At 42.1% G+C, this 72,089-nt stretch overlaps 1 protein-coding gene across 4 annotated transcripts; it reads right to left on the bottom strand.

Annotated features, from left to right (window-relative positions):
• Positions 1-3,556: 3,556 nt before the first annotated feature.
• On the bottom strand, positions 3,557-49,055 carry LOC148036768 (uncharacterized). Of its 4 annotated transcripts, none has more exons than XM_087675646.1 (5): positions 48,910-49,055; positions 48,360-48,814; positions 47,637-48,237; positions 47,081-47,537; positions 3,557-3,686 (listed from the first exon to the last, which is right to left on the bottom strand). In XM_087675646.1, the coding sequence occupies exons 1-5, from the start codon at positions 48,982-48,984 to the stop codon at positions 3,652-3,654; spliced, it is 1,623 nt and encodes a 540-aa protein (XP_087531772.1). In that variant the 5' UTR covers positions 48,985-49,055; the 3' UTR covers positions 3,557-3,651. The 4 variants fall into 4 exon arrangements, with proteins under 4 accessions (XP_087531772.1, XP_087531771.1, XP_087531774.1 ...); XM_087675645.1 differs by lacking the exon at positions 3,557-3,686 and adding an exon at positions 8,021-8,829; XM_087675648.1 differs by lacking the exon at positions 3,557-3,686 and adding an exon at positions 17,989-18,527.
• Between the last annotated feature and the right edge of the window lie 23,034 nt (positions 49,056-72,089).

A 72,089-nucleotide genomic window follows, 5' to 3' on the forward strand; every position in this document is an offset into this window, starting at 1 on the left:
TTTAAAAGCATTTGCAAATATTTTTTGTGAGATGAAGAATGTTGGAGACTCTGAGAAGGTTCCAAAGCTCACACAATCAAGCAAGAGGGTGGTGTATAGGTATTTCTAATATAAAGAAATCATATTTTCTAAATAGCATATGTACAAATGTATTCAAACTTAAGAGTGCTTTTGTTGTTTGTTCTTATGTTTTTTGAAAGGATGGTTATGTAGTCTACAGGAAAGTGGGGTGCTAGAAAGCCTCCCTCCTCTACTGGAGGAGTGGATGGACTTGGGATGTGAAAATTGTATGTTCTCAAAATCACTGGTTGAGAGGGGTCTGTCCGAATGGGAAGTGCATGTTTGTCCATGATGGATAGACTATCCATTGGATGACATTCCATGGCAAGAGATTGAATTAAGAGAGAGTAAGTACTTTGAGAGCCAAACATAGTAAATATGTAGTAACACTTCCTCTTAGCTATTTGTTTTAGTAATATTTGCCTTATATGCAGGGTTCCTTGAATAAAATAGAGTAATTTCTATGCACAAAGAAGAGAATGAATGAAATTGTACTTTCTAAAAATATATTTGTTTAACATGAAAGTTATCATAACTTTTTAGACTTGTGTGTTTTCTTAACTTTGTTGTTTTTGCAAATTAGAAATGTCCAATACAATAGACATGGTCCCTCCTCACATTGTGGGGATAAAGGTGACTTGTGGTGGTAGCATGGCAAAGGGTATATTGGATGGAGTGCAAAGTTTTAGTTTGATCCAAGTAGCCTTGTTTCTAATTTGCATGAATATAATATTGTAATTTGTTGACTTCACACTACTTAGGTACCATTAGTGATGCAATCGTTGATACTATAGTGAAGAAAAAGTCCATAAGAAAACGAAAGGATATCCCCACAATAGATGATACGATGGAGCATGGATAGAAGGTGGGTCAAGCATCATTTTTGGAATTATTAGAGTCATGTTAAAAGAATATTTTTTTATTTTTTATAAAGATAATATAAATTTTAAACATTAAACACTAAATAATTTGCTTTCTTTCCTATTTTTCTTTACAAATTTAGGCAAAAAGATGGTTTTGACATGCATAGCATTTGGAAAGAAATGGCAAAAAGTAAGGGTCACTTTGATCTTTGCGACATACTACACCTTCTCGGGGTATGTCATTCATGACTCAGTCATCAAAGCCTATACAAGAGTCTTGTAGATGTCCTGCTATATGCAAGACAGGTATGTAGGCTTCCAGCTTTACATCCTATGCTTAACATTTAACCAACATCAACATTTGTAAGTAAATTTTATTTTGATGATAGGATTTCAATTCCAAACTATCGTAGATGCTCTGTTGGTAGGCGTGACATTGATCGACGATTTTGCATTGGATGGGTATATTTTTTACCATCCTCTATATACATATCTATTGTAATGGTTGCTTATGCTTTGTTATTATGTTTTCAATTTTAGCATTCAGTGCTTCATGGAGGGAAATATCATCAACTCTTACCAGTGTGATGGTGTCCCATCATATGAGGTTGCTAAGTTGTTGTTTGCGGATTTTTCTACATCTTTGCTTGTTGTTGGCCTTGAGGCAGAAGGCATATGTGCTTGCATTAGTTTAGTTTATAAACTCATGTGATATTGCATAGTCTTATATATCTTTGCATTTGAAAGGGATTCCCGAATGAAATACATTTTCTAGTGCACTTGTCAAAGGTGTCATGGACCTAGCCCATTGATTCTTGGCAGATAAGGGGTTCTTGGTGACTTTGAGACTTGCACAACACTTTGGAAAAGTTCTTAGAGGATCTTGTGCCATTGGATTGAAGCTCCATCGCACATGGACTCTCGTGTGTGACGGTGGATATAGAGACACTGATGCTCGAGAGGAGGTAAGTGTGTTGAAGACAAACCTGTAACTTTTTAAAATAAAAGTTTAAATAGGTAACAAGAAGATTGTGTATTGCTAGGTCATGGACCTTACTATTGGCTTATTTTATCGAGGGATGTGTGTCCCTTCATATGATAGAGAGGCTGGCGAGAGGGTTAGCCCATACAGGTTTCCCGCCTCTCGTAGCTTCCTCTTCGAGACAGACCTCCAAGGCACATTATTTGAGCACACTTATGTGGATGGTGTAGAGCTTCGAGGGGGTACAGAAAGATCACTAGCTTTTTAGGGGTGCATTATACACTCTTAGATTGGTTTATACTTTGCATTGAGATACATCATGCTTTTATTATAGATGTTAAAATGGTTTCTTTTGTAGGTGGCTCCTTGCTACATTCACAAAGGATCTCGACTATGTGCTGGATATTTTTTCAAGTTGTGGCGACCTTGGTAGAGCATGCACAGAGATGCATCGTTTTTACATTTGCCTTGAGGGTGATTTTAGCCTCTACAACGAGTGCTTGGTTGACGTAGCATGTGGACCGCCATCTGTTCACCCTAGTGATGATGATGTGACATGCGTACTGTACCCTAGTGATGATGATGATTTCACATGATTTGTAGTTGCATTATTTTTAATATGATACCTTGTATTGGTAGTGCATGCCACGGGGCTTGATGATGCTTGGGAATGATGTATGACTCTATGGATTTTGGATCTCACTTAAATTGGGATTACTTCATAAACTTATAAAATGATGCTAAAATTTTATGCTTTAGAAGTAGTTGCATACCTATTTTTTATTGGAGATCAAAGCATTCAAGAGTTTACGATTAGTTTGCAATTCCACATCCTAACATATATAATCTAATTAGTTTGCAATTACAAAATAATTAAACTCAAAGCGATAACATAATCAAACAAAAAGCTCCATAAAATAACTTTAAAAATCCAAGTGATGACCCAAAAAGCTTCAAGAAGCACCTAAAAAGCTCCAAATGAAGAGCTTGCTAAATAATAGTACTCGTGCAAGAATAAGATCAAAGGTACAAGCTCAAAACTTCTGCTCAAGGTACCATGGTAAAGGTAGCAAAGTGGTCATCAATTCTTTCTATCTTAAGCTAGATTTCATTGCATGGTTCTCTCAAAGTTTCACCAAGTGAATGCAAGGTTACAATAGATAGCAATGCATGGAAAACTTAAGACTTGAAGATATCAACAATGGAAGCTTTGCTAGTCATCTTAAGTCATAGAAACATCAAGTTGAAAGATCGTCGTGAAATGTGAAAGGGGAGACAAAGAAACCATCAAGAAAGAAGCACTATCTTCTTTAACCAAGTCATACCTTGACTTCAACATCCAATGGCCATCTACATCCTTAAGAGAAGTTACAAATTGTTTCATTAACCACACAAGTTTTCATCAATAATAATATCCTCCCTTCAACAACATCTTTATCACTACAAGGGATTGTGCTTTAAATGTCATTATATGGCATTGTTATCGTTTTAGAGAAAGGGGGGGTGAGAGAGAGATATATATAATAAAGAGATAATTTTTTTAAAAAAGAAATGAATATGTATTCATAGGCATTACACTATACCTAGAGATTCTCAAGTTAGTTATGTGCGGTGACCATGGTTGGCTAGCTTTGTCTCTAGACCTTTTTGTCAACATCCCTTCATATTTAGTCAAGGCACATTAAGGTCACAATATAACTCAAGTGTTTTTACTCACCTTGGTTAGATTGTCTCCTTGAGTTGCTTTCATGCTTTCCCTTTCCACTTTATGCATCCCAATGCTAGCAAATCAATTTCGAAGCAAGATAGAAAATGAACTTTTATAGAAAGATAGAAACTACATCAAATACCACATATGGTTTATCCAACAAAGAACTATGTCTCAAGAGTTACTTATCTTGGACTCCAATTTTTCTTTATCCTCCCTTTTGGGTTTTTTACATTATTTTCAGAAACTCCATTTTCCCTTAGACCCAACAACTCTACCCATCTTCATAACTTTAAGATTTCATGTGTTATTGAGCACTCTCATCAATAGAAATTTCCATGGTGCAATCTTCTAACTAAGCATTATTCTATGTAAGTATGCATACTCACATACTATTTAGGCCATAACCTACACAGAATTTTGGGTCGTTACATGTGAGACAACATTTCAGGCCTGACTAGAGGATCCATCTCCCAAAATGCAAACAATATATGTCTTGTGTGCAAGAGGGAAGACTAGCATATTCCCCTAAAAAGTGAATGTATGTGATGTTTTACTTTGTAGGTACCAAAGTTTGTGGAGAATCCTAAGCCATCACTCCTACTTTGACACCAAAAATCCCATCTTATATAACCTCAAATTCATGTATCCAACAAGAAGGATCATCAATCAAGACAATCGACCTCAATAACACCATCTACAAGCTATGTCATCAACAACATCCCTACTATCTCCTCAAGTACCTATCATTGGCATCCTTGGTAAGAAAATATTCTTCATTAACAACTTCATTAGTAGTACGCATTACTTCTTCACCATCAAGACCACCATTTATTCAAAGATACTCCGTCAGCTATCTCAAAATTCCACGTCAAACTTTGACATGAGTGCCACGACACTGGCACTCATCTCAGAGGGAGGTAATGCTAACAGAAAATGTGAAAGGAAAAGTCAAAGCATTAATGTAGGATCTATTCTTTGGAGGAGGGTTTAGTGTAATATTTATGGGCACTTGTATCACTTCATGGATACATCATTGTTATGGTTATTATTTTGTGAGCTTCAGACTCATCCCCATGCACATTATTTTATTTTATGTTATTGTATTTGGCATACCTGCAATTGTTGTGTGGATTGCATGCAAGTCATGAAACCCTAATACATAGAAGGGTTGCAAACCTTAATTCACAAAAGGATTGGTCCTAGGCCAAAAATTTTGGATATTCTATGGGAGTTTGGAGTGGAATCACCTAGATACATCCTTTGATGAACTACCAAATCACGCTATCAAGGACTCATGAGTTATACACACTCTCTCCAACAGGGCTTACAAGTAAGAGAATATATTGACAATAATGTCTCAAGCAAAGGTGGCCTAGCTATAAATAGTCAAAGATCTAGATTATCTGGACTAGTATCTTAAGAACCAAGAAATGTAGTCAACCAATCAAAATGGCCAATCACCCATGAAACAAGGTAAGGCAACAGACATCCACTAATCCAAACATAAAAGAAATGCACAACCTGGTTAAACACAACCAGACTCATATGTGGACTAACTAATTTGCTAAAATCTCTTTTTGGTCATGGGTAATTTGGTACACTACAATGATACAATGATGATGACTCATCATAGCACATACAACAATGACTAGTAATATGGACCATGGATACTCAAGCAGTGGGTGATCAAGCCACCATCAAGGTGCCTCAAAGAGAACCTTGATATCCATGTTGACCATACCAACTCTTGAAAATGGAGAAGAGCAATAACAACTCTAATGCAATGACCAGTTGCCCATAAGATACGGCAAAATAGATGATGCCTAGAGAAAAAAAGAAATACATAACAGGGGGAGAAGGAAAGAGAGGGGCCATCTTGAATAGTAGGAGATAGGGGGGTCTTGAACTCAATATCCCTCTCTCTCGCATGGTTTAGGATAGCCTCCTCCTCTCCTCCCCCACCCCCCACCCCCTCGTGGCCACCTTTTATTAGCCATTTCTCTCTCATCCAAACTCCTTTTTCAACATTTCGAAAGCTATTCATGAGAATTCTTGCAATAGAAACCTATCTCTGAGGTCAAAACAAGCATATCATGCCACCATGTAAAGGTATCTTAATAGTATTAGACCTCATTTTTCATTTAAGAAGGGATCCCTTCACACTAGTGGGATAGAGTTATTTCTAATGTGTATAAGCCCAAATAATGTAAGGAGAGATTGTTTCTCATGCACAATGGCCTCCTCTTGCACTATTTGGACACACGCTCACACTAGCACACAATTCAGCTTGCAAACTAGCATATCAAATGATTGTTATCCTAGGCATAGCTCACAAGGCATATATAAAATGTTATGTCAATACTTTCTTTACATGCCTACTACTATTGTCAACCATTTAAAAAGTCCTTTGGCCGACCTTTGTAAGTGTGTATGAACTTATTTGTGCTACTCCTTTTTCTCTTTTTGATTTATAACATCTAGATCGTGGTATGGCCATTGATGTAATCAATAGAAGAGTAGACAAAAAATACAATTAGAAGAAGCTTAAACCCTAAATGTATAGAGAAAAGACAAGAGGTTTGAACATGTGGATGTGTACATGGGTGAGTGAGTTCAAACCTTGGGCAAACCCTTGAAGCATCTTTTAAATTGCAAGCCTTTCTCCCAAAAAAAAAGGGTAGTAAAGAGAAACACCTCTTCTTTAGAGAGCAAGTTCTTTCTTCATTAAATGAGAGAGTTGCACTTTAATAGAGCACATCTATTAAATGAGATGACAGTATTGTATTCTAACATCTTTCAAAGGAAATACATCAATATATAATGAATAAAACAAATTTCCTTTAAATTCATACTTGTGAGATATGAATGATAAAGCATTTTCTTTTCAATCTCTTTGTTTTGGAATGCATATTAAAAAAACCAAATAAATTATGTGGTCCAATATGAGAGCTCTCGCCTGATTGGTCCAAACACTTAGAGAAGAGAGGCTCATTTTTTAGTCCAAAGTAAACTGAATTATCATCCCATTCTAAGAATCCTAGGAAAATTTTCTAATGGGGTTCTAAGATTATCGTTTCTTTGTTAATAGAAATCATTTCTTGTACATCAAGAACATAAAACCCAAATAGAGACCATGTAAAAGAGGGCTCGTAGATAACAAGCACAAATTTACAACATAAGCTAGTGGAGGCATTATATGGCTCAACACATGGCTAGATTTGCTCTCTTGCCAACCCAAACCAAAGAGACCATATCAAGACTATCTAGATGGCCAACTATTAATCACTTATTTGCATATGTAACTCATGGATCATTACACTAATCATGGATTGGTTGGTTCACGTGTTGTCACTAGTAGCATCCCTTTTTACTTGTTTAGCCTCTAGCATGCTTGTTGCAAGGGTAAGAAAAAGTTGAGCCTAATAAAGGAAGCAAAGGATGCCAAGAGGACACACTACAAGGGGAAGGACTTTGCATTGGATCACGAAAGAAATGTGAACCACCACACAATTGGGTTTGTAAGCCAATACTTATGCTTAAGAAATGCATGTTATGATTGCATGTAATTTAGATATGGAAGGGTACAAACCCCACCTTTTTACATTTTGAAAAGACTCCTATAATCTCTCGACCATATTGCATGACATTCGTATAGGGGAAGAGGACACAATCTATTATTTTTTCATTTCAAAGAGAATCATGCCAACTCTCCAACATGCATTATATGGGACTTATTTTGGTTTACAAACGCTTATTTTTCCCCATAGATTTTGTTAAGTGACCTAAGTACCTTGTGCTTTTTTGGCTTATTACTAACCCATTTGAAATAAAAACGAGAAAAACTAGTATCACTCTACTCACCAATTTTGAGCAAGATAAGGAGGCAAGTAGGTACAAATGATTGCAAAGTGTCAACCAAAAACCAAGTTCATAAGTACTTACATTGCAAATATCAAAACAATGTGCACATTGGTCAATAGGGAAGAGCTTAGTCCTATCCTTATATAATCTAGAGAGAATTGTGTCAACCCTCCACCATACATATTGTGATGGCATTCATGTTATAAATCCATCAAAAGTTATTCTTTACTCTACATTTTGCTAATGGTGAGTCTATGTTTATTGTATTTCGTGATGACATTTAGACAAGAAACCTTTTTATCTACGAAGCACTCACGTCTAATTTCAAGACCCATATCAAAGGCTAACCATACACTATAGTTTGCACAAACAATGGAATCAACTTTCTTGATATCATGTATCATGACACAACCAAGTTTATGGCCTCTAACCCACTTGAGCAACAAAGCTTCTTGAATATCAAGGGTAAACTCAAAAAATCATTCCATATCGATTTAGAGAAGTGTTACCAATGTCAAGGGGAAATATTATTGAGACACACTAAGCTCTTCTGAAACACTAATTCAAATGATTTGGGCAAACATTACTAGAAATTTATACTTTTTTAGAAATTCAATTTAATCCTTCTAGGCTTGAATTCGATAAGGAACCCTCAAAGTGGAGCCAACCATTGTAGTAGCGCCATTCGACCAGTGGATTTGACAATTAAAATTCATGAAGAAATCCCTATGTCAATTGATCAATGCCAATCAAGATAGTACACTAGAATGTAAAAATATGCGCACTTGCAAAAACACATCTAAGGTGTTCTTGCAGGAATTGGTGTCAGGTAAGGCGATGAGGTTGCAACAAAGAGCAATAAGCATATTCACCAACATCTTATTCGGAAATCTGCAAAGTAAAAGCTTGGGACTTGTGTCCTAACTTCTCCTCAATCGCTCCAAACCAGGTATGAACCAAGAACGCTCGTGTAATGCTCCCTAGGGAAGGTTCTAGAACACGTAGGCCTGCAACAAGACACACGTCATGCAAGGCCATCTTGATGCTCTCATTCGTCGCCAACTCTCTAGCGATAGCAGGAGTGCGATCGTCTTCATTTGATTCTTGATAGGACGAGGCTGAGGCTTTGGATATTGGAGGGCAAGACGGCGATGGTATGTATGTCTATACACAGATGATGATCGGTCCGACCCCCTGCAACTACCTCAACATCAACAAAATACAGGTGATCAAAGTTGAGACGATAGGTACAGTTGAATGGTAGGGCCGCATGTGCCCCAATAGACGTCTCTGATGGTGCGACTGTTGTCCTAGGCCGTAACGATCAGCTGCACTCGACGAGGCCGGCCGCGCTGAAAGTGAACAAACTCATTTCACATACACAGACTATGAAGTCTAGCATTCTGTTAACACAAATCTAAAGCACCCAATAGCACTTGGTAAAACAAGCTTGTTTCTTCAGAAACAAGATTTAGGATAGCTGGTCACGGGCAAAGAAAACACAATGTCACATACAAAACTTAAGAAGTCTAGTTTCGGCTAATGCATTCTGCAGCACTTAATATAGCACTCAGTAAAAGCAACAAGTGTGTCATGCAAACCCTTCGCAAGGTTCGTCTCCTGTGAGAGGTTAGACATTGGTTTTGGTTAGCGTGAGAGATTAGTTTGTGTTACTCAACCAAAATTGTCAGGCAGGTGTTGGGGACTTCTAACCCTGAACACTCAATTACACACCTGAAATGGTGAGGCTTTGCCAAATTTCTATGTGGCCTTTGCCCACCAACCTCGCAGGGATGTGCTGTCACTGAAATCTTGAACATACAAGGGCTTCCTCCAAAAGTGATTTGCTGGATTCCTTCAACAACAGCAGACATCCTAGGTCTAAATCCTAGAAGTCAAAACCAATATGGAAGGTTGGAAAAGTTTCCTCACCTAATCTCAATCCATTTACATATCGGGATACGTTGGAAGATTGAGAGAATATCATGGAGAGTCATATTATGTGGTGTTTATCCCAATTAAATGTTGGATATATCTTTCCAAGAATAGGTTTGTGTACAACCAAAATGATGTGGTTGGATAGGAAAATCTCATCTGCCAAATTTGATAAAGTCTTAGGATCAGGGTGGAAGTCAATGAAGAGAGTAAAAAGTTATTTGTTTCTCTACAAAGCTTGTAGACTTCATCATGTTATCCTATAATATTCCAAGCATAGCAGCAAAGAAATGTGTTTCTTTGGTTTTCGAAGATTCAAAAATGTTTCTAGAAGTAAGAAACGTTTCTAAGAGTAAAAAATGTTGAGTTTTTTCTTTTTAAGTGAAGCCCAACTTTACTAAACATTGCGCTATGTGGAGTGTCACCAAGGAGGATGAGCATGAGCATGGAGCCCACAGTGATAACGCTGGTGATAATGATGATGACAACAATGACAATGACAACACTGAGTCCAAGCAGTGATTCGTGACATCAAAGAAGCTGCATTTTCAGCATATGAGTGCGAGCAGGAGGACTAGGGATCAGGCTACGGCTGGAGCGAGCTGAAGAGCACACCATCAAAGGGAGTGCTACATTTGCTGATCGGGAGGGCTGCCTGGACCTGGGTGGCATTAGGAGGCATGTGGACCTGATTTTGAGAAGGAATCAGCAAGAGCCTGTGTTTTCAGCTTTTGGACTAGATTTTGTGTGTCCATCACCTATGGCAATGAATCTCAGAGACCGAGCTGAGAAAGTCCTAGCTGGCTGCATTTTTTAAGTCAGACGGGGAGGACCCAAAAATTGTGACAAATTCAAGTCAAGACAAGGATGTCTATCAACTTAGACATGGATTTCCATGCTTTGATGGACCACAAGGTCGCCACATAACCTACACTACCCTGATATCAGAAGCCAGATGGGGATAACTTGGAAGGTGGTGATGGAGGCCATTCTAGAGTCATATGATATTGCAGAGCTGTTGACCAAAAAGATCAACCATCCAGCACTGGAGGATCCCAAAACTCTTTCTACTTCCAAGAAAGATAATTTGCAGAGGGCCCAAGCACATCACATCTGCTCTTTCAACTTTTTCTCATGCACACTGGCAGTCATTGCGCCCGTGAAGTGGGTATCTATGGAGGTACATATGCGGACCATGGATCCCAACAAGCCTACATCCATCAAGGATCACATCAACAAGCTGCAACAGCTACTGCGGATCCTCAATGTGGGAAAGGTGATCTCCTCCAAAGATATGACTGTTACCTTATTGGTCCAAGTATCCATCAAATACTGTAAGCTTTGTTCTTCTTTAGTCACTTCCAAATGGGTTGATACCATCACATGGAAAGAGTTGGTGTTCATGGTATTCCATAAGGAGAACTGTTTCAAGCTACACTCTCTACCAAAGGGGTGGTCAAATGCTTTGACATGCCAAAACTCAAACGCAAAGAAAAAGGGCAAGAAGAAGAATACGGATGATAGATCTGGAAAAGAGAAGGATTACACTTGCCACAAGTGTGGCAACCACTTAAGAATGGATCATGGACACTGGCGCTTCCCACCACATGACTCCATCATTGAGCACTTGCATATGATGTAAGACAATGTCTATATTGGAGACACATCTCTGATTCATATTCATGGTATGACATAGAAGCTCTGTCCGTTTCAGCCCATTCTTTTTGTATGCATTTTATTTTTCAAAGAGTTTGGGGTGTGTTTAGACAGCCTCATTTATTTTTCAGTGGCTGGAGGACCTATTCACACTTGGTGGTCGGTGCAATCAGCATTTCTTATTTGTGATCAACATTTTTGTGGCAATCGCATTATTTTATTCATGAAAATGCAATCAAACAGCATACTCCAACTTCCAGCCTCTCCTCTATCTCTAGTGCTGCCATTTGATCCAGTGCCCTTACTGACACCTTGGGCTGCATAGGGACTAATTAGTCCACTCTTTATATCTGGCTTCCATTCAATTCAGTTCAAATTTATCACTTCATTCTCTTCTTTCTTTGCAAACTTTCTCTTCCCTCCTCTCTCCTTTGATGGTCAGACTCGTGACCTTCATAAAACAAACGAGCTATCCTCTGAGACCTTCACAAAACAAATAAGCTATCCTAACCACCACTAGGTGTCAATGAGGAAATGTATGGAGGGTATGCGGGGGAAGCAAAAAAGTATTGGGTGTAAAGGCCTTCTGCTACACTTCCCCTATTACTTGTACATGTGACTACACCCTTGCGGGCGTGAGTGTACCATACCCCAAGTATAAATACATTCTTTTATTCTTTGTGTGTACCACACCGGTACACACCCAACTCAAGTCTTCACTCTGTCTGCACTCTCTACTGCTAAACACACTCCATTCTCGTTGCGCACACCACCTGGGCACTCTCGTTCCCCTTCAAATTGGTATCAGAATTGTGGCTAAGGTGTGTGCACTCCTTGAGAACCATGCAGGTCCATTTTTGTGTGTGAACGCAAAAAAAAACAGGTCATTTTTTAGCAGGCGTTTGCACACGCATCGAAGCGACACATTCCAGTAAGTCATCACCTCTCACAGGTCAAATCGTCAATTATCTGGCATGCGTTCACAGTTTGCAATAGGCAATAGGCAATAGCCAAGCGGCAGCAGGGACAGGTTGTCAACAGGCAAGCGTACATGCTGTCGGCAGCAAGCAAGCGAAGGTCATGGGAGGCTGTCGATAGAACAGGGACAGCATTTTCAACATGTTTCAAGCATTTTTCGTCAGTTTCTGTTTAATTTGATCGTATGCAAGGTATACTTTTTTTGAAGGATTGTGATGATGCTTTGGCAAAACATAAGCATGTTGCTTTGTCAGATGAAAACAGGGATAAAATGAATAAGAAAGCCATTATTTACGTCAAAATGGCAGTCACAGATGATAGCTTGGTTGATATCAAGGGACTCACCATTGCATATGCAGTTTGGAAGAAACTCAAGGCTTTGTATGAGAATATGGCTCCCGTCAATCAAGTTCACCTCATGTGAAAGTTGGTCAACTTAAAGCTTCATGAGTCTAAGCCCGCCTGAAAACACTTAAATGAATTCATTGGTAATTTGGGTCAGTTACAAGATGCAGGCTTGCAGGTTTTTGGTCCTAAGCTGAAGGCTATATTCTTACTCATGACTTTGCGAGATTCATGGGAGCATTGATTGTGTCATTGAGCAATAACCCCAGCTTGACATTTGATGGTATGCATGGTTCTATTCTCAATAAGAAGGTTAGATGCAAGGCAAGTGGAGAAACCAGTGGATCAGCCTACAATGTAAGAGAACGAACTGAAAAGAGGTCAAATGCGAAAAATTGAAAACAGGTCAAACGCAACAAATAAGCATAAAAATCCCAACAAAAGCGAGGAAAAACAGCAAAGGCTATATTCTTACTCACGACTTTGCGAGATTCATGGGAGCATTGATTGTGTCATTGAGCAATAACCCCACCTTGACATTTGATGGTATGCATGGTTCTATTCTCAATAAGAAGGTTAGATGCAAGGCAAGTGGAGAAACCAGCGGATCAACCTACAATGTAAGAGAACGAACTGAAAAGAGGTCAAATGCGAAAAATTGAAAACAGGTCAAATGCAACAAATAAGCATAAAAGTCCCAACAAAAGCGAGGAAAAACAGCAAGATGTCACTTGCTATCAGTGTGGATGCAAAGGGCATAATAAGCCCAATTGCATGTACTATGAAAAGGAGCAAGAACACAAGAAGCAGGCTAATGCAAAAGGCAAAAATAAGGAGAAGGATAACAACTCTACCCCTAAAGAAACAAAGAAGACAAATGTGGTATCTAATGTTGTCATTGAGGAGATAGAAGAAAATAAAGATCTTAATTTGCTGGTTGCATCTTCAAATCCACATGCTATGATAGTGGAAGACATGTATATCACTAAAAGGGATGTGATAGATGCCTTATTGTCTACTCATGATAGTTTGTCACAATTGTGGATTATTGACAGTGGCGCTTCATTTCATATAGCTCCATATTTGGAGTGTTTTTCTTCTTACGCAGTAGGTAACCTTGGAAAAGTTTACCTAGGAAATAACCATGCATGTGATATCAGAGTAGGGACCATACACCTGGCTCTTGAAAATGGCCAAGAATAGATTCTTCATGATGTTAGGTATGTACCTAGCATTAAGAAGAGCTTGCTTTCTGTTAGGCAGTTAGACAGCAAGGGTTACTTCACTACTTTTGGTGGTGGAATGTAAAAGATACAGAAAGGATCCATACTTGTCGCTAGAGGTAGTAAAAAGGGAACTCTATATTATCTTCACTGCAAGGTACTTTTTGAAAAGTTTGTTACAGTTACAAAAGTGTGATCACACATGGAGCTATGGCACAAGCGTCTTAGACACATGAGCCAAAAGGGCTTGCGTGCACATTTCTCACTTGGAAGAGTTGATGTGAAAAATTCAATGCTTGACTTTTGTGATGACTGTGATTTGGGAAAACATGTAAAGAGTTCATACACTCTTGGAGCAATTCTAATGTATGTACCATGCCCATAAAAACTCATAGTGGTTTTTGTTATTTTATGTCTTTTATTGATGACCGCTCTAGAAAGCTATGGGTTTACTTGTTTAAGCAAAAAAGCAAGGCATTAGATGCCTTTAAATGGTTTCATGCATTTGTTAGTACTCAAAAGGATTTAAAACTAAAATGCATAAGAACAAACAATGGTGGAGAGTATGTATCTAAAGAATTCAATAAGTTTTGTGAAGTAAATGGGATTAAATGTGTAATGTCTCCTCCCCCCCTTTAATTTTTTTAAATTTTTCTCTCTCCCTCTCTCTCTTTCCTTGTGTGCATGGTGGAGAGAAAGAGAGAGAGAGAGGGAGTGAAGTGTGGGAGATGGGGGGCATACAGCCCCCCCACGTGGCGGGAGGCGCCGTCCTCCCCACCTTATAAATACCACCCCCCTCCCTCCGTTGGCACAAGCCCCCCTCCCTTACTGGCCATGAGCAATAGCGCCCCTCCCTCCGGTTCTGCAGCACGCTTCCCCCCCTCTCCGTTTGGGATACAGCGCATTCCCCCTGGCGTCCGATCAGCAGCCCTCCCCCCTGTGATCGTTGTGAGGGAGAGAGAGGAGAAAAAGAAGAGAGAGAAGAGGGAGAGAGAAGGAGAGGAGAAGAGGGAAGAGAGAGAAGAGGAGAGAGTGGAAGGAGAAGAAGAAGAAGAAGAGGAGAAGGAGAAGAAGGAAGAGGAAGAGAGAGGAGAACAAGGAGAAGGAAGAGGGAGAGAGAGCAGAGAAAGGAGACGAGGAAGAGAGAGAGAGAGAGAGAGGAAAGGAGAAGAGGAGGAAAAGGAGAGGAAAGGGAGAGAATAAGAGCAGGAGAAAAGAAAGGAGAAGAGGAGGAAAAGAAGGAAAGGAAGAAGAGAGAGAGAGAGAAGAAGAGAAGGAGAGAGAGGAGAGGAAGGGAAGGAGAGAAAGAGGAGAGAGAGAGGAGAAGAAGAAGTGAAGCAGAAGAGGTAGAAGGAGAGAAGAGAAGTAAAAACAGAAGAAGAGGAGGAAGGAGAGAGAGAAAGAAGGAGAAGAGAAAAGGAAGAAGAGAGGGAGAGAGAGAGAGAAGGAGAAAGAGGGGGAAAGAGAGTTGGAGAGTGAAGATGGTTCGAGGACCCACACTCAAGCCATCTCCTCATCGGCAAAGGATCCCCGGCCCGCGACCTTTCCCTCCCGAACCGGTCATCTTGAAGGCCACTAAGGCCCGGACTATCCAAAACTCGAGTAGAAATGGCTCCCAAGAAGAAAATTAAGGGAAGCGTAGGTGCCAAAGCTACCGTTGGTACCGGTAATGCGGGAGAGGCGAACGGAGCGACCAACACAATAAACACCCCTACGAACACGAATCAAACCCAGGTTCTTTAAGCGTTATAGTTAATTTATTTCTCGTGGAAGAGATAAAAGGGTTAGCTACGTGCATGGAACAAGGATGAGTCATAAGATTTTTGTTTACTCTAAGCGCTCGGTTGCATGCGTGAAATGGTAGAGTATGAAATTCACATAAGTTTATATGTGAAATGATAGCTTTTACACACATAAAATGATAAGGTTTTCGCATTATTTTACGTAAAATAATAGCTTTTAAACTAGTTCAGTGCATGAATAGTCATTTAGAATTCATGATTCGCGATCATGACTAAAAGAAACACGTGAAATGATAGTTTCCGATGAATAGAAACCTAGATCTTCATGGGATCCGGTGCATTAGGAATAAGTATAATTACCTGCGAATTGTTTTATCGATCATGCTGTGGACTATCGCAAATGGATACGCTCCTAGCTTAATTGAAACTGGTGACCTAACCCTAAATAAATTGTTGACCCAAGTTAGGCTTGGTTGTTTGAAAAAGTTATAAATCCCTTGAGCAAGTGTTTTGATACATCCAAGTTAAATTCTGATTGTGCATGCAATGGGATTGCGATGCCTTGAAGCAAAAAGTTGTGCATTCAACTATTTGTTAATGTGGTTTTGGATGTTAATCCAAGTGGGGTGTGTTTGATGATTACATGGCGGGGTCTGAGATGACTGATTGCCATGGAAATAAAAGGGATGTTTTCCCTAGTGATTGTTTTTAAGCTAGGTGCTTCAACTGTGGTTGATTTCCTAAAGGGATAATTAAGGAAAGATAGCGCTAGCTACCCCCCGCGAACCACCAAACCCTAACCAAGGGGGTTGTAAATCCGTGTCGGGAATGTGGACGGACCTGCCACAAGAAGTCTCTCCATCGAAATTACTTGGCGTAGAAGGACACTTGGGTGCCAGTAGGGACTCTGGCCGTAAATCCCAATGCCTTCGGGCCCTACACAAGTGTTCTACGTGACTCAAGATGGGATCTCGAGGCCTTGATACTAGTTATAAGGCGGAATCTTGGTAGGATAAACCTTCGGGGTTTGTTGTCAGAAGACGAAAGGATTTTTCTGTCGAGGCAGAAAGGAACACTTAATTCTCTTGTATGAGCGGGAGACAAACATTAATCCGAAGATAAGTTAAGGAAGTGTTTGATCTTGTTTTATCTTGCTTTCGTAACAGTGCCCTAAATTACATAAAGGAACCTGCGATTAACGGGTTAATTAAGGAAGTTGCTTTTATGTGTCAAACATAATAGGTAGGTAATTAGATAACTAAAACAACCCCCGAGGGAAGCGTAGTGGATGTGACCAATGGGTCTATCCTACGGAAGGGTGGTCTTGGTTAGCCAAGAGCTTTCCTCAAAGGAAATATTAACAAAAAATGTTAGGGAAAAGTCGGTCGATGACCTTAGACAATGTTGGTTAGAACCCTGATTCATATCGTTTTAGGGGACCGGAATGGGACTATGCCCTACCGCCAGAGAGGTCAAGCGATGCATCCCTCTCACTTCCCATTCACTTTGAACCAAGTGCGGTATGAGTCTGCTTGAGTCCAGTTGTATCTACGCAAAGAAGAGCGACTGTCGACCAACGCTAGAAGGCTGTTAGGAAGACCTGACTGCTAAAAACCCGGACTTCAGGTCGATCCTAGTGAGAACGGCTGGATAGGTTCCGTTGCTGGGCAAACTCGAGAGACCCTAGTTGGCAAAACCCGTGTCATTCCTTGGGAGTGCCAGGCGGCGTCTTCTAGATTGATCTCTTGATGGGCTACTAAGACGTGTCCCGCGATTTGAGAGGCGGACACGTTACAAAATGGGAGTTTACAGCCCGTTATAATCCGTCATCTAATGTTGTGGCTGAGTGAATGAATTGCACTTTATGTGAGAAGATTCGGTACATGTTGTCCACAGCTAATCTCCCACAACCGTTTTGGAGAGAGGCACTTAAAACCGTGGTGCATATTTGCAACAAATCTCCACATCGTATACTTGAAAGTGGCATCCTAGAAGAGGTTTGATCTGGCAAACCTACTTCATATGACCACTTAAGGGTCTTTGGCTGCGAATATTATGTACATGTACCTATTGATAACCAAACCAAACTTGACATGAAATCTCTCAGAGGCATCTTCATGGGTTATGGAGATGAATGTGAAATGGGTTATAGAGTTTGGATTCCAAGCATGAAAAAGGTACTGCGCAATCGAGATGTGGTATTTAATGAATCAAAGCTAATGAAGAATGCTAAATCTAGTGATTTAGACAAAAAGAAAGTAAATTTTCAGCATGATCAACCACTTGAATAACCATTAGCCACTAAAAATTCAACTCCATTTGATGCTGGATTTGATAATCAGCGCATCATTATTGAGCCAGATGAAAATGGGCAGCAAAGGGATGTTGAAAATCAGCTTGGGTAAGCATACTTGTTAGGTACGAAAAGTATGATATAGTACGGTACCATAAAATACGGTACTAAATGGTACCTTATGATTTTATAAGGTACGGTACAATATTAGTATCCAAAAATATTTAAGATAATTTTTTAGATAACAAAAACCATAAATCATTAAATGATAGATCATAGAATACATGTTTAAAGGGGACATAGCCATTTTATAACAGAATAAGATAAATACATGAGGGTGACCATCATGGTTGCATGGGCTGCGCAAAACATGCGATAAAACTACAGTCTAGTATATCAAATACAAAAAAGAAAGACCTATGAATCTATGATGAGGCATCACTATCATCATCATCAGAACCATCTAAGTACTCATCAAGAGAGTCTGGAGATGACTCCTCAGCATTGGATGATGAGACATACTCATATTCATCCTCACTAATGAGGTCACCATTATCATCAAACGATGGCTCCCTAGGTGAAGTGTTGTGTAGGCAAGGGAGGGATGTCATCATGAGGCACAAGATCTGAGCTACTAGAGCCCCACCTTACATATGTCTGCAAGCCACTCGAACCACTCCTTGATGATGGAGGGCGTCGAATGACCATGCCCGTGCTACCACATACTAAAACTCCTCGCCCACGAGCATGCTGACTACAAGTATCACGAGTATATGTTGCTATAAGAGCTCTACCAAAATCATCTTCTTCTCCTCATCCACCTTCTCATGTATACTCGAAAGAGTGTCGCCCGTCAACTTGAATGTATCAACATTCACCTACACAATGCAATGATGCATGTAAGATTGTAAATGCTAAAGTCTAAATTGTAAAGTATAAACTTCAAAGTTCAAAGTTTAAAACAACAAATTTTAAATTTTATGGTTAAGTGTTTAAACTTTACCTGCTTCGGATTACCCATGCTCGTCCTAGCTGTGATCATGCATAAGTTAGTGCCACAATAGACTAGCTACTCTAACTGTCGTATGCTAAGACGATTGCGAATCTTTGTGTGAATGAGAAAATAGACACTCCAATTTCTCTCACATGCACCTAAATAGCAATCCTAGGCAAGGACCATCATGGCTAAGGACTGAAGGGTCTCTAATGCGTATCCAAAGTTTTACTACTAAAATAAAGGCTTCACAAGTGACTCTCTCCTCCAACGAGTGGGAGAAGCAAAAGCCACATGCCCTCTCTAATCTACATAGTATCCTAGCTCCTCCAGCACTACATTGTGGTCATCCACAGGAACCACACGAGTCAAATAAGCACGCTGGTCTAAATAGAACTCTCTATGCTAGTAACTTGTAGGCCAGATGTACCAAAATGCGATAAAACCATGGATGGGCTTATACATCTATGCCCATCTCTCTGCTATCTTTAAAACATGTGCACATTGTGTCTCTGTGATCGCAATACAAGCACGTACCTCTAGCAATGCCGCTCTAAAGAAGTGAACGAGAAGGCCCATGGTGGACCCCTCGCAATCACTCATATATAACAACCTATAAAAGGAAGTCACGACAATGACAACAGCATGGAGTTTTTGCCAAAACTGCTCATTAAGGCACAAGCAATGCATGGCTTTGGCCTCCTCTCTCTCATGCTCAACCCACTTATTCCATAGAGTGGAAACCACTGTCTAGTGCAAGACAGACCCCACCTCGTAAAGGCGCTCCAACAGTAACTACACGTGAACAAAGCAAGTTGAAGAAGGCTTCTTTAGCTCCAATGTGTTATGCTCACAATACATCGCAAGCGCCTTTACCTTTATCATGAAGAAAGTAACAATTGATATAGCTTTACGGACCACCTTCTTCACCCACTTGAGCTTCCCAATGTCCCCCATAAGCAAGTCTAAACAATGACTTGCACATAGAGTCCACACAATCGTCTGAAACTCGGCCTCAAGCAAACATTGTCGGTAACAACTTGCATCACATTAGAGAGGCCCACCAACCACAATTTACAAATTACAAGTAAGTACTTGGTATACTAACAATACTTAGAGGTTATAGAGAGAAAGAGATAGTTGAGCCTTTCAAGTTTCAAATTTCAAGATTCAAGAATAAAGAGAGATGGAGGTTGGGGGCCTTGGGGCCTGAGGGAAAAGAGAGAATCAAGATAGATATTAGAGAGAAATTAGAATAGGCAGATAGATAGTTATGCATAAATCAATTATCATAATGAAAGAAAGTGAAACAATTTTAAAAGGCAATGTATACCTCAATGATAGCTTGTCGAATGTGGCGGTAGATGAATGCGCCCGTCGTTTTCCTCCCTCTCTTGCCGGTGTCTACAGCTCGCAAAAGTAAGTGCTGAGTGGACATGAGACGAGTATACTGATGATGCCCCATTTCTTACGATCACTCCATTAATCGGTGACAATGAGGCAACCATGTTTTATCCATGCGGCCCAAATAGGATCAAGGGCTCTATCAATCTTCTCTTCATTAATCTTTTTCATCCTCATGTTGCTGTATGTGACACCGGTTCATCCTTCACATGGACCCACATTAGCAATGGCTTTTACCATCTTCCATTGCTCTTGCTTTAGGACATTGAATGCAAGATTACACTCGATCACTAAGCGCAGAATTTCAATGTCCGCAAGTCGTTGTCTTTCTCTAACAAAGGCAACTGATCCACGCACATGACTAGGAGCTTGAGAGAGAGAGAGGATTGTATCTCTGGCACCGCATGTGCCTCCACTCTTTGTCTTCTATTGGAGCCGAATGTGGATGTGGAGTCCCCACCAACAATGATAGAGGCCTCTCCCATATCGGTTGAAGATATGCCTATATTTGATGCTTCCTCATTAGTAGGCATAGGAGTTGGTGCCGATAAGCCACTTCCTCTTCCTCTTCCTCTTGTGGATCCCTCTCTCATTTTGGGAAGAATCTCCTTTGCAATGTTTTGAGGATCTCCTTGCATGGAGAAACTTGCCTTCCCCCCCCCTTTTCCCAGTCTTGGAAAGATGTTGGAGAAGCCGAATTGCACCACTTGTATAGCACTTCTCGAAATACTTGCATGTCCAATGGTGGGAATTGGACTTCTTTGTGTCCCTCTCCACATGGATTGCATGCAAATTGAAGGCCTCGTGCTTCTCATGAGTCATGGTGTCGATGATGGATAGAGAGGCCCGAGAGAGAGAGAGAGAGAGAGAGAGAGAGAGAGAGAGAGAGAGAGATGCTTGAGTCTCGACTCTTGAAACTTGAGCCTTGAAAGTTGAAAGGGAGGGAGACTCGAGAGGCCCGAGAGTTGGGATAAAGTTGAAAGAACAAGAGTGAGAGAGAGGGGATGGGAAATGAGAATGGCAAATGCTTTGATAAGGTATAGGATAGAGGGGATGGAAGATGAGATTTAAGAACGGAAAATGCTTTGATGGGTGCGAGAAAGAAGGGATGGGAGATGAGAAAGACAAATCACAAGTCCATTCAAGATCCAAGAGAGGAAGATGAGAATGGTAAATGCTTGCTAAATTGGTGTGGAAGCATGGAGAAGGAGATTATTAAGGTAAATTGTGCATTTTGATTTATGTTTATTTGTTGATTGCTATAATTAAGTGCTTGATCAAGGAATTACCATCCTCTTCAAGAATGAAGACTGGTTTCATGATTCCATTGCCCATGCAACCAACCTTTGGTAGACGACGAGCACTCATCGTCGCTAAACATTTGGTGGCAACACGGAGCCTATTAATTGATCAACGGGAGGTAGGTAGCACTCAGCAGACAATCGGCTTTGTGGTGGCCCTTAGTGTAATGGTCCGCAAGTATGTAGCCCATGTAGAATTGGTCGGGGGAGCCTAGCCTCTACGTGTGGATTATCGAGGACTCAACAAGATAACAATCAAGAATCGATACCATTTGCCGTTGATACCAAAGCTCTTGGAATCCCTTGGAAAAGCCAAGACCTTCACAAAGATGAATCTACGAGGGGCTTACAATCTTGTACAGATCACAAAAGGGGACGAATGGAAGACAATCTTTTGCACAAGGTATAATCACTTCAAGTATGTTGTTATGCCATTCGGTCTCACCAATGCTCCTGTAGTGCTTTAACATATGATGAATGATATCTTCCGAGAGCATCTAGATGATTTTGTAGTTATATACTTGAATGATATATTGATATTCTCAAAAGATTCAAATAAGCATAAGCACCAAGTAAAATTAGTATTGGAAAAGCTCAAAGAAAAAGGACTATATCCAAAACTTGAGAAGTGTTTTTTCCATCAGACAGAAGTAGAATTCTTGGGGTACAATGTCTCCCAAAGAGGAATATTCATGGACCCCAAGAAGATCGAGACTATTCTTGACTGGCAAATACCCACATGTGTCCGCGATGTCCAATGTTTCCTTAGCTTTGTCAACTTCTACACGATATTTATTAAGGATTACTCAAAGATAGTCACACCACTCACCAGGCTCACAAGAAACTCAAAGTTCTCATGGACACCAGAAGCCAAGAAGGCCTTCCGAACCCTGAAGACCGCTTTCACAATTGCCCTAATCCTAGTCCACCTAGATCCTACCAAGCCATTTTTCTTGGAGATCGATGCATTAGACTATGCCTTAGGAGCCGTATTGTCCCAGCATGGAGATGATGGTCATATGCATCTAGTGGTATTCCACTCAAGGAAGTTCTCCCCTCTAGAGATAAACTATGAGATCCATGACAAATAACTCCTTGCCATTGTAGATGCCTTTGATACTTTGTGTCATTATCTAGAGGGTGAATCCCATAAAGTTATTGCCTATACAGATCACAAAAATCAAGAATACTGTATGACAATCCGCATCCTCAATCGAAAACAATCCCGCTAGAGTAATTTCTTATCTAGGTTTCACTTTGGCATCTGCTATCACCCAAGGTACCAACAATGCCAATCAAATGCTTTATCAAGATCCTACCTGGCACCTTAGAAGGAAGAAGAAGCTTTTGATCAACAATGAGCAACACTACTCAAGCCAAAGAACCTCTAGCTAGCAACCATCTCTAGTTGTCACCAAGACAACCCTACCTTGATCTAGTTAATCCATGAAGCCCTACCACATGATGATTTGGGCCAACAATGTTAAGAGAAAAAATCAAGAGGGAAAAGGAAATGAAGTTTGTGAGTTTCAGGAAACTAATGGATTGTTGTACTATAAGGATCTACTTTATATTCCTCCAAGAAAGCCGAGACTTCAAGTACTCCAACAACGCCATGACACCCCAGCAGCAGGACACTTTGGAGTTAATAAGACCTTAGAGCTTATTTCAAGAGATTTTTGGTGGCCCCAAATATGGAAAGAAGTTAAGAAATATATAAAATCATGTGATACTTGCAACAAGGCCAAGGTATCTAGTTACAAATCACATGGCCTCCTGCAATCCTTGCCCATTCCGGCACGATTCTGGTCTTCTCTGTCCATGGATTTCATAACAGATCTTCCCAAATCAGACAAATATGACTCTATTCTTATTGTGGTAGATAGGTTCACAAAATGGTACATTTCATCCCTACCACCAAGACCATCACAGGTGCACTTACCGCTAGACTCTTCCTCAGATACATTTTCAGATTACATGGACTCCTATACGACATCATCAACAATAGGGCCCCCAATTCATATCTAGTTTTTGGAAGAGCCTTGCCAACCTCCTTGGAGTCCAAGTTAAGTTATCCATAACCAATCATCCACAGACTTATGGTTAAATAGAATAGGTAAACCAAGTCTTGGAACAATATCTCTGTTGCACCATCAACTACCATCAAAATGATTGGTTTGAGCTCTTGTCCTTTGTAGTGTTTGCTTATAATAATAGTATCCATGTATCTACCAAGCAAACTTCTTTCTTTGCAACCTATGGCTATCATCTAAGGATGGATGTATATCTCTCCAATCAAGTAAAGAACCCTGCCCCCTGAGATAAAGCTCAACACCTAGCAAATATACACCAAGAACTCAAGCAACAAATCCAAAAGGCTCAGAATCAATACAAGCACTATGCAGAGCACCATCGTCTCCAACATCCAACATACAAAGTCAATGATAAAGTATGTTTACTCAGGCATAACCTCCACACAACAAGGCCCTCTACCAAGCTAGACCGCCAAAGATTTGAGTTCTTCACTATCATAGCCCAGATCAACCCAGTTGCTTATCGACTCCAACTCCCCAGCACCATGAAGATCCACCCAATCTTCCATGTTTCCTTGCTTGAGCCATACAATAGCTTACCATTGAGGGGGACAGATCTAATCCCCCACCACCTGTCCAAATTAAAGATCATGAAGAAATTGAGGTATCTTAGACTCGAGGATCTTCCGAGGTCGATTGGAATACCTTGTTCACTGGAAAGGATATGACATCAATGATCGCACTTGGGAACCTGCAAAATATCTTCTCCAAAGAGCACTTCTTAAAGTTAAAGAATTTTACAAGAGGAATCCAACGAAACTTGGACCAAACCACCAAGCTGCTGCTCCTTGTGTAACTTGTCACAAAAGAAGGGGGTGATGTCACGGACATGCCATAACCAAGTATACAAATAAATTCTTGCTCATGCCATATGAATCCACACCACATGCGAATGCACCCTTAACAGGACATCCTCGAGCCAACTGTCACAAGGACGTGAAAATTTGATGCTTTGCTTATGTTTAATTGACATTTGATTAAAGGATTAATCAAATGTGCAATTAAAAGATGCACATGTGTTGCACATGTGAGGTACAAGCTACTTTCTCACAGTTGAAGACCAAAGGACCCTGTGAAAAAGATGGGTGTCAAAGGCAAAAGTTGTAACAAGTTACACTTGTTAGATTCTAGGTGAATTTTGGTGTCAGTTTGCCCCCAAGACCATTAATTGGCCATTAAGTGTCAATGGTGACACTAGGGACTAGGCATTAATTAATGGATTAATGCTTGTCCAAGGGTCAATTAATGCATGGGACCACTTTGGGTTGCAAATGGCCTAGCCAATTAATTTTTGGATGGGCATGGATTAAGGGCTGAATTAATTTTTAGAATTAATTAATTCTGAAAATTGCTGAAAATGGATTAAGAAAGCTGCCACTTGGCAAAACTTTCTCATGCAAGTGGGGGAAAGGCTAAATAGGGCTGAAGGGAGAGGAAAATCTCATTTTTTCATTTTGAAGCTGTTGGAAAGAGGTGTTGGACTGTTGCTGCTAGCTTTTGGGGCCAATTCCCAGCCATTGGAGACCATTTTGGTGATGGAGATTGCATATTCTTGACCTTGGGAAGCTGAGAATTGCTGTTGATGCACTTTCTCCTGAAGATCACAGTCTTTGATGCTCCTATTGTTGTTGGTGCATCCGTTTGGGGCTGGTACAGTAGGGCAGCAACTGATTTTGATCAGTTCTTCGTGACAAATCTCAAAATTTTCTCTCTCTACAATATTCTCTCATTTCCTTCAGCCTATGCTCAGCCATTCTCAGCAATTCTCAGCCATTCGGAGGAGATCTCAACCATTTTTGGTGGGCTAATCTGTAATTTCTGCAGTAAATCCTAATTCACAGCAGAAATTAGGGTTTAGCAGCCACCTTGGGATCCGTGCCAGAGATTGAAGGCTCAAGGAATTGAAATCAGCAGCTGATAATTGAAGATTATCAAAGGATTTCAGGAGCCAGCCCATCCCGAATTGATTTGGGGCAGCATTTGGCCAGCCAAGGGTCAAATTGGAGAAGAAGTCCTGGGTGAAACAAGGGGCAAATGACCCAAAAGGCTTGATGGACATTTATGACAGCAAGAGCAATTGGTTAGCAGGAGGAGATTGAAGAATCTCAAGTTGTACTCCTTCCAATTAAATGAAAGCTAAAGAAATACCGTAAGGGGCGCCAATTTTGGGACCAACAGGGTGTCTACTGTCCAAGAATGTTATGGTAAAGTGTGTATTTCATTTTATGTGCATTTATTTATTGCTGTAATCAACTCTTAAATCAGGCTATCACCACCCATTCCAAGAAGGAAGGCTGGTTTCACCAACCATACGAACCCAACCTTGCCATGTCATCATAGAACCTTCTAGAAGATATGCCATGTCATTGTATACATCATTGATGATATTATCATGGAATACTCTAGAAAGATTTTTAGCCACCCTGCAACACCTATAAAAGGAGTGGCTCACCATAGAGCTTCTCCGTCTTGCCAATGCCAGCCTTGGGAGCTTAAGGAGTCGAGACCTCCAAGTAAGTAACTTCGAGTTCCAGTTCCAGTTTTTGTTTAGTCATGGTATCTAATCTTGTCTTGTCTTCCATTAAGGTTATAAACCTTCATTTTTCTTAAAGAAAAAAGAAGAGAGAGAGATAAAGGAGAAAAGTAGAGGCACAGAGAGAGAAAGAGAGAGAGATAGGTATAGAGTAAATCAACTTGAAGTATTCGATCGTATGCTATTCTAAAACATGAACATGAAGACTTCGAAGCCCGATGCTTGTATGAAACACCTTGTAATCAAATCGGATGCTTCGCCTTGAACACTTATCAAACGCCTATGCTTGCTATCGAAGAACTCGCACTTGTATAAAAATGTCTTTTCTCTACAATCGAATGCCTTATGCTTTGGAACGAAAGTGTGGAAGAGCCAAATGCTTGCTTGGGGTGGAACAATTAAGTAAAATCGGATGAGAAACGAGATCGAACGCCATCATGGGTAAGGCAACATCAATCATCATGTGGAAGGTGAGCTCGATCAAGGGAAGAAGATAGGCCAATGTTTTTTTCCTTAAATAAAGTGTCATGAGTACGAAGGAGTGCAGTCAAACACCAGTGTGAATTTGAATACACATCTTGCAAGCTATTGAGCCTAGCACACCAAAGCCGCCTTGCAGCTCATATGATGACACCTGAATGACACGTCCTTGATGTCATAGATAGCAACCCACAAACATGGACAATAGCTAGATAGCTCAGTGACCAAACCATAAAGCCAACAGTGTGCATATCCATAAGATGATGCAGTAATTTGGCTTACAAGGAGCGTATCTAAGCATTGATATAAGGAGCACTAATGAAGGTTGCTCTCAACCGAAAGCAAGGCAAAAACATAGTTGGGCAAAGGTAGGCTTAAGTCTTGATTTGGCAGGCTTCATCAACAAGGATGACACATCGATGGATTCTACTTGATTCGATTCACATTACGTTAAATGATTGTGTAGCTCTTGGACAAGTGCATGTGCCAAGAAACGTGGCTAGAATAATGGCAACACGATGTAACCTCGTTGTTGACTAAGGTTGTGGAGTGGGGTCAATTCAAAACTTTATCAATCTTAGATTTGACGTGGAAAGAAACTCAAGGATAGGGACAAACATGAGTGTGACTTAAGAAGCTTTGTAATCCTCTAGACAAACAAAGCATTGAGACAAATAAGGCCTAGGACATTGGCCAAAGAGTGATCACTCAGAACACACGTTATTTGGGTGCATGACAAGAGGGTTGGTGAGGCCAAGGCATAAAAACGAGTACGGACATACATTAGTCTTAAAGAACCTCTAGCCCTCATAGTTGCTCCATTTTAGACCCTAACTTAGGCTCTCTGGTACACCTCAAGGTCTTTACTACATGGTCGGGGACTGTCATAGGAATCAACGTCTCATGTCTCAAGATTTCCAAAGGTCGCACACCACATGTAACCTTAGCACCCACATGCTTCCCAAGTTCGTGCAACTCTAGACGACCACCTTCAATACAACTGTAAATGCATCAAGTACTCCAAGTAACAACATCCTTGGCATGAACTACGAGCTAGGGACTTTACACAGCTGTAAGGTCATCATATGTTGGGGTACACACTACAACTCTCACCCACACATGATCCTCACCACCACATTCCTATGTCCCTAATTCCTTTTGCCTAGGTGCAATAGGCCTTAAAGAAATTTCATCACACTTAGGACTCACCAACTACGACTAAATGAACAAAAGGGACCATACTAAATTGAGGAACTCCCCAAGGAAGTTAACAAGAAAATATGCAAACCTAGAGTTAGACTCGACAGCTTAAGTGACACTCAAAGGGATCTCAACTAGTCAAGCAAACCGAACAAGGGCCAAGAATATCTAAACACAAGGGAATCCCACACCCAAATGAAGAGAAACAAGGACCTTAGAACTTAACAGGGCCATGCTAGCCATCAAGGGTAACTAGACCACGTAGGAACACCTACACACAGTGTTCAAGCGCATCAATCTAAAGAAAATATAATACCATCAAAAGATAAACATGACAATGTATAGACTTAACGACCCTGACCTTGAATGTGCAACGAACAACATGGCACAAGTGAGCCATGATTCTAATATGCGAGCCGAATCTAATAGCGCAACTAGAAGTCCAAGCATTTGCATTCAAAAGGTTGAATTTACACGCCTAGACCCAAAAGACGATGAAATAATACCTTTGGCCTATCTTAGAGTCAAACTTACTACAAGAAAAGAACATGGTATTGACACACTTATCGATACAAGGGAGCACACTTTAATATTTTAACCTACTAAGCATAGACTAAAATAGGTCAACCCAAGCTTACACCAACTAACATGATCCTCAATCCTTATGGGAAAAAATCATACTCTCCTAGGAAAATGCAAAATCCTCACAACTTTCGAGACCAAGAGTCTGCCCATCTTATTCCATGTGCTCCTAAATCATGAGGATGTGAGAAAGGAAATACTTCTTGGTAGAGCTTTCAAACAAGTAACAAAATGCAAGGTTTATTATGCAATGCAACCAATACATATGATGCTCCCAAATCTGAGGATAATTGCAGCTTTCAGCAAGGGTACTCTTACTAGTTTTTTCTCAAGAGAAAGGTGAGAAGCAAATCTCTCACTCAAAAGAATTGTAAGCTAGTGAGAAAAGTAAGGAAACACTTGAGGAGCTGCTTTGAGCACACAACTAAGACAAAGAACCTATCAACACAACTATTTTTCAAAAGAAAAATTTAGAGTGTGATACCAAGCATACAAGATGAACTGACAAAACTCGCATGAAACCACGAAAAAGGCCCAAATCTTGTTGGCAAAGACATCCATGCAGAGCTAGTATGCAATGATGGGTTCCATGATCCCTTCTTTTGGTGATGATACCATGTGAGAGTATGCAACGGAAGAAGGAACTCTTAACACAAAGAAAGAGAGAGAGACACAATCAGCAAGAAAAGAAGAAAAGAAACCTACACTAAACAAGGAACAAATGCTGAATACAGAAGGATGAGTGATCAGTTTGTGTACATAGCCCACAGCGTCATTGAGGGAACTAGATCAAGCTAATGATGATGGCAACACCAGAGACAAAGGAAGATGACAAAGTTGGAGCTGCCAAGGAAGAAAGGAAGATTATATACGAATGACTGCCAAGTGGGGAACCACTATAAATAGCCACAAAACCCCTAAACTGTCCGACTACTGCCATAAATGCTGGCTGACCACCATTTAATGTTGATCGTGGCACACATACAGGATTTGCAGGAACAACTATTGAATGTTAATGAGGTCATTCAAGTTGCAAAAATGGTGAATATTACATTGAACTCACTTCCTAAGTCTATATTGAATTTCACACCTCGTTGATATTGTCCTTTTTTTTTTGCAAGAACAGTTTGGCTGTCCTAGAGTCATCAGCCAGCAAATCTTCTGATGATGATGCTAAATCTTACACTAAACTCACTTCCTGAGTCATATCTTGGATCCCACACCTCATTGACATTGTATTTGAGGGGGAAGCAACAACCCCTTACATTTGTGGAATTCGAAGGCATCTTGTTACAAGAGGAACAAATTCGGAAGAATGTTGCAAAGCATTCAGGTGATGTAGCCATGCTCTCAAAGTACGAAGGCAAGGGAAAAGTAAAGCACAATGTGAAAAATCAGCCAAAGGCTGATGTGGGACAACCATCAAATAAGGCTGCCCAAGACAAAGAAAAGTCAAAGAAAATGGAAAATGTCATTACTACAAAAATCCCCATCATTATATTAATGAATACAAGAAGTGATTGGCCAAGGAAAAGAAGAAATACTCCGGTTTGGCTATCCAAGAGACATCAGCCAACAAATCTTCTAGTGGTACATCCAATTTTGTGGAGGAGGATTCTGCATTTTTAAAATGCAGTTTTGATTCTTCAATGGTTGATTCAACATTTAATGGTGATGAACTGCAACATACATGGTATTTTGACAGTGGGGTGTCTAGGAACATCACTTCTAGGAAGTGTCTCTTAACATCTTTGCATTCGGTCCCCCACAAGGAAACATGTTACATGTGCGAACAGCAGCAGTTATGATGTATGTGGTATTGGTTCAATCTTGATTACTGTTGCAAATGGTTCATATTTCATGCTTCTCAATGTTTCATTTGTGCCTAGTGTCACAAAGAATCTTTTGTCTATATCTACTTTCAATAAGCATGGCTCTCAGGTCATCTTTGAAGATGACAAATGCATTGTCAAAGGGACAGACAGATGGATTATGCCATCAGGTTATTCAACACCCTATATAAGGGTCTCTTTTTGTTGGATACATATGGCAAACCGTCTGATGATGCTCTGGCAATTAGTACGCTTTCACCCGCAATGCAAACCAGCACACTCCCTCCCCAATTCCGATGCAACCATCATTATCAACACGATCCACTGCCCTCATTAACGCCTTGGGCTACATGCAAGGATTGATTAATTTGCAATTGTATCCAGTATTCCATTCAAATTCAGTGTAGATTCTCACTTCATTCTCTTCTCTCTTGCTATCCATCTCTTCTCTCTATGTTCATGTTTCTCTTCCATTGCACACTCTCACAATTTCTTGCCCCATGGACCCAGAGTCCAAGATAATTACTATGGACTCAAAGTCCAAGACAATTACTATTGCACACTCTCACAATTTCTTGCCCCATGGACCCAGAGCAATGCAATGGACCTCTTCACAAAGCCTGTCTCAAGCTTTTATGCTTCATCACATGAGGTATTTGAGCGTTCAGATGCTCCCTAGGATCTGAGAGGGGGTGTGCTTGTATTTTTGCCAATCTATCATCTCTTGGTTGTGAGCTCCATTGGAGTTTGACGACAGAAACATAGTAGCTCTAACTATTTCAGCCCATTCTTTTCATGTGCATTTCTTTTTCAATCATTGTCAGGAGTGTTCACAATGTTAGAGGTTGGTATCTAGCCTCATGCATTTCTTCATAATTCAATCAAATATATGCATCAAGTTGAGCTAGGAGCCATACTTAAAATGATTAAGCCTTATTAAGCTTACGTTTTCTTTCAAACAAAAGGCTTTTAAAACTTAGGACTAAACAATTTCTTCATAAGCTTATATAATTATTTCTTCATCTAGTTATCTACCCACATTGTGCCTCACTACCCACGTTTCAAAGATCCTCCTTAGTCATCTCTCTAGTCAATTCATGCACAGAAGAGCCACGGGAGATCAAAATCAAACTTATCATGCTACTACCTATACTTCACTGCAAAATCCTCCTTCTCTAGAGCTATTTTTTATGTACAATATATTTTGATAGTATGCAAATTTTTACATGTAAAACTACAAAGTTTCAAATTGCAAAAAGATCTAAAACTTATATCCTCCTCTATAGCTAAATTTCTAGGTAGAATCTTTTGATAGTATGCAAAATGTGAATTTTGATGTAAAGTACAAAATCTCAACCTGTGTTACAAGACATTTTATCCGAATTTGTATATTTTTTATTCTTTCTTTCTTTATTCAAAAAGAAATACAAAGAACGAGACTTTATGCGAAAAAGAAAAGCAAAGCACAAGATAAGTTTGGGGATACAATCTCCCATCATGCATTGAATGGAGGCTTATCAATGCATATATTAAATTACATTAGATCTTCTCATCCGATAGTTGGCACTTTTTCCAAAAAATATATAGGGTAAAGTAAATCCCACAAATTAGGATTACTATCACTTTTTATGGCTCAAGCCTCAAATTTCTGTCCATAGTTTAATTTGGAACTTAAGAAGAATACTAGTCCGCTACAACATAGAAATACATGAGGTAAATTATCTCTAAGGCTAGAGATTGCCTTCAAAATAGTAATTAAGATGGTTGCAATATAAAAAATGATCAACAATACCATGGCCTTGGAATATATAATTTCTTCTCTGACCCATAGTACATTGATGAAAAATAATCATGAATCCTTCGATGAAAAATCAATTGGAATCACAACACAACAAGGTGACCAAGATCCGCCACACCTCTAAATATCCATTGAATCTATTACAAATATACATTAGCATGAGAAGCAATAAATCATTTTTTATCATACTAAAAATATATTTGTGAGCGGAAATCAGCTAGCCATAAATAAATACTCAACCAATAATCCACAAGCATGCCAATTAAGAAGTGCATGAAAATTAACACCTAACTCACATAAATGTTAATATTGATTAATGTGTATATTATGAAATCATCCACTAGTGGTATCACCCATGTACACACTAGCAAGTGGCATGCTTGAAAAGGATAGACATCCCATCAACTTTCTGCTCAAGAAATCATCTCAACACTCATTCCCTTGAGAACATGCCCCAGTATCAGAGGAGAATCATTTAAGGCACTTATCCCTCCGATGATACACATGTTAGCAAATATGTGTGTCTCATACAACAATCTCCTACCTATGAGCCTCAATCTAAGTCAAACGAGAACATTAGGAGCTTTGACATTTCATTGTCTGTCATTGTATGGGTTGCAAGTACTTTAGATGGAGGGTGCATCAATGCATTTCTTTTTGGGTACTATAAGTGTCAAAAGTGGATGGAGTGATGGAAGCATGAAAAACTCCTAAATTAGACTGTTGAACACAAGAGACAAAGGAAAGAGAAGAGAAACACTGCACAAGAAACTCAGAAGCAAAGAGATACTCTGGATGTGGAATCCATATACCAAGATATGAGACACTACAAAACCAATGTGAGTCACTGGCTATGAAGGCATTGGCATCTACTCCTCTCCCTCCACTAGAACTAGTCAGGTGATGCATGATCATAATGATGAATGTGGAGAAACCTGAATAAATAGGCAAAAATAATGCCATAAATCATGTCAAGTCACCTAGTAATAAATGCTAAAATAGCCATTCTAAAATGCCAAGCAAAATGCCTAAATAATTAGGATAATATCCTAGTGCCCTAGCCCACTGACATGCACAAACTCAACCATGAACATATTTGCTAACACTCTCTCTCAGATCATGGGTGATCTGATACAATACAATATACAACGATAATGTCCCATCATAGTACATACAACAAGGACCACAAGAGTAGAACCATGGATACCCAAGCAGTGGGTGCACAAGCCACCACCAAGATGTCTCGAAAAGAACCTAATGGCAATGTCGATCGTAGTAGCTTTTGAAAATAGAGAAGAATCATAGCAACTCTCAATATCTATCAACAATGTCTCGCAATAGCACATAAGACCATCCTGTCAAAAATGCCTCGAAACATATGTGACCATGGATTTCCCGCCTTTGGCCAAACTACCAAAGTGTCTCCTCATGTGAGCTCAAACTAGAACCCAATCCCGCTCTCCGTCAAATAAACAACTCATCATGAACCTAGATGTCAATCCTAACTCCAAGATTTGAACTGGCCAAACTTCAATCGATGCATCAGGTAACCCTCTCTAGAACCTATGCAACTGTAAAGTTATATAGATGAGGTTCACCAACCCCACCTCACCACCTTCTCAGACTCCCTCTCTAGCACGGGAGAGTTGTGAGGGATGACCCCATCACATGTACTAGAAACCTAGAAGGGAGGCCCTACACCCATTGTTGGGGCCATATAGATGGAGCCTAAACCTGGACCTAGAAAAGAGGAAGACTCGCCCAGAGAGTCGTCACCCGTCGTTACCATCCGTACATGCTCCTGTTGTAAAGCTGCTAATGTCCTACAATCCTTTCGGCGGAGATATCCCTTCTTACCACAATAATAGCACTAAGACGTCTTCTTCGTCCATGGGATTGTACCCCTCTCTTAAACTGACACATTTGAATAACCAAGAGATAGCATCCACACAAAAACCTAAGTTGAACATAGTAAGTCTCCAACATAACACTTGTAGATGAAGAAATAATGTCGGTATGCTGACCATCAAGGGGAGATGCCAAGGGAGAGATGAGGAGGGAGATATAGAGAAGATGAAGAAAGACAAGGAATCTTTAGGAAGAAAAGCATGCCAAAAATACACCCACAAGGATTGCACGAGTTTCAAGCAATAAAGAAAGCGCATAGAGAAAAGATCAACAATAACCAAAGTGTAGTGATGAGAACACGAGAACTAGATGCACATGAACCCTCTCTAAAGCTGAGCAGTGTATCTCAAAATGAGAAGACGGACCAAAAATAACTAGAACTAGCCTGAAAATACTAATACCAACCCTGTATAGAAGCAAACAGCCAAAACACAAGTGCCGATCAATAAAATGCAGGCAGCACACACCAAAACACAGATTTGGAAGGGTCAAGAACACATCCCCAGCCCTGAAATAGGCCCAAAAAGCTGAAAACGAAAATGGCAGTCTACAAAACGTTGAGGAGACAGACCAAAAATGATTAGAAGATGGTCACCCAGGCTGTAAACCAATCGCAGCAGTCAGAAACAGGTCCAATCAGCAGATGAAAAGTCAAAACGCAGACCTGAAATAGTGCAAAGCAGCAATGGGAATAATTATCCTACAATCACATACCATGTCAGAAGTGGATACAGTGATGGAAGCATGGAAAACTACTATAATAGACTACTAAACACAAGAGACAAAGGAAAGATAAAGAGAAACATTGCAAAAGAAAAGAACACTGCACAAGGAACTCAGAAGCAAAGAGATACTTAGGAAATAGAATCCATATACCAAGATATGAGACAATACAGAACCAATCTGAGTCACCAGCTGAAGGCACTGGCACCTTCTCCTAAAATGCCAAGAAAAATGCCTAAATAATTAGGATAATATCTTACTACCCTAGCCCACTAGCATGCACAGACTCAACCATGAACTGACATATCTGCTAACAATAGGTTGTCCTGGGTATCCACACTTCGGGCCTAGCCACTTGAGTACCAGTTGTGACCCCAATTTGCCTATTTATGGGCAGCCTGCCCTCTCATTCATTCATTGCATCCTTTGTGATCTATCAACCATCCCCACTTATCCTCTCTCATCCCCCTACTACCATCTCTTGAAAAACCAAGTCATTCAGTACATTTCTTCTCCATTCCTATTTTGGTTTCCATTCACATCCCCAAAAAGACTTTATTTGGATCATTAGTTAGTGTCTAGATGCCATCCGAGAGACGCGGCACCACTTGAGAGTCTTCAATGGGCGCCACTCCAAAGAGTTGGGGCACCACTCAAGATAGCCTGTGCCTATGAATATAGCACTCACTTTCCTCATTCTTTATTCCACACATTCATTCCTTCTGACACTCTGTCACTCTCTTTCATATTCTTCTCCCCTTTCTCCATCCTCTCCACTATCATTCACACCTTGTGAGGAGGACATTACAGTTCATGGCTTTGGCATCCATCTCCACTTGGCATTTTGCAGCTTACATCATCTAGTGGCATCATCAAGCTTGCATTTGCAGCAGTCTCAAACCGTCTACAGCAGGTGTCACCCTCTTTATCGGCCCTACATCAAATACCTACGTTTTTATGTTTTCTTCACTCCTTAAGGGCTGCCCAGCAATTGTTTGTCTGCAACCACTTACATGGAGAGATCTTCATCGCATATTCTTGTGTTTTCTTCTCAAGTTGGCTATGCAATAGTTGCCTTGAAAGTAGTCGTCATCTCAGAGAGATTTCAGCATATCTTTCATCTCTAACAGCTCCTAAGGAATGCGTTTTGCTCCCTCTACAGCTGGCTGTCCCTTTCTTCATCATTTGGCATTACCTTCTATACCCTATTGCCCAAAGGACTACACTTTGCTCCTCTACAATGCAAGTTTCCTTTAGATACTACTGCCCAATCAGCCAAGACAATGCAATCATCTTTGAGCTTCAGCTTCATCATATCACCTTGATTCATCATTCATCATCTTCCTCTTTTATGTTTTCTCTCTGTTTCTTCTTCTCTCCATGTTTGCCGTATACTCCGTGTTTCTCCCCACAAACCCTAGGACTTGCATACTGTCCTGCCACATTTTTTTGACACTGTCTAGCACCCACACTGATGCTCAGTGCTATGTGTTGGGGCTGACTGTTGCAAACTTGTATTTTCAGCCATTGCAGCCAATCTGCTCCTTCTCTTGAGCATTGATTCAATCTCCTTTTTCTCTCCATGTTCACTTTCCTTTCCGCTCCACACTCTCACATGGTATCATTTTGCCAAGTTGGGAGTCAAAGTCTTCAAAGAGGAGCAATCTGTCCACCATTCCAGCCAGCTGAGCATCAACTCCATGTGTGATGACATCGCGTTTACTGTTTTGCAGAGCACAGCCTGATTTCTGCTCTTCCACGCTGTGTTAGGAGCTGGACTACACCCTTCTACCTGTGTTCCATGCATGTTATCCATCAGTGTGCTATGTTTATATTGTGACAGTTGTCATCACAACTTGGCAAGCCTTTATTCTCTACCAGGTAACTTGTGTGATGCATGGGCTCCGTTCTCACAGTCCTGGTCCCCTGCCTGCATTTTCTGCCAGGGCAGTCCCCCCTTCTTTCTAGGCAGTTGTTTCTAAACAGGCAGCACCCTGGTTTTGCTACATTTAATGCTCATCCAGGTCTCTGTCAGCTAGGTGTCAGCTCTAATCATTGTGGCAGCTGTTAGTGCCGACTGGCAGCTCTCTTACTGGGTCCTCATGGCTGCTCCCAAGTCCCAAGCTGCATCTTCTACTGCAGCTTGTCCCTATAGGCTATCACCAAGGTGCCTTTTCTTGCTGGGCGGCAAATTTTAGTGCTGACATCAGCATTTGCAGAGCTGTACTGCAGCCTGCCTGCATTTTTGTTCAGCACATCTTCTCGGCATCCAATCGCCCCTCCCACCTTGGATACTCCCCATCTCCACTGCTGCACCTCAAGTCTTTTGGCTGGTCAGCACACCAACAACCTCGAACAGGTCAAGCACACACAATGCAGCATCTTTTCTTTTGTTTTCTTGCCAATACTCTTGAAGGACATCTATGGCCAACAAGTATGATAGGGTGGGATTGTGTAGATCCGGATCACGAAGAGTGTAGCTACAACCAAGACCATGAAGACCAGCATTCACAAATCCATGACTGTGAGGATCATCGGACAGACCGTGACTAACCAACATCTTATTAGTCTTTCCCTTCATAACCTTCCTAGGCTACCAGTACCCATTCAACAATGATGGCACCCCCTGTGCATGTGCCTATCCTAACCTCTCTACCCACATCCAAGAAGCCAGATGGGACAAATACCCTATATGGTCGTGCAAAGTAAAGTGCATCTTCAACACTGACATTTGGGATTTTGTTGCAGTTCCTTTACCCAGGCCTAGTACCTACCATGGATCCCTATGTTCGAGCGACCTCAAACTCAATAGCTTTATGGGATGGGCTGAATGTCAAAGCCCACACTTTTCTCTTTTTGAGTTGTGCAGATTCTGTGCTCATGCATGTAAGATGCATCCACACTACCATAGAAGTTCGGACATCGGCATCTCTCTACTAGATACAATTTGGGCAATTCAAAATGAGCTTGTATCCCTTGGTAACACCATTTCTTTGGAGAACCTATCTTCTATTGAAAGTGGTCATAGAAACCACCTTTATCTAGGCTTGTGGATAAGGGAGAACATGTAAGTGTAGCCTTATTCTTAGGGGTATGTGTGAAGGCAATCTAAGTCTTCTCCCTCTCCTATATAGAGATGTGTTTAGTTGGCTTAGTTGTGTTTGAACAATTTAATAAGCAAGGAGCATCTTCTTTGCATATAGCCTCTCTTGAGTCTCTTTCGAGTGTGTACATTCTTCATTGATCTCTAGCATGATTAGTTTCTTCTTGAGCTTTTCATGTTGGTTTGTTTCCTTGTGTCCTTAAGCACACTTACAAAATTGTTATGAGAGAGAGAGAGAGAGAGAGAGATTTTTGGTGTAAATAGCCTCTATTGCGCCACCATTCCTCATCCACAATCTTCTATCTTTCAAGCAGACCACTAGACAACTCGATAGGTTGCCCATCCTATGTAGTGCAGTGCCATCACCATCCACAATCTTCTATCTTTCAAGTAGACCACTAGGCAACTCGACAGGCTGCCCATCCTATGTAGTGCACTACCATCAAACTGAACAAGTTGACTCCCACGATTCCTCATCCATAACTGCACGCCAATTGTGAACTACATCAATGACAGCTAACGTTGGTCATTGCCAACCTGATGCATGTGTATCAATGTCTCCACCCTTCCAACCGGGCCATCAACACTTGCTGCAGCAGCAGCATGTAGAGGTGGCTCAATGCGAGCAACACCCTTCTAGCAAGCCGCCTGATTTTAGCAGCCTGTTCAACATTATAGTTAGTTGGACATTGAAGCTGCAAAGTTGGTCCACCTTAAACTAGTGCTATCCATTGTCAACTGTTGGAGGATCTCCATCACTCTTGTGACCCCTTCAGCCATGTGTGTGCACTCAATGGCCTGTTTGTGACATTATTGGCAACGATATCAAAGCAAGTTCAATCTGGTTCCACCGACTCAGGATGCCCAGTCAGCGTACCACCTACCTATTGAGCAGCGGTCACATTCAATCATGTCATTAATAACAACAACATCATCTCTTGCGACTCTGGAAGTACCCAAGAAGAATAAGAAAGAAAACTTGAAATTTCCTTGACCAAAAACAAGGAGAATTACAAGAAGCAGTGTACACACCGTCTACTCTACAATTGATTGTTGGATAAGGATAGACCTTATCTCTATGTTTTTAAAGGGGGGGAAACCCCATCTAGTAAGGCTTTTTTTTTTAAAGAGGGGGAGTGTGAATGTCCTTTATAAAAGAGAAATTTTGTTGGTCTTTTAAGCAACCAATGGCCTTGTGAGAATACATTATGACTTTTATATTACTTGCTAATTTGTAATGAGGTGGACACTATCAACAATGTGTATAAATGCTAGTAAGACCCCTCTATGGTAAAATCTACGGAGCACACATATCATTAATTTATCCAATACTGAGGATCGTCAAGATAACAAACAAGCCCAATCAATCATTATGCTGCACTTGGATAAAACATCGATTCATCATGTTGATGAACTCTCAATTGCCAAAGCTAACTGAGAAGAATTCACTAGATTGTATGGTGCGGAAGGAAAGAACTCAAAGATCTCGTTAAAGATAGAGTTCTTCAATCTTGACTATGAAAAAGGGACCTCTCTTGTGCGTTCATATCACACATGAAGGCGTTACTCATACAACTTGCATCAATAAATGATGCAGTTAATAAAAATTTCCACATCAATCTTACTTAAAGCTGTCAAAAATGTTTACCCCACCCTTGTAACAACATTAAAGAATGTTCCCAACCTCACCCTTCCAAGTGTTATACAATCTCTTCTCAATGAAAAAAAGAAGCTACCCAATGAAGCAAAGCTAGCACGGGACATATCCACTACTCAAATGGAAAAGGTCCTTGTAGCAAAGAAGATTCTAAAGTGCTTTTACTGCCATAAAAAGGGTATAAATGATCGTTGGGAAAAATATCCCAATAAGAAGTGTAACAAATGTAAGCAAATCAATCATATTACTAGTAAATGTCTGAATGTAACATCAAAGCAAGCTAACTTTGTAGTCTTCTTAACATCAAAAAATATTTTCTAGAAGATGAATATAACTCCTATAACTAAAGTCTAGGGCAATGCGCATCCATTCCCATAAGCAGTCCATGGATGGCATTGAGGGGAGGTGTTGAAAGTGGTCATAGAAACCATCTTTATCGAGCCTTTGGATAAGGGAGGACATGTAAAGGTAGCCCTATTCTTAGGGGCATGTGTGAAGGCAATCTAAGTCGTCTCCCTCTCCTATATAAAAAACCCAAGAGTTACTCTCACATATAGAAATGTGTAAAGATGACTTAGTTGTATTTGAACAACTTAATAAGCAAGGAACATCTTCTTTCCATATAGCCTCTCTTTGAGCCTCTTTCGAGTGTATATGTTCTTCATTGATCTCTAGCATGATTAGTGTCTTTTTAAGCTTGTCATGTTGGTTTGTTTTCTTGTGTCCTTAAGTACACTCACAAAATTATTACAGCTTCGACTCTTCTTTCACATCTTTCATCCACTGACATATGATGTGTTCTAACAATCTTTTCACTTCTCGTATGAAAGACACACTCACTTGGGAGGAGCTAGTTGTCACAAAAGGAAAAATGAACTTAATGATTTAATTAAACTTCACAAAGATTTTTAATTAAAATGAACTTTAATTCTAATACCTCTATCTCTTGGCATGGGTGAAGGATTTGACACTAGCATACAATGGACAAGTGTACAAGCTATGTGGTACAAGAGGAAGGCGAAAGTAATAAGTTGCAATGTGAAACTTTCATTAAATTGAAAGTTTGCACCTTAGAATTGAGTTACATTGGAAGTTTTGCCTAACAAGCAACTCACTTAAGAAGTTAATGTGACCAAGCCATGAGCCAAAGTTTCATCCACTAAGCAACTCACTTATGATTAATGACTTTAGCCCTTAATAAAAAACGAGATCTAATTAAGAAGTAGCTAGTTACTCATTTTAAATGCTTATCTTAGCTATTTAGGGCCCCTTCTCTCTCACTTTAAGCAGCCGAACTTTGGAGACGGGCATTCTTCCCTTCTTTGCTACAGAAATTGCAGGTGTCAGCCATGAAATATGAACTGATAACATGGATGGAGTGTGGACAACAACCGATCTTCTCCTCTTGGCATGGGGATTCTATTGGGCAGCCTTGTAACTCCATATACAAAAAAGTATGTTGTTATTTTTGAACATAAAAAAAACACGTCATTACAACACTACAACTAAGACCCACTTTTCTTCTCTAAGATCTCAAGTCTAGTGCACTTTTTAGAAAACTTTATTGTGAAGATAGTGATGTTCTCACAATTTGATCACGAGAAATCCTTTTAGTTGTGAGAGGAACACTATGGGATTGCATGGCAACTATGCTAGACAACTATCTAGGTAAATACCTTGCGAAATTGAGATCAAATGTTAGCTATAATTTTTAGGCTTTGGCAGGCTGAAGTGCCCAATAGCATTTTTGAACACTCTACAGTTGGAGGCCAACATTGAAGGTGATAAGGTCATTGTGTACCTACAGATCAATTGTGTCGCGATAAATCACTGAAATTTAGCCATTTGTAACCAATTTTGAGCATATATCAATAATCTAAAGAAATACTGAAAGGGGCAACAAGCTTTGGGGCCAACAAGTGTCATGTGGTATAGGAGCACTCTAGCTCCAATTGTGTGTGAATTATTATTGTTGACTATTAAACTGAATTAAGTGTTTGCTAAAATGTGGTCTATTGCCCTTTGGGCTTCTGAAGGCTGATTTCATGGTTCCATTGCCAAGACATCACCATCTTTTTGAAAGAGGTGAGCTTATGGTCATCTTGAGGAGAGCAAGGTTTTTACTCACTGAAAGTTGTGTACAACAAGGGGCAAACAGTAAAAGATGTCACATAATGGTGATAGAAGAGAGAAACAAGAATCCCCTCCTAAGAGGCACTCAACACATGGTTTTGAGTCACCAAATGCTAAAAATACTTCAAGACAGCAAGCAAGAAAGGTGGTAATCAGTGAGCATGTAGCTCAATCACATGTAACTCCAGAAGTCCAATGTGCCGGAGCCTCAGGAAGTAAATGCAATGTTTAGTATCACCAATGGATGGAGCAATGGAAGCATAAAAGAATGCTAAAATGAATTGTTGAACACAAGATAGAAGAGAAAGAAAAGAGAGAGCACAAGAATACTGCAAAGGAGAACTCAAAGATGTGCTCAAAAAATGAAATTCATATATCAAATATGAGACAATCACGTACAACAGTGAGTCACTATCTACGTGGGCATTGGCACCAACTCCCTCTCTCCAACAGAACCTCAGGTGAGGAAAGACTGACTGAGGAGAAAGCCCAAAATATGTAGGCCAAAATAATGCCATGAATGGCAACAGGTTAGCTAACAATAAATAATCACTAATGTGACCACCATGAAATGCCTAAAATATCTAGAAATGCCAAGCATAGCCCAGACTCACACATGAACTAATTAGACTGCTAACAATCTCTCTCAGATCATGAGTGATCTCATACAACTTGGAACCGAACTCAAATCGTGAATCCGGCGTGCTGGATAAACAGCACCGAAACGGGCCGCAAGATCGCGAAATGGCGGTCTGCTGTTTCCGTTCCGGTCCAAAACAGCCGGTCCGTTTCGGAGCTGCCAAAACAGTGTTTTGGGATACTGTGCATTGTACTACTCAGCCTTCCATTCAAATTCAGTGCAGATTTATCACTCCATTCTCTTCTCTCTTGCTGTCTCTCTTCTCTTTCCTCTCCATGTTCATGTTTCCCTTCCATTGCATACTCTCACAAGATCAGCCTACATCTCAGTGTACTACAGGTTCAAAGAAATAGAAATTAAAGAAAAGCCATAAAAAGCATTAATTTTGGGGCCAATCAAGAATCGACAATCCAAGATTATTGTGGTAAAGTTTCTGTTTCAGATTTGTGAATTATTTGCTTGCTGTGATAAGTGTTAAATCAGGTCATCTACCAGCCCATCAAAGAAGGAAGGCTGGTTTCACCTTGGCTGGTAGATAGCATTGCGTCTAGTGATAAGACATTTCTATGTGATTGGCTCCAAGATAGCCATCGTTAGGAGGGCTCCGACTTTATAGGTGACATCTCATCGGTACCTATCCATGGTTTGGGCATGCCATTCTTCCCCAACTACCAAGATTTGGCTTTGCAACAAAAGTCATTCATGTCCAAGGTCTAGGCTTCCATCTTCTATTTGAATCTGACCTTATTAGTCTCGGGACCCATGTTCTCTTCGCAGAGCAAGAGATCGGCAAGGAGAATACTACCTCTAGAGCCACCCTCTGGACTGGTCATCAAGAGCATGGACTCCACCATCTCCCTTTTTTTGCTTCCAACGGTCTCTACTGATGGTTCCTTGGAGCCCCTATCCCTTTCAATGGGTATTCTGACATCAATGGCGAGTCAGTCAATGGATCCACTGATTTCTCTTATCAGTTTCAAAGGGGGACATTTCTCCATCCCATTAAGAGAAATTCTATCCTTCTATTAAGGGATAACTCCTCTAGGGCCTTTCCTTCTTGCAACAGCTCTTTTCCTTCTTCTTGGAGTCACCTTCCCTTGCAGCTTCTGAGGCCATGCTATGCCACAGAGTCCTTGATTTCCATCCATTGTAAAGGGTCCTTCAACGCTTCTGATAGCTCCTCACTATCATCATTTGATCGGGCACATGATCTAGCTCATCCATTCCCAATTGGATACCCCTTCTTTGTATGCCTCTCCATTCCTACTAGCATCTTTTGGCCACTCAAATCTTCAGGCTTCCCACTAGAGAGGGGGTCATACTCTTTGGTCGGTGATCTTCCTTCAAAATATCCATAATCAAGTGAGCTGCACCACCATAGGTGACATCCATGGTGTGGGCACCATGCCATTCTTCCCCAACCACCAAGATTTGAGCTTTGCACTAGAAGTCCTTCGTGTTCCAGGTCTGGGCCTCCTCTCCCATCTATATCTGCCCGACCAGTCTCAGCCAATACATTTTAGCCAACTGCACCTGTTGAGAATCAGCAATCACACTCAAACAGCCTCTTTGTATGGAATCTCAGGGTCAAGGATATGCAGGCTAACTTATCCCATATGCACAATGGTGCCTACTGCAGTTTCCTACTTTCCTATAAAGCATTGTACTTGCTTCCTTTCTTAATACAATGATAGTACTCTTTTCATTTCAGTAAAGTGTCAATGTCATTATCCACATACACAAGATTGTGTTTATGAGTCCAAGTCTCAATCTTGAAACCTAATTCACTTGTGTAACAAACAGTGTCCTTTCCATCATGAGTCTACACTTCTTTTTCCATCCTCCATAGCTTCCTTTTTGCCATGCTCTAGATCCCGCATTTCTCACATGGTATCAGAGCCCAGTTGGGCATGGCATTGCTTGTCTAGCCTCTCTTGATTTCTTTCAACCTCAGTCTAGCTCAATATCAGCTCATGACTTCATCTCCCAACTCTACTCTCGCTGAAGCTTCCATGGCAGCCATAGCCAGCAGCCACCTGTCAGATTGAGCTGCTTATATCTCACTCCACAGGTCAAATCTCTTGGAGCTTCCTTCTGGAAAAGTATTCCCCAACTCACAAAGCTTCCCTGTATCACATCAATCCAGGACATTGGACCATCTGGAGCTCAGCATTGTGAAAATCCTCAATCTCTGCTCTGTGTCTGCCATAGCCAGACAGGACCTACCTTACTTGGAGCTTCCATAACTCTTCAACCAGGCCATTTCAGCCCACGATTTCTTCTAGGGAGCTGTTCCTCTACTCAAGGCGCTTCATCCTGACACAACAAATAACCACATTGGCAAGCTACAGCTCTGGCATTGCACAAATTCGACGTCGCTGCCCCAGACTGCGCCGATTCTGTTCGCGCCCCCTGCGTGCTGCATATTGTCCACGATTTTGACGATTATGATAGGGCTTTGGTAGCCCATGAAATCAGCTTCCTAGGCATATAAAAATTTTTGAAAATGATCCACTGTAGCTCCTGCAATCAGCAAAAAACCAGGCCCCTGTCTCAGAAACCCTAATTCCACCATAGCCAAAGCTTCAAAATCTTGACATTTTTCATTGTTTCTCTCACTGAAGTTATCAACAGTGATTTTAATCACTGAGCAATACTCTCTGAAGTTCATTAAAGTACTGTCACTCAGATCTGAAGGCATCAGCATCAAATCAAGAAAGGGAAGATCACTTGGATTTTAAAAGAGTAAAAGACTTTTGCAGATCTGGTATTCATTGACACTCAGTTAGTGTTTTTTAACACTTGTGTCTCTCAACCAATTCTTCTGTTGCTCAAATCTAATAAGTCTGAAGTTGATTTGCTACTGTTCCCGTAAATCTAACATGGGCAAAGACTCTCCAAATGCTCGATTCAAAGGAGTCGGGTTTCACACCTGGCAAACCCGCATCAAGCTCATCTTGATGAAAAAGGGTCTCTGGGCCATCACAAATGGCAAAGAGAAGAAACCTCGGGACGCGGACCTTGCAACTACTTGGCAAAAGAATGATGACAGAGCACAGGCCATTATCAAACTGGAGCTAGACGACAGTTATATCCATCATGTGGATAACTGTGAGACCTCACAGGATACATGGAAAAGACTTGACACCCTGTTCGGTGCACAATCTAAATCATCAAAGTATGGTCTCCTAATTGAGTTCTTTAGGCTTGAAATGAAGTCCAGCACATCACTTGCCACACATCTTAATTACATGGAAGGACTCCTAACCCAACTTGCAGGAATCAACATTAAAATGGATGAAGATGTTTGCATCGGTGTTCTACTTAAGAGCTTGCCTCCTGAATATAATAATGTATCAATAACTTTAATCAACATGCCAAATCCTGAACTTGTTGATATCCAGGCATCACTGTTAGAAGAAGAAAATAAGCTAAAAACTAAAGAAGAACCAAGTACCTCTAGAGATGAGTATGCATTATATGTTGGCAACAGGTACAAAGGCAAGAAGGATCAGCTCTTTTGTGACTTCTGCAAAAGGACGGGACACACCGAGAAGTTTTGCCACGCAAGAAAGAGATCCCAAAAGGCCTATCTAGTCGCAGTCAAAGAAGAAGAAGAAAATGGAGCAAAGGAAGAAGAAGATGAAGATGAAGACCACCAGGATCAGAAGGACAAGACTCATCAGTCCTTGTACCCTCATAATTCTGATAGATTGTTTTAATAGCCTTGTATTTTCCTTACCCTAATGCTTCCTGCCATAAGCTTTGTAAACTCCTTATGTAACTTGGCATTACAGTCCATGTACACTTTGTGAGGCCCCTGTTACAGCCTCTGGATGTCCACCATCTTTATGGTACCCACACTTAGCTTTTTTGTGACAGCCTCTGGTGTTTTGCCATGTCTGTGGTATGCCCACACTTTGCAGGTGGTTCTCATTACAGCCTCTACACACTTTGTGCCTTTTCTAGTTGTGATTGAGGAAGGGTGTTGAGAATCAGCAATCACACTCAAACAGCCTCTTTGTATGGAATCTCAGGGTCAAGGATATGCAGGCTAACTTATCCCATATGCACAATGGTGCCTACTGCAGTTTCCTACTTTCCTATAAAGCATTGTACTTGCTTCCTTTCTTAATGCAATGATAGTACTCTTTTCATTTCAGTAAAGTGTCAATGTCATTGTCCACATACACAAGATTGTGTTTATGAGTCCAAGTCTCAATCTTGGAACCTAATTCACTTGTGTAACAAACAGTGTCCTTTCCATCATGAGTCTACACTTCTTTTTCCATCCTCCATAGCTTCCGTTTTTGCCATGCTCTAGATCCCGCATTTCTCACAGCACCATCCTTTGGGCTCCAGCCTCCACAAGAAAGGACCATGGACATGCAGACAACCAATAGGGTTCGATGGCTTGAAGTTTTTGCAGAACTCTACAATTTACACTGCTTTTTACGTTTTGCTGTAGTCTCCATCATTGAAGAGCCAAGACATGCCTTGCAGGAGTTGTGTTCTGTGTTTCCCAATCCTCCCCAAGGGCGATTTCCTACAAAGCATGCAGTCTCTATCCGGATCCTAGAGAGTCTTTGAAGTAAGTGTTGTCCAAAGTGGCCAAAATATTCATCCAACTGAAGAAGTTGGTGTACTTTGATAATCTAGAAGAATAACTACCAATATGCAAGGCCAAGCCTCTAAGAAAGAAACCCAGAATATAACTAGCTCAAAGAAGACGCCGCATGCTGGCTAGACCTTTTCCTTGCAGCTCAAATGAGTCAGATGGACTGCTTCTAGTAGTCAAGGATTTCTGCCGAGTGCATCTGCAACAGGCCTGCTCATATCACCTTGCCATAATCAATCTAAAATGCAGCATAAGTGAGTTGTCTGCTGGGCTGACCATATAGAACCAGGGAAGTAGGAGAAAAAGTAAAGATGTCAAAAACTCTTCAGATGTCTCAAAAAAACAAACTAAGAAGAATATGCAACCTCTTAACGTTCCTGTTGGGAAAACAAAACATATTCAAGTAAACAAGTAAAGGTTTTCTTTCAATACCTGGGACACAGAACGCATAAAGTGAATCTCCACTTGTGAAGGTCTTTTTTCCTGCACCAGTATTCACCCCATAACCTGATCCCACATATGCACAGCCATTAGATACAGCAAATCCACCGTAAACAGTAGCATTTGTGCTCCCCTCCCAAAGGATATTCCCAGTACTGGCATCCAATGCAAACACAGGACCCGTAGCATTCACAGAGCCAGCAAACAGAACTCCATTGGCAACAGTCACAGGACCATAATCTGTGCCATTTGCAGGATCTGCTGTAGACCAAAGTATAGAGCCTGTGGTTGCATTCATGGCCACCCATCCACCAGCTATTGTCACAGCTGTAGACGGAACTAGTGTAAAGTTAAGGTTCTTGTTATTGACAATGTTGGTGTACACTCTATCTCCATCCGTGGCTGCTCCAAAATTGCCACCTCCTCCAGGACCACCTGGTCCCGCAACCTGCACATGTATTCACACACAGATAGGCAAGACTTGGTAAGACACATTTCCTTTTTCAGAATCATTTTGAGATCAAATTGCCTTAGTGTGTAGCATTACCGTCCCCCACACAATGCTCCCATCATCACAATCCAATGCCCATACATCTCCTGTTTTCTGACCTGCCACCACAATATCCCGGAGAGTCCCATTGATTTTAACCGATAAGAACATGGGAGCCTCCCCAAAGTCTGCATCAGGATTGGGCCCTGGAGGACAGTTTGGAGTGGACAGATTCTTACATGCATTGAACCATGCATCATAGCCTCCGAGTTGGGTATACCATTTGATCTTGCCACTGTCTAGGTCAAGTGAGAGCATGGAATTGAGGTGATTGTCAGGAATAATACAGGGGTCTGGAGAATCTGGCTTGCTCTTGTTGTTTTGTTCTTCTTGACATTTCTCGATTTCTGGAGGTGCAGTGTAAAGATTTCCTGTGGCTATATACACAGCATTTCTTTTCGGGTCTATAGAAGGACTGCTACCCCACACAGCCACACCGGAATAGTTGCCAAGCTGGCCATTGTTGTCAGGTAACATGGGAGTTCTCCAAAGAATATTGCCCGTCTTTAAGTCAAGCTTGAAAAAGGCTCCAATGAAAGTGCAACACTCATCAATGGGTAGGCTTTCTTCAGAAGATGATGTTCCCACATAAAATCCACTGCAAAAATGGCAAATATGAGATGCAAAAAATGACAGCAAACTCATTGCATAATATACAGATGTAATGTAATGACCAATTTTTGCGTTATCCTGACACCAGATGCAGAGTAGTATACACACCCATTGAAGGCTGTGCCTGACATGGTGATGAGACCCCGAGGGTGTGAATCCAGTCTCCGTGTCCATACAAGGTCACCAGTGGAGCGCTGGAGGGCAACAACAATGGCAGGACCATACAGACCAACAATGAGGAGGTCACCTGCAATAGAGGGTGACGCACGAGAGACTGTGACATTGACTTTGCGGATAAAGCCTGTACCATTAAGGCTCAAGAGAGTGGTGAGATTTTGCTGCCAGAGAAGAGTTCCAGTGTCCGCAGTAACCGCATAGACATTGCCGTTCCAGCTGGGAAAGTAGATGGCGTTGTCAGCAGCAGAGATAGCTGGCGTGGCAGTGATGTCCAGGCCAGCCTTGAAACGCCATTTCAGGGAGAGCTTAGGGGCAGACAGCACATCAATGTCGGTCTCATTGGGTGCATTTCTCCAGTTGCTGAGCCCCCCACCATGGTTGATCCACTGCAGGGGGAAAGTTTGGATGAGAATGGACACACACCTCTCTCTCTCTCTCTCTCCACACACACAAATGCAGACCAAGGTGAGTGTCAACAAACCTCGGAAGGACCGCCCAATACGCAGCAGAACAGGGAGAACACGAATACAAGCAAGAAGGGGAGGAAATTGCCCATTCCCGATACAAGCTAGACAGGACACTTGGGACTTACACAGTGCTATGATAGATTACAATATAGGTATATGTATATAAACAATCACCGTAAACTAGCGTGCCGTACCTGATCAGCTTAGTCGGGCGTTGACCGACAAAGGATGTAGTAATCTTCGGGTAGACACGACAGCTTGTGTTACGCCCTGAGGAGGGGGATGATAGCGGGGTGATATCTGTGAGCTGAGAAATTTCCAAAAAGAGGGCGCTTTACAATCAACCACAAAACTTCCAAGTAGCGTGTTAATTGATAGCTTGAGAGTTGACAAACGTACGCAACCAACCACAAATTTCCAATGCGCTCTCACGACTTTTTGGTGCAGGTCATTTTGTGGTCTGTTGAAATTTTCGTTGCGCCGTAAATGTAGCCCAACGTATTGTATAAGAGGCACCGGCAACCGCCTTTTGGGGTATGAATGTCGCCCCCTTGAATAAAAGGAAATGTGAGGTAGTGCTTGCTACTTACGAAAGTGCTTGAAGAAGGTACGCGTGAGGCTAATAGCTTGCCTGCCGAATGGCCAATTTCTTTTACCAGATTTTCACCAGCGGATGCCCAAGAGCCACGCGCAGCAGCTGCAGGATTCGATCTTTCGACCATCAAAAACTTACACGTCCACCTCTAACAGCAGCTTTTGGGGGCAAGGTAATAACTTGTGTCAACGTTAACTTTTTTGTATGTGAAGTCTAAAGTTACACTCTGTAAATGGTAAAAGGTGAAGAAAACATATGCAATGTCATTTGTAATGGACACTAGTGTACAAGCACAAACAAACCATGCAAAGAGTAAGTTTGTTTCAAATGCTAAGCCAATGTTGTATTGTCATTACAGTAGCATGTCAAGACACTCCAACTGTGTGTTTAATAATCCTCCTTACATTTGAGTTTGTGAGAGTACAAAAGTCAAGGCAAGATCCTCTCTCTCTCTCATTTCAAAGTCTTTTCTCAAGGAAATACCAAAAATTTGTGAAATTATGTTTGCCAACATGTCAGAAATTCATTTTGCAATTTACCTCAAAAAAAATTTCAAGGCACATGTCCTATTGTTGGGTCTGAAAAGAGAGTAGAGACCAAATGACTCTATTAGTGAGTTAATTCTATCCTTGACGTATGTATTATCCAACATCTTAATATTTGAGACTCCACTAGCGGATTAGTTTGGCCCTTAATGAATGTGTCTACCAACATCTTAACATTCAAGATTGGTAGAAGCCTCGCAAAGACCTACTAGCTACATTATAGCATAACATTAATCAAAAGACCTATTGGTGACATGTTTTTGGACGATTAGTACTCTATTGATTGTAAGATGGTGCTATCAAAAAGAACGAAGCATGCACACAAGTATAAGATCCTTAGAGGGATTAATAAGATTTTCAGGTGATGAGAGAAGACTTATTTAAGATTTGGGAGCTAAGGTTGATAGCTTTTCACATCCTATCACAAGATCTATTTAGAGAGCTTGATCCATAATGAGCTACATCTAAGGCATTTCTCATTCCTACTCCTCACCACCTATGGAGACTAAAATGTTGTGGGTTGCACCTACGATATACTTTTTCCTCCACCTCACCACCACAAACTTAATTCATGATGGTTAAATCTTTATGGTAGGCTGATTACTAATGCTTCTTTTGGTTGATATTTGGAGGTGATGAGATGCATGATGGCCTCTCCCTTCCTCTCTCCATCTTTAAAATAAGAACGATACAAGACTTTAGCCTCAAGGTAGAATAAAAGGGTACTAGCAAGTAATTAAATTATTGCTTAAAGCCCCTAATTTTTTGGTTTGGATTTTTGAGATATTGGTTTATTTGTTGCTCATAGGATTCTAAGCTTAGGTGTAGGACCCTATAGGTTGACAAATTTTGGTGGTTTTGTGCTTGGACTAGGGTTTTTGTTATGAGTTATAAAATATTGGCATTATATTTAGAGTTATTTCAAGTCTCAACATGATTTTGGCTATGATTTTTTAGTGGAATGTATATTTATTTTGGGTAAAAGTGTGTTTCCAAGCTATTTGGATGGACATGATCAACTTGCTTTTAAGAGGCAAAAGGTTTGGGTGTTGATAAAGGTTGGTTGCCTCATTGGTGTTCTCCTTTGTGAGAGCTCAACACAACAAGTTTAAGATGGACAATTGTTCTTTCAACTGCTTCCACTCTAAGCTCAAGATATCTCTCACATAGCTGGCTCATACTCAAGCTCTGAATTGACCATGCTCGCTTCACTTGAATGCAAGAAAGGAAGAAGAAGGCTCAAGAACAATTATAGTTCATTTTATTCTACCTCTTTCGTTGAAATTTGATATGTAAACACGAGGTTTGATAGCCTCATGGTTTTCTATATCCTCCTTTGAGCATCATAGCATCCTCTTCTTCAATCTAGTCACCATCATTACCATGAGACAAATGAAAATAGTAATAATAAAAACTACAACTTCACTATCAAAGTTCAAACCTTTCACCTCAGTGGTTGTTGACTTGGATCCAAAAGTCACCAATCCAAGTGACATGGTAGTCATAAGCCCATTTGTTTGAGGATAACCCTGATGGTGACACAGTATCTTACAAAAAACACCTTCATCATGCCCTTTTATGGCCTATTTTCATCTCTCCATTTCTTTGGCCAATTCTTCGAGAGATTTATCCTCAAGCCTAGGCTTTAGGTGCTTTGGAAGGATTGGAGGTATCAAGGATGTTTGTTGTGACATCTCTTCCAAAGGTGAATTGCTAAGGACATGTTCCGCAATGGGTGTTGTCACGGCCAAAGGTTGTGACTGCTGTGGTCCCTGATTGGAAGTAGTGGTGGCTAGTTCAGTGGACTGTGTCAAGATTGTGGGAGAGAAGAAAGGAGTCTCACTTGTAGCTTTCTTGCTTGCACAATGGGGGAATACACACAGAGGTGGAGGCTGAAAACAGTTTTTCTCTTCTTAGTTGTGTAAGCCAAAAGAACTCTCTTACAAAGAAATAGAAGAACCCTATATATGGGTCTTAAACCAAACTCAACTAACTAAGGTGGCATACTAACTGAGTCACGAACTAAAGTAGATAAGGATAGCTGTCATGTAGCTATTATTCATGGGCGGTGTACCAACCGCGTCTGCAACTGACAAGTCGGTGACATAAATACACAACGGTCACCCTGGCGTATCACGAGTGGAGCTCGATATCTCAACACTCCCCCTCGAGCTCAATCCCGATTCCTGCACACCAAGCAGGTCTCTGAACTTGCGCAGCTTCTCTGCGCCCAATGCTTTCGTGAATATGTCAGCTACCTGATCCTCTGTGCTGACATAAACTAGATCAATAAGACCTAGTAACACCCTCTCTCGCACATAGTGATAATGCACCTCAATGTGCTTTGTTCTAGCATGATAGACTGGGTTATTTGCCAAGTGTATACTACTCATGTTGTCACAATAAATGACAACTGGCCCATCTGTAGACTGATGCATATCATAAAGTAGCTTATGCAACCAAGCTACCTCACATGCAGCCATTGCTGCACCCCTGTACTCAGCCTCTGTGCTCGACAAGGCAACTGTAGGCTGTTTCTTGCTGCTCCAAGTGACTGCAGCACTCCCAAAAGAGAACACATATCCACTGGTAGATCTTCTATCAGAAATACTACCAACCCAATCAGTATTAGTGTATCCATGCAGTTGTATCTGAACCCCAGTCTCATAAAATAGTCCATACTGCAATGTGGACTTCACATACCTGAGTATGCGTCTAGCCGCATCCAAATGCGGTTTCCTTGGAGCCTGCATAAACTGACTTACCAATCCAACAGCATAGCTCAAATCTGGCCTGGTAATAGTCATATAAATCAAACTTCCTGCTATGCGTCTGTACATAGTAGGGTCTTCTAGAAGCTCACCTGCATCTGTGCTCAGCTTCACATTCTGCTCCAAAGGAACTGAAATAGGCTTACAGCCTATCATCCCATATTTGGACAGCATGTCCAATCCATACTGCCTCTGCCAGAGCTGTATCCCACTTGGTGATCTAATCACCTCAATGCCCAAGAAATAACGCAGCTCTCCCAAATCCTTCATCTCAAACTTCTGCTTCAATAGCATTTTCACATGAAGGATATCTTCATCACTGTCACCTGTCATAATCAAATCATCAACATAAATGACAAGTAGCATAATACATTTCTCTGTTTTTCTCACATAAAGTGAGAAATCTGCCTTGGAAATCTGAAAGCCAATAGTGACAAGATACTGTCCTATCTTGTCAGACCATGCTCTAGGTGCTTGCTTCAAGCCATACAAGGCTTTCTTCAACCTACAAACAAACTCAGGATGAACATCATGCACATAACCTGGTGGCTGTTCCATATAGACCTCTTCTTGCAAATCACCATGCAAGAAGCCATTCTTTACATCCATCTGATGTAAAGACCATCCCTTTGATGCAGCCATAGCAATGATTGCTCTTACGGTTGCCATCCTTGCAACCGGACTGAATGTTTCTTCATAGTCAATGCCATATGTTTGTGCATACCCCTTGACTATTAATATTGCCTTGTATCTGTTCACAGAACCATCTGCATTGTGCTTCACCTTATAAACCCACTTACAGCCAATTGCATTCTTACCTTTAGGCAAAGGTACTAACTCCCATGTAGCATTTGCTTCCAAGGCATCCATTTCTTCATCCATGGCTTTCTCCCATTTTTCTTTTCCCATGGCTTGCTCAAAAGAAGTGGGTTCTGGTTCCTGTATCACTTTGACCATATATGCATAGTGAATGGCTGTAAATCCATCATATTTCAGCCTATCCACAGGATACCTAGCTCTGGTAGACCTACGCAAAGTAGGCTCACTTCCAGGTGCTCTCAAAACATCCTGGTCTTCCTTACTCCAGGTATAACAATAGAGGGGATACCCAACTCATCATCAATGCTCTATTCTGAGCCACTCGATTCACCATCCACATAAGAGTGACCTGCATTCACAACAAACATGGGCTGATCTATCTTCTCTTTTCCTTTTCGTGAAACCTGCATACCACTATCTGCATTGCTTTGAGAAGATTCTCCTGATCTCAATCTGCCTGTCCATGGCGAAGAATGTGAACCACTACTAGAGGACGCTCCAGGTCCACTAATATTTTGTGACTGCTGCTGTGAATTCTGTGCAGCATTACCATTTTGTGCATCTACATCATCAATCACATTTACTGGTTTATACCAGCTACTCATCTCATAAAAAACATCTCTGCTCACTGTAAACTTACGAGTAGAAGGGTTATAGCATCTATACCCTTTTTGTTGCAGAGAGTAACCAATAAAGATGCACTTCTCAGCTTTTGGATCCAACTTGGATCTCAACTCATCTGGCACATGTACATAGGCAATGCAACCAAAAATTTTTAAATGAGAAATATCTGGTTTCCTACCAGTATACCTCTCCTCTGGAGTCATTCCATGTATTGCTACAGTGGGAGTCCTGTTTATTATGTAGACTGCTGTAGCAACTGCTTCAGCCTAATAAAAATCTGGCAAGTCTTTTTCATTGAGCATGGCACGAGATACCTCTCCAATATGCCTGTTTTTCCTTTCTGCAATTCCATTTTGTTGTGGGGTATAACTACATGAATATTGCTGCTTTATGCCATGCTCTTGCAGGAACCTTGCAAACTCATTTGAGAGGTACTCTCCCCCTCTATCTGACCTTAGGCATTTTATCTGCAGGCCTGTTTCTTTTTCAACCATAGCTTTAAGAGTTTTGAAATGCCCAAAAACTTCACTTTTCTTTTTCATAAAATACACCCAAACTTTTCTGCTATAGTCATCAATAAAAGTGACAAAATAATGACAGCCTCCAAGAGATGCAGCTTTAGTAGTCCACACATCAGAGTGGATTAATTCCAATGGCTTCTCACTCTCTTGAACATGTCTAGGAAATGGTTTCCTTGCCTGTTTTTCAAACTGACAGGCTTCACATACCTTATGCATTTCTGCAACCTTGAATTTTGGCAATCCTGCAACAATATTTTGGGCCTGCATTGATTTAAGTCGCTGTACATTAACATGACCAATGCGTTTATGCCAGATATCAATATCTGCAACTACACCGGTCCCATGTGCAAACATTGCTGCACTCAATTCAGGCATGTCTGCATCCAACGTAAACATTCTGCCCTTCTTCTTTCCTTTTGCTATCAAGCGACCTTTATTTTTCATATCCTCAACAAAGCATCCATGAGGATTAAATCTGACCTGCAAGCCCTGCTCAACCATTTGACCAACAGAAACCAGATTCTTGGTGATATTCGGGACATGAAATACATCAGACATGTATTTCTTTTTTCCATCCTGTATAGACAAATGAAATTTTCCAATCTGCACAATAGGATGTGCAGTATCATCACTAGTCTCCACAAATCCTGGTTTTTCCATTTTCCTTGCATCCTCCATCCATTCTGCATGACCTGTCATGTGGTTTGATGCACCTGAGTCAACATACCATACATCATTGCTTTCTTCTACACTTGTCACAGAATTGTTCATGTGCTGCACCATAAACAAATGCTCATTTCTGTCATCACCCTGTCTACTAGAAGATGCATAATTCCCTTGTTGCAGTTTTCCATTCATGATGTCATTCTACTTTTTATAGCAGTCTTTAGCCATATGACCCATTTTACCACAGTAGTAGCATTCAACATTGTTGTTTGCATTTTGGCCTCTTTGCCATCCACCACGACCTCTTTGGCTCCCCCTGCCTCTAGTGTTACCACGTCCTCCTCCATAGGACTAGTTTTCTTGAGTTTGCTGCATATTCTGATTTCTACCACGGCCTCCAAATCGGCCTCCTCTACCTCTGCCTCTACCTCTTCCAGCATTTGAGTAGAAGACAATTTCTTTTGAAGTTCCTCCTGAAGAAGATGCACCACCATTTCTCTACTCCTTAGAAATTAGAAGAGCAATCAACTCCTCAAAATCGGGAAATCTTTCACGAACGGAAATGGATGTTCGGAACTGTGCATAATCCTTTCCTAGACCATTCAAGGTCACAGAAACTAAATCATCATCTTCCACTGGCGACCCAATGGAAGCAAGTGCATCCGCAATCTTCTTCACCTTCATGTGGTAGTCGTTGATGCTCATATTTTCTCTTTGCACATTGTACAACTCTTGCTTGAGATGCATTTTCCTGGCTTGCGTATTTGTGCTATACATTTTTGACAAAGTATCCCATGCCTCCTTTGGCGTACTTGCATCCTGAATATACACAATCATAGAGTCTGAAATACTGATAGACAGCCAATACATAACTTTCCTGGCTCTCTCATGCCATGCTTTAAATGCCTGCATTTGCTGTTGATTGGGAACATCAGGAAGAACTGGTTCTTCTTCATTTCCTGCAACAAATTCCCAATATCCTTTTTCCATAAGGAAATTCGTCATTCTAAACTTCCATGCTTGGAAGTTGTTCTTGTCAAGCTTTTCAGTGACAATCTGTGAAAGAGAATCAGACGCCATTACAAAACACTGCAAAAAATTATGTCACTGCAAAAAACACAGCTTCACCCTCACAAGGGAAAATCTGCAAAACTGGCGAAAGCAGTATTTGACCACACAGTCACTTCCTAGTGACGATTTTGCATCAACAGGCAACATGGATGATTCTGTAACTCCCAATGTCTCTACGCACAAGCATACGATGCAATTTCTACAGTAACTTTTCACCAACCTATAGAACAATGGCTACACAGCATAAAACTGGGTCTTTTCCTGAGTGCGTGCAGAAAACTTCCGCCTCCAAAACAGGCCCCGAAATGGCCTCAAATAAAAAAAACAAGGTCGCCAAGGGCTAAAGCCCTTACCCACAGCATATACTGCCCTCTTGTTTCACCGCGAAGGGCGTCTCAACCTGAGACAATGCACTCCTGCACTTTTCGGCTGTGCTACCTACAGAGATCTGCTTCCAAAACAGAAAATGAAAGCAACACTGCTCCTCTTACCAGAACACCGCGAGCTTGGCTTGCTTTCTTGAGCTCCTTACCACGAACAAGGCTCTGATACCATGTCAAGATTGTGGGAGAGAAGGAAGGAGTCTCACTTGTAGCTTTCTTGCTTGCACAATGGAGGAATACACACAGAGGTGGAGGTTGAAAACAGTTTTCCTCTTCTTAGTTGTGTAAGCCAAAAGAACTCTCTTACAAAGAAATAGAAGAACCCTATATATGGGTCTTAAACCAAACTCAACTAACTAAGGTGGCATACTAACTGAGCCACGAACTAGAGTAGATAAGGATAGCTGTCATGTAGCTATTATTCATGGGCGGTGTACCAACTGCGTCTGCAACTGACAAGTCGGTGACATAAATACACAACGGTCACCCTGGCGTATCACGAGTGGAGCTCGATATCTCAACAGACTGGCTACCATTGGTAGACTGTAGTGTCAAGTCCTTAGGCAGATCAGAAGTGGTTGTGCCTTTTGTTGCCCTTTGTGCATTTACTTGTGCAGATTGAGCAGTGGCACGAGGCTGTTGCTATCGTGCTTCCCGTGTCCCTTTAGGTGAAGAGGATGTAGGAGATTTGGGACTCCTATGTGGGCTTGGCACTGACTGGAGAATTTGCTCGTGATTGTTAGACGATTCTGTCATTAGCTTTGTTGAGCAACCAGCCTTATCATCATGAGCAACGTTGTGCCGATGGTGCTCATTATCCTCTTGGGAAGTCAAAGGCTCCTTGGGCACTAGTGGGCCTTGTGCACGCTTGATAGTTACCTCTGATATCTGCTTGCTAAGCACGCTAGGCTGAGGATCTACTTTTTGATAGGTCATGTTTAGTTTCTTAATTTCAATCGTGAGGGGCTCAATCACTCCAATATTTTTGGTGTGAGACTTGGAGTTTCGTTTAGGTTTCCTCCTACGCCTCTTTGCTTTTAACATAATTTGGGCTTCTAACAGAGGTGGTTTAGCAAGGGGTTTTGGTACCCAAATCCATCGGTTGCCTGCATTATACCCTTGAGCACGAAGCAACGCCTTGGATATCCATTATGACGTTGTGCTAGCTCTCCATCGATGCCTTCGTCTATAAGGCTTGGGCTTCTTTTGTGGTCTTCTACGATATTTGTAAGTCCAAACCCTATCCTTGGCCTTGTCTCCTAACCTTTTTGTTTCAAGTATGGCCTCACTCACTGGTTCTCTCCGTTCAATGTGCGCTTGTATCAACTCTTTCAACAACTCCTTGCTCTCATTACTGGGCTTGCTTGGTATGTCAGAATGCTCCTTGCCCTTCCCTCGAGGTTTGGTGAGGTCACCCTTGCTAAAAGTCGTGATTATCCTCACATTAGTGTTAGGTGTATCCTTTGTGCCATATAGTTGGCTTCACACTTCGTTGCCTTTTTGAAGGGCCTTCCTAAGAGGATTTCCTTTCCACAATTCTTGCTATTTGGGGGAACATAGAACAGGACTGGCAAGCTTTCTGTTTCAATAGTTACAAGGATTCTGCACTTTTCTAGAAGTGCTTGTGGGTGTTCCCTATAAGGATTAAGAGTTGCATCAGTCGGTTTGAGCTCTGGTTGACCTAGTAGAGTCCATGCTTTGTAAGTCAAGATATTGAAATCTGCTCCTTCATCAATGAGAGCATCAACACTATTCTCTCTTTTTGCGGTGAGTTTGACCCTAAGATAAGCAGGTGGCACTATGTCTTTATCTTCCGGGTCTTGGTTTGCAGCTTCAAGCCTTCTGATACATGCCTTTGAGTCCCTAGCTGCACAGTCAGACGTGGATTCTCTACTGAGATCTTAGGTTGTCTGTGCAGTGCTACTCAAGGTGCATCTATTGTCAGGACTGTCCTGTCTAGTCATCCTCGCATTGGTAGCTTGATGATGTTGCATTCTGCTTTGACTAGACGCAGTTTGAACACAATGTACATGTGTCCTTGTAGTGTGGCCTTCTTGCCCTTGATGGTGGCTAGATTGGCCCATTGAGGTTCTAGGGTCTCTATTTGTCTCTATTCGGGTACGGGCTTTCGACGGCTCCTTTGCAAGTGAGAATCCCTGCTCGTGTAGAGCCATTACTACTCGAGGGTCTAAGTTGGAGGGCCTGTCACGGCGTGTGTTTTCTCTCCAACCCATTTGGGGGAGGTGTAGCGGGGGCAGGGCCCCCTCTGCGGGGATCCGGGGGGCAGTCCCCTCCCCGGCCCGCAAGGCCGTTATGGTAAACACCATGTGCAGTTTGGAGGGTCATTCAGCCAAATCTTGAACCACTTGCTCGAAGTTTCGGCCCAGTGGTGAATCTATGATGCGCCTTTCACTCTATGTAGCCTGTGGGGTCAATTTCGGGGTTCAGAGTTTTTCTAATTCGTTGCCTCGTTCGTTTTTGGGTCCAATCAGGCTTTTCTACTCAGCGGTTTGCGTCTAAGTCCCTAGTCTCGCAACTGCCTACTTCTAGCCTGCTAAGCGGCTGCGCCCTATCATTTTGCCTATTCCGCGTGCCAGAATCAAGTTCTGAGCGTCCTAAGGGCTTTCAATAGTTCGCGCTACTGAGTTTCAATCGGGTCAGGTCAAGTTTTCTGAGAATTTGGTGAAACTGTACACTCGGCCCAACTGGTCCAAATTGCAGGGTCCGAGTGCCCAATTCGGCACGTCGGAGGGCCGAGTGGGAAGGGCCATATGTAACCGTCCGAATGCCAAATTTGGCCGGTCCGAACCTGGGTGTTCGAGGGCCGAGTAGGCCAGGCGGACCGAATGGACCGAGGCCGAGTTCTGAGGTAGTTCGAGTGCTCGATTCGGACGGGTCGAGTGTGGTTGGGCGTTCGAGTGGTAGTGGCCAAGTGGGTCGAGTTAAGCGGTTCGAGGGTTGATTTTGGGCCTCGGACCAGAGTAGCCGTCACTTGGACATGCTGGGCGCCGTGCGTTTCTTCGCTGAACCTCACGAAATTCGTCGTGCCGAGTGCTGGAGGCCTTCCCCCTAGTCAAGCTGCTCCAGATCCATCCTACTTATGTAGGGGGAGGTGTAGAATTACCTGGGCTGGCCAAATTTCTCTCTGATGCCAAGATCGAAGTGAATCCCCTCACCAAGCTTTCCTCTTCTCTCCTACTCTCCTGAAACCCTGCAGTGCACAATGTGGTCTTTCTTGCCACTTTTGGCCCTTATACCCTTTCCTGGGTATGGTATTGATGCCCCCAATAACTCACTTGCCGATCTTAGACATCACTAGCGAGTTTTTTACCACTTTTGCACGATTCTTGCCCTGTTTGCACTGTTTTGCAACAGCAAACCCTAATGCTTATGTTCTTTGTTTTTCTTTGTTTTCTTCTACTCTAATGCATCCAAATCACAAAGTAAATACCTACACTACTCCATCTCACAACATAAATCTCAAAAAGTAAAAAACCTACTTCCCAAGGAGATCGAATACCATCTTCAACCCCCTCACTTCCTACCTATCTCAAGCTCCGGTTCGGGGATGAATCCCTTACTTCGATGCTCAATATGAGGCGCGCAAGTGCTCAAGCTTGAATCCGTTGGTCCCGTCAACGTAACCAAAATGTGGGAGCTTTCACTCAACCACCAAGACCCACGGACCGCTTAGTGTTTCAAGCGTTCCAAGCAAGCTCTAATGGCTATCTCTCACCTAGCCGATGCACCGTCGATCCTACGGGTGTAATGAGCTTACCTTAGTGCCGGTATGAGTTGCCTCCTCTCTCCCACACACCGGTAGCTCCACGATCCTAGATCCTAGCTCAAGCATCCTCAAGTCTCCTCCACCTCCAAGCTCCATCTTCCATAGCCGAGCGTGCAAGAAGAGAAAAGGGAAGAGAAGAAGAGAAGAGGAGATGGTGAAGAGCTTCACCCTCTTGATCCCTCACTCTCACATACACTTACTCCCTCACACTCTCACACTCCCTCTCTCAAGAGCACACACAAGCAAGAAGGTGAGAAGGAGAGAAGAAGAAGAAGACTCCTTTTGCCACACACCAAAGAATGAGCTTCTCATTCACTTTTCAACTTTATATACAAAACCCTAAATCCCTTTTGGGCGATCATCCCCTTTTCCCTTTTTTACATGGCCAGCCGTAGCCTAGGCCCTTTTTCCCATTGTCATTCTATCTTCCTAGCTTCCTTTCCGCCACCCATCTACATTTACAAATTGCACGGGTGAGAGCCCGACGCTCCTTGAATTAAACCGCGACGCGCTTGCGCTCTTTTTCACAAGTTTTGTCTTGCACTTTTCCTTGTGCGCCTTTGCCTTCCATTTCTCTTGCATTGGCCTTTGACTTTGTCTTTTATTTTAGCTTTCCGGATTTTCCACCGCCTAGCACTCTTTTACAAGATTTTAGGGTATGCCTTTGTATTTTAAAATGCACCTTTCCCCTTTTGCAGTTGCCTTGGACTTTTAAGGTTGCTTTTGCACTTTTGGGCTTTTCTCCTCTTCTTTCTTCAGTCAAGCTACCTTTTTTTCGTCTTTGCCCTGCTTATTTTTTATTTACTTTTGCTTTCTTCGTGTTGGGGTTCACAACAGGTTATTGAGGGCTTAAGGTCTTGGGTGACTAGGGAAAACCTCATTTATAGTTCTGACTTTGAGAGAGAGAGAGAGAGAGAGAGAGAGAGAGAGAGAGAGAGAGAGAGAGAGAGAGAGAGAGAGAGCTTGTAGGTCCAGGTTTACATTAGATCGATCGGAGCATCTCGGGACTTTTAGTGAGATTCAAGTATGGGATGCCCTTCGCCTACACTCCTCCTTGGTTCTTGGAAGTTGTGTACTTTACTAGCAACATTTATACCTAGATTTTTGGCAAATAAGTGATCGACACGTGTTTCGGCTGGCGAAATCGGGCTCCTCCCATAGTGTTCATTCCCAGAATCAGACCGAGGGAATCGTTCGATTCCCAGAATCAGACACTCGGACAAACCCACCTCGTCCGATTGGACACCATGTCCGATTTTGAAAATCGGAAAACCCATAATCGGACCACTCGGACGCGGACCGTCCGATCGACTAATTGGACCACCTCCAATCAAACACATTACCCGTCCGATCGGATGCTCGACCCGTTCGATCGCGACAAATGGACCACAGAATTAGACCAACAATCTTGTTTGATCGAACATACCCCAATCGAACCATTCAGAATCAAATGCTCTAAAATCAGACACTATCTCGTCAGATGTTTGATTGCTAGGATCGGACTCCCAAAATCGGACGCACGGAAATTGGACCAACTCCAGCTGTCCGATCGGACACACACCTATCCGATTGTGACAATTGGACCCAAACCTGTCTGATCCCTAGAATCAGACACTGGTAAATCGAACGTTCGATTTTGAAAATTGGACACAGCCTAGGAACGAAAGCCTGGGAATTTGATGAACCGTGGTTAACGAGAAGCGTGACCCACATTGGAAGAACCCATCGATCGCCTCACACGCAGTTACAAATCTAGGGATTGTGGTTGAACAGTTTGAAAAGGTGTTCAGTGTTGTGGGCTGATTGCAGGACCCCAACCGAGCCAAACGAGATAACACAGTTTTTAAAAAAAAAACCTAGAAGCTACCGGGAACGGTTAGGAACCAAACACTCGACCCTGTCAAGCCAACTCGTAGACAAGAGCACTTGAGCTACACACACTTTGTTTTCTCACCCACTCTGATTTCTATCACTCGAAGCTCAATTAAGGAAAGCTAAAAGCCTGATTTCGCATAGTGCACAAAAAAGAGCACACATGCGCACCCACACAAAGAGTGAGGGTAAGTTGAGGATTGATTGTAAGTAACAAGGAACACATCTGGACTTAAGAACTGGAAGGAACCCACTAGTAAGAGAAGACCCAAAGACATAGAAGAGACATCAAATCCCCAAAGGTAGGACCAAGCAGAGAACATGGCCAAAAATCTGAGCGCAATAAGAGCAGACAATACCGCGGAAGTGGATCTGCCCGGCCTTATGAACTTGATCGATAACTTGGCAAAATAGGAAGTCCTAGGCATGAAAGAAGGTAGCTCATGCCATAGAAGCGATGAGGAGCTTAACCTAGGAAACTTTTCTAAGGTTATCCAACAATTAGTGTACAAATAAGACACTCAAACTCAGCTAGATCATTGTGGTAGACCACTTGAGGACATCATGGCAGATCTAAAGGAGGAAAGAAAATTGGCTCGCAGAGCTCTGCAAGGCCTAATGGCATACAACTAGGACCAACAAACTAGGAACTTACGCCAAAGCTTAGAAATGAGAGAGATCTAGAGAGTGCTAGCCTTAGCGCACATGAATCGGGTTAGAGAGCGAGAGAGCGCTAGAAGGAGATCTCACACGGAGCGAGCTCCTGACAAAGCGGTTGTTAGATAACACGGTCGTAGAACAAGGCACTGCAGAATTGGCAACATCACTATTGACAGGGTTGGGAGTCAACCAAGGCTCTAGGAGCCAATCGAAAATCCCTGTATTAGCAAAGCAGCTGGATAAATACCAAGCAATCAATGACCCATATAGCTTTGTGGAGTAGTTTGAGCAGGTCTACGAGGCCAATGGCCTCACTGATCCTACTCAATGTTCCCAAGCCTTCGGATTGTGGTTAAGTGACAAGGGTCAGACTTGGTATACAAGTCTAAATGCTACGGAGCGTGTTGATTTCAATGGCCATAATAATCTCTTCATTAAGAGATTTTTCGAACCAGGATGCTTCGATAACCTGTTAGTGCGGCTTATGAACATCAAGTAGAAAGAGAGAGAGGGCATTTGAGATTATGTGACCCACATAAGGAGTCTCTTCAAGAGAATTCCCTTGGGTGAGAGACCATCCGAAAGGGCGGTAGCCATGATATTCATCAATGGAAAACGGGGCGAGGAGCTCTACAAAGCCTTGGCCGGCAACTCAAGCTTGCAGTGAGACACACTGGCAAGGGTCTTTGAAGTAGCTATTAGAGGTGGATGACTAGCTCAAGGAAAGAGGCTCTAGAGGCTCGAATCAGGAAGAGTCCAGTGCCAGGAGTTTTGAGATAACCTCAACGCCGAGTGGGAGAATAGACTCAAGCACTCAAGACAAAGCGAAGGACATTGAGTCGGGACAAGAGCTAGTAGATATTAGGATGGACATAGCCAAACTACAAGAGATGATGAGACGACCAATGCGCCCACACATGCAATGTGTGCATTGTGGTGGAAACCACTTGCTAGTTGAGTGTCAGAACCCTAGGTCACGACCTTGTGCTAATTGTGGTAGGTTCGACAATGACACAATGCATTGTCGATCACCTCGGAGGCTCCCATATCCAGAGCTTTATGGTCCAACTCCACCTTGCAAACATGACACCGAACTTCTTTGTAAGGGGAGCATGACGCGAAACCTACCATCCCTAGGATGGAAATCAATCCTACATGTATCCCTAGACCGCCTGGACCCTACGTGACCCATCCACCGGGTGATACCCCAGTCCACTATGTGGATGAGCCTAGCAACGATGAGCCGTATGTAAGCCCATACGTGTCATACGATGAGGAAGGCAATGCTATCCTCATGGAGTATTGACGAATAGCAGTAATGGCATTGGGAAGAGGGAGAGGCAAAGGCCTAGGAAGGCAAGCCCAAGAGCCAATTATGTGCTCACCCAGTACATATTTCTTCACAATGCCTCAAGAGGGAGTAAGCGAATAGAGATAAGGCTGATTTAAGATGGACTGAGTGTGGAATCACTCATCTCTTTGTCGATTGCCCTAGAAGAAGGCCATCCTCTAATTCGGCGAAGCAGCTATCTATCGGTTCCATTGGGGTTGTTCGGTGTCGAGACACTCGATGGAGAGGCAACACCTATTCCATTATAGGTCATGACCTGCGTGTAGACGAAGCAAGCCGACATATCATTGCCAGGGCCTACCAACCTTGACGCAACCTTAGTTGGAAAGAATAGCCGAAGACGAAGGAAGAAAAGACCAGACGCTAAGATCACCCTCAAAATTGAAAGTGCCACAACATTACCGGTTGGAAGGAAAGTTGTTGATGCCAAGGAAGAAACGTGGGCTCCACGGATGGCTGAGAAGGAAAGTGCTAAGGTCGGCGAGTACCCCAATCCAAAGTGCAAACTCAAAGCCATCAAGAAGGTGAAAGAATGGGTGAGGGAGACCTAGGAATACCTACAGGACATTGAGCCCATACTGGAGGATGAGATCAATGATCTCTCAAGCATAGACACCCCAATCTCTCTCCCACAACCAAGGGAGGTGATGGAACCACAAGCTGGGCTGCCTGGACAAAGTCTAAATGCTTTAGGCTAGCAAAATGATCAAGACCATTGGCCAAGAACCATAGACCTAGAAGATAGGCGAGTGACTAGCAACCTCCTCAATACATTGGTGACCACCCTGGTAACTCTGAGCTTAGGCAACCTGCTTAGGCATCACCCAACACTATAGCTGGAGCTTGACGCCTAGCAATGGGAGACATCACCAAAAAGGGGATCATGGACACAGGGGCAGGAGTGAGTGTATTAAGCCATGCAGTACTCCGAATTTGGGGTAACCCATTGGTCGAGACTACTAGGTTTAATGTCACACTGGCAAATGGAATGAAGGTGAAGCCATTTTGAGTGTTGAAAAATTGGTCAGTAAAGATCACAGCGATCCAATTCTCTATTGGCTTCATAGTCATGAAGGGATTGGACTACAACATCCTGCTAGGCTGACCTTGGATGCGCAACGCGAGAGTCATAGAGGATTGGGGCAACGATCTTATCTTCTTAGGCAATCGAGCAAAAGCTATGAGAGTAGAGATGTAAACGCGAAAGACTATGCCAATCAACCTCGACGCCATCTCCACCATGCTGAAGGGCAATGGACAGACAAGGGGATCCTATGGGGCTCTTACCAAGTATATCCCGTGCCCCGAGGATGAGCGGGTGATGCATGTTCTTGTTACCATCGACCTACCATTCTCAGACACTGAGGCATACAAACAAGCCGTCAAGGCAATTGATAAGTTCAAGGACACACCTTCAGTGCCAGTCTGCATGATGACCGGGAGAGTCTACGTGGACGACAACCCACTCATGCAATAGACGTGAACTCTAGGAGATCCTAGGGTACTTAACCAACAAGTTGGCTGGCAATCCAACAACAAACCTTAAGCCACTCGAAGATCTCTTGGATGAGCTTGAATGGTGATATCCTTAGTGTTGGGCAACACATAGAAAATTATCGACATGCTCTCAAACTCAATAGAAACTACAACCTTGCACTTTCCCCGAAGTTTGTAGGGTTGGCCTCCATAAGGGGTGAGATTAGCATTAGTGGGCTACAACTACATTTGCCAATTTGGGTCCAATGGTCATGAGTCAAGATATTAAAATTAGCTCCCTCGTCGATCAATGTGTTGATGGTGCATGTGTGTTTAGTAGTGACCGTCATGTGTAGGTAAGCTAGTGGTACTGCTTCTTCATCCCCACCGTTCACCTCAATGATAGTGGCTACTCGCATGTGGATAGGGGGTGCTAGCATTGGGGGCTCATGCAATGGGTGCATGGGAGGGAAATAATTCTTTATGTAGCTACCATTAAAGAAGCCTATGCCCTCACCCTCTAGGGTTTCTAGTTTGACGTTGCCAGTTTGGTTGATGGTTCGAACCTTAAAAGGTCATAACCCCCGAAACTTCAGCTTTTGCTTATGTCCCTTAACTAAGTATAGCAATACTAAGTCACCGTGTTCGAAGCTGCACTGCTTGACATGCTTGTCAAACTAGCTTTTGCGTCTTGTCTTCTCGCATATGAGCTCATGGGTGGTTAGAAGCCAGATTTCCGTCCATGCCCACTTCCCATCCCATCTTTTTTTAAGGGTGATCCTGAGGCTTGGTACGAAGAATTCCAAGGGAAGGATTGCCTTTGTACCATATTCAATCTAAATGGGGTTTGCCATCCTACTGCTGTCTTGTAAGTCGTGCGGTAGGCCCATAAGGCCGCCATCAATTTGTTATCCCAATCACTGCGTGAAGCAAAGATGACATTGATCAGGACGTTTACTAGGTCTATTTGTCAATTTAGCTTGACCTTTTGCCTATGGGTAATAGGGTGAGGATTTTCGATGGATGATTAGGAAGGAGGACAGGATGTGAGCTATTACTTTGTTGATGAAGTGTGTACCCTGGTCGCTAACTAGTTCGATGGGGCAGCCGAATCGTGAGATCACTTGCTCCCATAGGAACTTAGTGATGGTCCTAGCATCATTCTTTCTCATAGCTCGTGCTTTTACTCATTTGGTTAGATAGTCGGTGGCCACAATGATGTATTTAGCTTGTGAATATTGTGCGGCGGGACTAATGGGTTTGATGAAGTCAATCCCCCACTTCTTGAAAGGTTGTTGTGCGATAATCGGGGTTAGCTCCATGCGATCTTTATGGATAGGTACTTTAGTTTGTTGGCACTCATCACAATGCTTCATTGGCACTCATCACAATGCTTCACAAATCGTGTCGCATCTCTTAATAGGGTAGGCCACCACAGCCGGGAGGACTACAACACTTTGCGGGCTGTCATATCTCCACTGAAATGTCCTCCTGCAATTCCATTGTGTGCCTCTGTTAGTACGTCTTGCATCTCATGCTCACACATGCATCTGCGCAGCAACTCATCTTGCCCCAGCCCATAAAGTTGGCCAGCTATCAACTGATAGGGTTGAATTTTCAAGATAAGCCGCCTAAGGCGGGCCTTTTCTATTGGTCGTTCCGGTAGTCAATGTTCAAGTACTTAAACTATGTCATCTGCCAAATATAGCGTCATGTCAGCTCTAAACAAAGTTTTTTCACTGGATAAGCAGAATAGATGCACGTATGGCAGTTCATCCATAATGCCCTATCTAGCCGCTTCTCCCATGGGGACGTGAGACAGATGGTTAGCCATGTAATGTTGCTTCCCTTTATGTACCACCACCTCTAAGTCAAACTCTAAAAGCAGAAGAAGCCATCTAGCAATGCATCCTATAGCGCATGGTTTGTTACCAAGATACAACAACGCTTGATCGTCAATAAAGAAAGTAAAAGGCGTAGCCAAAAGATAATGTCGGAATTTCTTTACAGCAAACACCATGGCCAAGCCCTCTCTCACCGTTGTTGAGTAATTCATTTCGGTCTCAGTGAGTTATTTGCTAGCAAAGCTCACTAGGTAATCCAAGTTGTGTTTAGGATGTTGGCACAACACCGCTCCTACCGCGAATTTTGAAGCGTCAATGTGCACATGGAATGTGAGTGTCCAATTTGGGGCTCGTAGTATCGGTGCGGTGGTTAGAGCCTTTTTTAGGTCCTCATATGCACGTTGGCATTCTGCGGTCCATTCAAATACAATCAATAGCTTGTATAAAGATCTAGCGATCAATGCATAGTTTACCACAAACCATCGATAGTACTCGATATGTCGCAAGAAGCACTGAACACCCTTGTAATCAGCTGGGCGTGGAAGATCGATAATGACCTTGATCTTGCAGGAATTTGTAGCAATGCCATTCTTTGACACCACGTGTCCTAGGATACATCCATGCTTCACCCAGAACTAGCATTTTAAGGGTTTCAATGAGAGGTGGTATAGCCGACATCGTTCAAAGACCACTCGAAGCCTGCTTAAGTGTTCTCGCCAAGCAGAGTGAATGCACAAGTCATCCACGAAGACTTCTAACTCCTTCCTCAGCATGTCTTTAAATATTGTACACATTAGTCGTTGGAAAGTGGCTGGTGTGTTAATCGATCCAAAAGGCATGGCTATGTAGGCAAAGACTCCCCATTTAGTGGCGAATGCCATATTATGTCTATTGTTAGGATGCACTTACACTTGATTGTACCCAAAGAACCCGTCCAAAAAACTGTAGGTCTCCTTACTAGCTACTCTCTCAAGCATGTGCTTTAGGACGATGACTATGGGCAAGACCCCTAGATAAATCCTACTCTCATAAGTTTGTCAATTTCTTCCTTAGCTGCGTGAGCATGCTTTGGATTCATGGGATACAGTCGCTGCTTGGTAGGTGTTGCATTAGGTGTCATGGGTATGTTGTGAGTCACCACACTCATGTCTATTCCTTTAAGTTCTTCTAGGGACCAAGCAAAGACATCTATATACTCTCGCATGAGAGTAACGAGACTTGCTTCATCTTGCTCAATCAAGTCATTTGCTATAAAGACAGGTCGTGGGGTCCCCCCTTCCTTAGCTAAATTGACCTCTTTAACCTTGGCGGGTCCCTCGATTGATTCACTTGCTTGCCCCTATCGTTTGGCTCCCAGCAAGATCACCACCCTATCTCCCTTTTTGAACCTTGTGAATCACTTTGGCAGGTATTGTGGTTTTCGTTGTTCGTCTATCCACGTTTCTTTGCCCCGTGTTTGTAGTTCCTCCTTTAATTGTTTGCATCATAGGTGGACGGGTAGGTCCCCCTTAGTGCGTCTGGTCTTGGGAGGCTAAGGTATGTCTAGGTCACTATCTGAGCTGATTTTTGATTCAGAATTGAACTCTGCGTCTTCACTAGAAGAGGGGCTCTCTCCTAGTGGTCATAGCTCAGAGGTGAGTTCGTTTGTAGTAGTGGTGCATCACTTGGTTGGGCTAGGCCTGCATTCTCATAGTCGATGGCACCCGTGTACACCAACCAAGTTCAATCGCAGTCCTTATGTTTGACTACCTTCTCCACTCTAAGTGCGCTCTGCTTGTGTGATTTGGGGTCTACTTGTATTTGTTCGATTATATACGCCCTAGTGTCATACTCCAGGGTATCGATTTCCCTTTCACTCTCATCACTAAAAGAACAATAGTCCTTATATTTGTCATCGGGAGCTGTCTTTGTTTGGTCTCTCCTGATTCTCTTGCATAGAATCGCTTCTAAGATGAACTTTTAAGAAGCAAGCTTGTTGCAATGTTGACTACGAGTCGCAACGCATCCACCTAGCCGTGGGTAACATCCGCATTGTTACAACTTTCAGCAAAGGCGGTGTGACTCCTTCCATGTCCACAAAGCCACAGGTAGAGAAACCCACCACCAAGTCTCAGGAGGGGGATCATGGCTTGTCACAGCCTACCTAGCCTCGAGGGTAACAAACCACTAGAACCAATATTGAAGCCCATGAACCCCAGTCCAAATAGGCACCTGAACAAGGAACATCACCTAGGAATAGAAACCCATAGCCTAGCAAGGCTAACCATCCGCACTCAAAATCTAGGAAGCCAAGGTCGAACCATAAACATCGACGCACCATCAAGTCGCAAGGGGTCCCCAAGACCTTATTGCAAGCGCAAGGCTACTATGCGGGTAACACCTGGATTTGGCTACCTAAACCCCAAACATCCAAAGGCACTACTCAAACGCCATCTTCAAGCTTGCCCACACAAAATGTCCCATCAGAACCACTCAAACCACAAGCGACTCAAGCCGCTAAATCCATGAAACCTCTAAAGCCTAGCTCAACAGGGCATAAACCAATATATCAGCCCTAAAACCGCAAACCGTTACTAACAAACCGATCACATCTAGTCTTGGTGATGCCCCCCTCAACTCTCAAATGCACCAAGTAGTATGTCAACCGTAGCCACAACCATGCACATCAAACATAAGGCCAAGTTATAAACTCACGAGCAAACCAAGCGACAACCATTAGCTACTGACCTCTCTAGCGCTGTCAAACCTCAACCACCCACCGGGCTTAGGCCCTCTTATGAGCATCGCTCAATTCTAACATTGGCCGCAGATTTAGCTGAAAATACTAGGGATGACTTGGTTGCCTACCTCTGACGATTGGATGCTACTTTCATGACATTGGCTAAAGGCTACGATCAAGTAGATCTAGGACTCTTGGAAGAACCTATAGCGACGGAAGTGCGAAAACTCCCTTGCTCTTGGGAGGAGTCGAAATTCGTACTTGTTAAAGCTTCCAAAGCAGCTGCGGAGTTAATTGCAACCAAGGTATCCAAGGACAAGCAATCAAACATCGTCTCATCATGTCGTATACCAGAGCATCAAACTAGGAAATCGAGAAGTTGCAACGGCTTGCCGACAACAATTCCCCCTTCTTGAGGAGATGGTACTCTCTGTGATTGCAATGGGAGCCAGAGGCATGCCAAATAATGACCAACGTTGAACAATGATGCACAATCAAAGCATCTACCAACCTACGTCACTCCAACTTCATATAGGGTGTTGACTACTCTCCGTAATCGGCCAATGGAAGACCACATTAAAGAACACCCTTATTTAAATCGCATCCTCATTGAGGAGGAGTTGCACTTTGCTAGCAAAGTGGCCTTTGGTGACTTCTTACTTGATGTCCTCACTTACATTACACATGTGAGCATCCACCCTTTCGATATGGATAGCTATGCTCGGTTAGAATATAATCTGAGTTTCTACGCCTGGCTCATGAGAAAGTAAAACATTAAGATTGTGCGCTAAAGGCCCTTCATCCTCTAACCCTCTCATCCTAGGAAGGATTCTTTTCATTGCAAAGGGGGAAGGGGTAAGGTGAATCAAAGCAAACACACATAGAAAATAATAAAGGAAAGCACACATTGCAAGGGTAAAATGCAATAACTTGTGATTAAGAAAAAGGTCAATAAAAGTTAAAATCAATAGACTACTGGGAGGAAAAAGTCTACTTTTGCATGCAAGCATTTTAGTTCAACAAGCATATAGTCATTTCATGTTGCTTGCAATTACTCTAAAAACCACTATTGGCAAATATGGCTTCATGACAGGCACCCACCATGGCAGGCCAAGAAAAGGGTAGCAAATTGCATTTTTCAGAGGAAGAACAAGCAAAATATGGACTTTCGATGAAAACACGAGCCTTCAACTAGTTCAAATTTTGACATATCTTCAACCTAGATGATGTGGCCATTGAAGAACAGGTGGTAAGGCAAATCATCGAGCAATGCAATTTGCAGAAATACGTGGAAGCACTGAGCTAGGGGGTGGACTACTTCCACTGTGTAGAGTTCTTGAGGACTTTCCATAGAAACCGTGGCACCATAACTGTGCATGAGGGGGAGGAAACTCACCAACTGCAGATCGAATTGATCCTGGAGCTGGTGGAAAAGGCATTGGGCCTGGTAAACAAAGTAGAAAGTAAGCCGAAAAGAGACGTATATGCCT

Source organism: Lygodium microphyllum, chromosome 4 (genome assembly GCF_053477565.2).
Source record: "Lygodium microphyllum isolate KBCC chromosome 4, Lygodium_microphyllum_v1.1.10, whole genome shotgun sequence".
Taxonomy (NCBI): domain Eukaryota; kingdom Viridiplantae; phylum Streptophyta; class Polypodiopsida; order Schizaeales; family Lygodiaceae; genus Lygodium; species Lygodium microphyllum.

Bases quoted from the DNA above. Each gene is read 5' to 3' on its own strand.
- LOC148036768 (XM_087675645.1), bottom strand. From the start codon at position 48,984: ATGGGCAATTTCCTCCCCTTCTTGCTTGTATTCGTGTTCTCCCTGTTC. The intron at 48,238-48,359 runs GTGTGTATACTA...CCATTTTTGCAG, and splicing joins TCAGGCACAGCCTTCAATGG to TGGATTTTATGTGGGAACAT. The intron at 8,830-47,080 runs GTATTGAAAGAA...GTTCACTTTCAG, and splicing joins TTATGCGTTCTGTGTCCCAG to CGCGGCCGGCCTCGTCGAGT.